Here is a 70990-nt window from a genome sequence, read left to right on the forward strand (position 1 = left end):
ACAAAAAAACTTATCTCAGGGATTTTCGGAGCAGACTCGGAGGGCGGAGTTCCAGTGCGGTGAGTAGATAAAAAAACTTATCTCGGGGATTCTCGGAGCAGACTCGGTGGGCGGAGTTCCATAGCGGCGAGTATATAAAAAAACTTATCTCGGGGATTCTCGGAGCAGACTCGGAGGGCGGAGTTCCGGAGCGGTGAGTATATAAAAAAACTTATCTCGGGGATTCTCGGATCAGACTCGGTGGGCGGAGTACCAGAGCGGTGAGTATATAAAAAAACCTATCTCGGGGATTCTCGGAGCAGACTCGGAGGGCGGAGTTCCAGAGCGGTGAGTATATAAAAAACTTATCTCGGGGATTCTCGGAGCAGACTCGGAGGGCGGAGTTCCAGAGCGGTGAGTATATAAAAAAACTTATCTCGGGGATTCTCGGAGCAGACTCGGAGGGCGGAGTTCCAGAGCGGTGAGTATATAAAAAAACTTATCTCGGGGATTCTCGGAGCAGACTCGGAGGGCGGAGTTCCAGAGCGGTGAGTTTATAAAAAAACCTATCTCGGGGATTCTCGGAGCAGACGCGGAGGGCGCAGTTCCGGAGCGGTGAGTATATAAAAAAACTTATCTCGGGGATTCTCGGAGCAGACTCGGAGGGCGGAGTTCCAGAGCGGTGAGCACATAAAAAAACCTTTCTCGGGGATTCTCGGAGCAGACTCGGTGGGCAGAGTTCCATAGCGGTGAGTCGATAAAAAAACTTATCTCGGGGATTCTCGGAGCAGACACGGAGGGCGGAGTTCCAGAGCGGTGAGTATATAAAAACACCTATCTCGGGGATTCTCGGAGCAGACTCGGAGGGCGGAGTTCCAGAGCGGTGAGTATATAAAAATACCTATTTCGGGGATTCTCGGAGCAGACTCGGAGGGCGGAGTTCCATAGCGGTGAGTATATAAAAAAACTTATCTCGGGGATTCTCGGAGCAGACTCGGAGGGCGGAGTTCCGGAGCGGTGAGTATATAAAAAAACTTATCTCGGGGATTCTCGGAGCAGACACGGAGGGCGGAGTTCCAGAGCGGTGAGTATATAAAAAAACTTATCTCGGGGATTCTCGGATCAGACTCGGTGGGCGGAGTTCCAGAGCGGTGAGTATATAAATAAACTTATCTCGGGGATTCGCGGAGCAGACTCGGAGAGCGGAGTTCCAGAGCGGTGAGTATATAAAAAACTTATCTCGGGGATTCGCGGAGCAGACTCGGAGGGTGAAGTTCCAGAGCGGTGAATATATAAAACACTTATCTCGGGGATTCTCGGAGCAGACTCGGAGGGCGGAGTTCTGGAGCGGTGAGTATATAAAAAAAACCTATCTCGGGGATTCTCGGAGCAGACTCGGTGGGCGGAGTTCCATAGCGGTGAGTATATAAAAAAACTTATCTCGGGGATTCTCGGAGCAGACTCGGAGGGCGGAGTTCCAGAGCGGTGAGAAGATAAAAAAACTTATCTCCGGGATTCTCGGAGCAGACTCGTAGGGTGGAGTTCCAGAGCGGTGAGTATATAAAAAAACTTATCTCGGGGATTCTCGGATCAGACTCGGTGGGCGGAGTTCCAGAGCGGTGAGTACATAAAAAAACCTATCTCGGGGATTCTCGGAGCAGACTCGGAGGGCGGAGTTCCAGAGCGGTGAGTATACAAAAAAACTTATCTCAGGGATTTTCGGAGCAGACTCGGAGGGCGGAGTTCCAGTGCGGTGAGTAGATAAAAAAACTTATCTCGGGGATTCTCGGAGCAGACTCGTAGGGTGGAGTTCCAGAGCGGTGAGTATATAAAAAAACCTATCTCGGGGATTCTCGGAGCAGACTCGGTGGGCGGAGTTCCATAGCGGTGAGTATATAAAAAAACCTATCTCGGGGAGTCTCGGAGCAGACTCGGAGGGCGGAGTTCCGGAGCGGTGAGTATATAAAAAAACTTATCTCGGGGATTCTCGGATCAGACTCGGTGGGCGGAGTTCCAGAGCGGTGAGTATATAAAAAAACCTATCTCGGGGATTCTCGGAGCAGACTCGGAGGGCGGAGTTCCAGAGCGGTGAGTATATAAAAAACTTATCTCGGGGATTCTCGGAGCAGACTCGGAGGGCGGAGTTCCAGAGCGGTGAGTATATAAAAAAACTTATCTCGGGGATTCTCGGAGCAGACTCGGAGGGCGGAGTTCCAGAGCGGTGAGTATATAAAAAAACTTATCTCGGGGATTCTCGGAGCAGACTCGGAGGGCGGAGTTCCAGAGCGGTGAGTATATAAAAAAACCTATCTCGGGGATTCTCGGAGCAGACTCGGAGGGCAGAGTTCCGGAGCGGTGAGTATATAAAAAAACTTATCCCGGGGATTCTCGGAGCAGACTCGAAGGGCGGAGTTCCAGAGCGGTGAGAATAAAAAAAAACCTATCTCGGGGATTCTCGGAGCAGACTCGGAGGGCAGAGTTCCAGAGCGGTGAGTATATAAAAAAACTTATCTCGGGGATTCTCGGAGCAGACTCGGAGGGCGGAGTTCCGGAGCGGTGAGTATAAAAAACTTATCTCGAGGATTCTCGGAGCAGACTCGGAGGGCGGAGTTCCAGAGCGGTGAGTATATAAAAAACCTATCTCGGGGATTCTCGGAGCAGACTCGGAGGGTGAAGTTCCAGAGCGGTGAGTATATAAAAAAACCTATCTCGGGGATTCTCGGAGCAGACTCGGAGGGCGGAGTTCCAGAGCGGTGAGTATATAAAAAAACCTATCTCGGGGATTCTCGGAGCAGACTCGGAGGGCGGAGTTCTGGAGCGGTGAGTATATAAAAAACTTATCTCGGGGATTCCCGGAGCAGACTCGGCGGGTGAAGTTCCAGTGCGGTGAATATATAAAAAAACTTATCTCCGGGATTCTCGGAGCAGACTCGGTGGGCGGAGTTCCATAGCGGTGAGTATATAAAAAAACTTATCTCGGGGATTCTCGGAGCAGACTCGGAGGGCAGAGTTCCAGAGCGGTGAGAAGATAAAAAAACTTATCTCGGGGATTCTCGGAGCAGACTCGGAGGGCGGAGTTCCGGATCGGTGAGTATATAAAAAAACTTATCTCGGGGATTCTCGGATCAGACTCGGTGGGCGGAGTTCCAGAGCGGTGAGTACATAAAAAAACCTATCTCGGGGATTCTCGGAGCAGACTCGGAGGGCGGAGTTCCAGAGCGGTGAGTATACAAAAAAACTTATCTCAGGGATTTTCGGAGCAGACTCGGAGGGCGGAGTTCCAGAGCGGTGAGCAGATGAAAAAACTTATCTCGGGGATTCTCGGAGCAGACTCTGAGGGCGGAGTTCCAGAGCGGTGAGTATATAAAAAAACCTATTTCGGGGATTCTCGGAGCAGACTCGGTGGGCGGAGTTCCATAGCGGTGAGTGTATAAAAAAACTTATCTCGGGGATTCTCGGAGCAGACTCGGAGGGCGGAGTTCCGGAGCGGTGAGTATATAAAAAAACTTATCTCGTGGATTCTCGGATCAGACTCGGTGGGCGGAGTTCCAGAGCGGTGAGTATATAAAAAAACCTATCTCGGGGATTCTCGGAGCAGACTCGGAGGGCGGAGTTCCAGAGCGGTGAGTATATAAAAAACTTATCTCGGGGTTTCTCGGAGCAGACTCGGAGGGCGGAGTTCCAGAGCGGTGAGTATATAAAAAATCTTATCTCAGGGATTTTCGGAGCAGACTCGGAGGGCGGAGTTCCAGTGCGGTGAGTAGATAAAAAAACTTATCTCGGGGATTCTCGGAGCAGACTCGGTGGGCGGAGTTCCATAGCGGTGAGTATATAAAAAAACTTATCTCGGGGATTCTCGGAGCAGACTCGGAGGGCGGAGTTCCGGAGCGGTGAGCATATAAAAAAACTTATCTCGGGGATTCTCGGATCAGACTCGGTGGGCGGAGTTCCAGAGCGGTGAGTATATAAAAAAACCTATCTCGGGGATTCTCGGAGCAGACTCGGAGGGCGGAGTTCCAGAGCGGTGAGTATATAAAAAACTTATCTCGGGGATTCTCGGAGCAGACTCGGAGGGCGGAGTTCCAGAGCGGTGAGTATATAAAAAAACTTATCTCGGGGATTCTCGGAGCAGACTCGGAGGGCGGAGTTCCAGAGCGGTGAGTATATAAAAAAACTTATCTCGGGGATTCTCGGAGCAGACTCGGAGGGCAGAGTTCCAGAGCGGTGAGTATATAAAAAACTTATCTCGGGGATTCTCGGAGCAGACACGGAGGGCGGAGTTCCAGAGCGGTGAGTATATAAAAAAACCTATCTCGGGGATTCTCGGAGCAGACTCGGAGGGCGGAGTTCCGGAGCGGTGAGTATATAAAAAAACTTATCTCGGGGATTCTCGGAGCAGACTCGGAGGGCGGAGTTCCAGAGCGGTGAGCACATAAAAAAACCTATCTCGGGGATTCTCGGAGCAGACTCGGAGGGCGGAGTTCCAGAGCGGTGAGAATATAAAAAACTTATCCCGGGGATTCTCGGAGCAGACTCGGAGGGCGGAGTTCCAGAGCGGTGAGAATAAAAAAAAACCTATCTCGGGGATTCTCGGAGCAGACTCGGAGGGCAGAGTTCCAGAGCGGTGAGTATATAAAAAAACTTATCTCGGGGATTCTCGGAGCAGACTCGGAGGGCGGAGTTCCGGATCGGTGAGTATAAAAAACTTATCTCGAGGATTCTCGGAGCAGACTCGGAGGGCGGAGTTCCAGAGCGGTGAGTATATAAAAAAACCTATCTCGGGGATTCTCGGAGCAGACTCGGAGGGTGAAGTTCCAGAGCGGTGAGTATATAAAAAAACCTATCTCGGGGATTCTCGGAGCAGACTCGGAGGGCGGAGTTCCAGAGCGGTGAGTATATAAAAAAACCTATCTCGGGGATTCTCGGAGCAGACTCGGAGGGCGAAGTTCTGGAGCGGTGAGTATATAAAAAACTTATCTCGGGGATTCGCGGAGCAGACTCGGAGGGTGAAGTTCCAGAGCAGTGAATATATAAAAAAACTTATCTCGGGGATTCTCGGAGCAGACTCGGAGGGCGGAGTTCTGGAGCGGTGAGTATACAAAAAAACCTATCTCGGGGATTCTCGGAGCAGACTCGGTGGGCGGAGTTCCATGGCGGTGAGTATATAAAAAAACTTATCTCGGGGATTCTCGGATCAGACTCGGTGGGCGGAGTTCCAGAGCGGTGAGTACATAAAAAAACCTATCTCGGGGATTCTCGGAGCAGACTCGGAGGGCGGAGTTCCAGAGCGGTGAGTATACAAAAAAACTTATCTCAGGGATTTTCGGAGCAGACTCGGAGGGCGGAGTTCCAGAGCGGTGAGCAGATGAAAAAACTTATCTCGGGGATTCTCGGAGCAGACTCTGAGGGCGGAGTTCCAGAGCGGTGAGTATATAAAAAAACCTATTTCGGGGATTCTCGGAGCAGACTCGGTGGGCGGAGTTCCATAGCGGTGAGTGTATAAAAAAACTTATCTCGGGGATTCTCGGAGCAGACTCGGAGGGCGGAGTTCCGGAGCGGTGAGTATATAAAAAAACTTATCTCGTGGATTCTCGGATCAGACTCGGTGGGCGGAGTTCCAGAGCGGTGAGTATATAAAAAAACCTATCTCGGGGATTCTCGGAGCAGACTCGGAGGGCGGAGTTCCAGAGCGGTGAGTATATAAAAAACTTATCTCGGGGTTTCTCGGAGCAGACTCGGAGGGCGGAGATCCAGAGCGGTGAGTATATAAAAAATCTTATCTCAGGGATTTTCGGAGCAGACTCGGAGGGCGGAGTTCCAGTGCGGTGAGTAGATAAAAAAACTTATCTCGGGGATTCTCGGAGCAGACTCGGTGGGCGGAGTTCCATAGCGGTGAGTATATAAAAAAACTTATCTCGGGGATTCTCGGAGCAGACTCGGAGGGCGGAGTTCCGGAGCGGTGAGCATATAAAAAAACTTATCTCGGGGATTCTCGGATCAGACTCGGTGGGCGGAGTTCCAGAGCGGTGAGTATATAAAAAAACCTATCTCGGGGATTCTCGGAGCAGACTCGGAGGGCGGAGTTCCAGAGCGGTGAGTATATAAAAAACTTATCTCGGGGATTCTCGGAGCAGACTCGGAGGGCGGAGTTCCAGAGCGGTGAGTATATAAAAAAACTTATCTCGGGGATTCTCGGAGCAGACTCGGAGGGCGGAGTTCCAGAGCGGTGAGTATATAAAAAAACTTATCTCGGGGATTCTCGGAGCAGACTCGGAGGGCAGAGTTCCAGAGCGGTGAGTATATAAAAAACTTATCTCGGGGATTCTCGGAGCAGACACGGAGGGCGGAGTTCCAGAGCGGTGAGTATATAAAAAAACCTATCTCGGGGATTCTCGGAGCAGACTCGGAGGGCGGAGTTCCGGAGCGGTGAGTATATAAAAAAACTTATCTCGGGGATTCTCGGAGCAGACTCGGAGGGCGGAGTTCCAGAGCGGTGAGCACATAAAAAAACCTATCTCGGGGATTCTCGGAGCAGACTCGGAGGGCGGAGTTCCAGAGCGGTGAGAATATAAAAAACTTATCCCGGGGATTCTCGGAGCAGACTCGGAGGGCGGAGTTCCAGAGCGGTGAGAATAAAAAAAAACCTATCTCGGGGATTCTCGGAGCAGACTCGGAGGGCAGAGTTCCAGAGCGGTGAGTATATAAAAAAACTTATCTCGGGGATTCTCGGAGCAGACTCGGAGGGCGGAGTTCCGGATCGGTGAGTATAAAAAACTTATCTCGAGGATTCTCGGAGCAGACTCGGAGGGCGGAGTTCCAGAGCGGTGAGTATATAAAAAAACCTATCTCGGGGATTCTCGGAGCAGACTCGGAGGGTGAAGTTCCAGAGCGGTGAGTATATAAAAAAACCTATCTCGGGGATTCTCGGAGCAGACTCGGAGGGCGGAGTTCCAGAGCGGTGAGTATATAAAAAAACCTATCTCGGGGATTCTCGGAGCAGACTCGGAGGGCGAAGTTCTGGAGTGGTGAGTATATAAAAAACTTATCTCGGGGATTCGCGGAGCAGACTCGGAGGGTGAAGTTCCAGAGCAGTGAATATATAAAAAAACTTATCTCGGGGATTCTCGGAGCAGACTCGGAGGGCGGAGTTCTGGAGCGGTGAGTATACAAAAAAACCTATCTCGGGGATTCTCGGAGCAGACTCGGTGGGCGGAGTTCCATGGCGGTGAGTATATAAAAAAACTTATCTCGGGGATTCTCGGAGCAGACTCGGAGGGCGGAGTTCCAGAGCCGTGAGAAGATAAAAAAACTTATCTCGGGGATTCTCGGAGCAGACTCGGAGGGCGGAATTCCGGATCGGTGAGTATATAAAAAAACCTATCTCGGGGATTCTCGGATCAGACTCGGTGGGCGGAGTTCCAGAGCGGTGAGTACATAAAAAAACCTATCTCGGGGATTCTCGGAGCAGACTCGGAGGGCGGAGTTCCAGAGCGGTGAGTATACAAAAAAACTTATCTCAGGGATTTTCGGAGCAGACTCGGAGGGCGGAGTTCCAGAGCGGTGAGTATATAAAAAAACTTATCTCGGGGATTCTCGGAGCAGACTCGGAGGGCGGAGTTCCAGAGCGGTGAGTATATAAAAAAACCTATTTCGGGGATTCTCGGAGCAGACTCGGTGGGCGGAGTTCCATAGCGGTGAGTATATTAAAAAACTTATCTCGGGGATTCTCGGAGCAGACTCGGAGGGCGGAGTTCCGGAGCGGTGAGTATATAAAAAAAATTATCTCGGGGATTCTCGGATCAGACTCGGTGGGCGGAGTTCCAGAGCAGTGAGTATATAAAAAAACTTATCTCGGGGATTCTCGGAGCAGACTCGGAGGGCGGAGTTCCGGAGCGGTGAGTATATAAAAAAAATTATCTCGGGGATTCTCGGATCAGACTCGGAGGGCGGAGTTCCAGAGCGGTGAGTATATAAAAAAACTTATCTCGGGGATTCTCGGAGCAGACTCGGAGGGCGGAGTTCCAGAGCGGTGAGTACATAAAAAAACCTATCTCGGGGATTCTCGGAGCAGACTCGGAGGGCGGAGTTCCAGAGCGGTGAGAATATAAAAAACTTATCCCGGGGATTCTCGGAGCAGTCTCGGAGGGCGGAGTTCCAGAGCGGTGAGAATAAAAAAAAACCTATCTCGGGGATTCTCGGAGCAGACTAGGAGGGCAGAGTTCCAGAGCGGTGAGTATATAAAAAAACTTATCTCGGGGATTCTCGGAGCAGACTCGGAGGGCGGAGTTCCGGAGCGGTGAGTATAAAAAACTTATCTCGAGGATTCACGGAGCAGACTCGGAGGGCGGAGTTCCAGAGCGGTGAGTATATAAAAAACCTATCTCGGGGATTCTCGGAGCAGACTCGGAGGGTGAAGTTCCAGAGCGGTGAGTATACAAAAAAACCTATCTCGGGGATTCTCGGAGCAGACTCGGTGGGCGGAGTTCCATAGCGGTGAGTATATAAAAAAACTTATCTCGGGGATTCTCGGAGCAGACTCGGAGGGCGGAGTTCCAGAGCGGTGAGAAGATAAAAAAACTTATCTCGGGGATTCTCGGAGCAGACTCGGAGGGCGGAGTTCCGGATCGGTGAGTATATAAAAAAACTTATCTCGGGGATTCTCGGATCAGACTCGGTGGGCGGAGTTCCAGAGCGGTGAGTACATAAAAAAACCTATCTCGGGGATTCTCGGAGCAGACTCGGAGGGCGGAGTTCCAGAGCAGTGAGTATACAAAAAAACTTATCTCAGGGATTTTCGGAGCAGACTCGGAGGGCGGAGTTCCAGAGCGTTGAGCAGATGAAAAAACTTATCTCGGGGATTCTCGGAGCAGACTCTGAGGGCGGAGTTCCAGAGCGGTGAGTATATAAAAAACCTATCTCGGGGATTCTCGGAGCAGACTCGGAGGGTGAAGTTTCAGAGCGGTGAGTATATAAAAAAACCTATCTCGGGGATTCTCGGAGCAGACTCGGAGGGCGGAGTTCCAGAGCGGTGAGTATATAAAAAGACCTATCTCGGGGATTCTCGGAGCAGACTCGGAGGGCGGAGTTCCGGTGCGGTGAGTATATAAAAAAACTTATCTCGGGGATTCTCGGAGCAGACTCGGAGGGCGGAGTTCCAGAGCGGTGAGTATATAAAAAAACCTATTTCGGGGATTCGTGGAGCAGACTCGGAGGGCGGAGTTCCAGAGCGGTGAGTATATAAAAAAAACTATCTCGGGGATTCTCGGAGCAGACTCGGAGGGCGGAGTTCCAGAGCGGTGAGTATATAAAAAAACCTATCTCGGGGATTCTCGGAGCAGACTCGGAGGGCGGAGTTCCAGAGCGGTGAGAAGATAAAAAAACTTATCTCGGGGTTTCTCGGAGCAGACTCGGTGGGCGGAGTTCCATAGCGGTGAGTCGATAAAAAAACTTATCTCGGGGATTCTCGGAGCAGACATGGAGGGCGGAGTTCCAGAGCGGTGAGTATATAAAAACACCTATCTCGGGGATTCTCGGATCAGACTCGGTGGGCGGAGTTCCAGAGCGGTGAGTATATAAAAAAACTTATCTCGGGGATTCGCGGAGCAGACTCGGAGAGCGGAGTTCCAGAGCGGTTAGTATATAAAAAACTTATCTCGGGGATTCGCGGAGCAGACTCGGAGGGTGAAGTTCCAGAGCGGTGAATATATAAAACACTTATCTCGGGGATTCTCGGAGCAGACTCGAAGGGCGGAGTTCTGGAGCGGTGTGTATATAAAAAAACCTATCTCGGGGATTCTCGGAGCAGACTCGGTGGGCGGAGTTCCATAACGGTGAGTATATAAAAGAATTTATCTCGGGGATTCTCGGAGCAGACTCGGAGGGCGGAGTTCCAGAGCGGTGAGAAGATAAAAAAACTTATCTCGGGGATTCTCGGAGCAGACTCGGAGGGCGGAGTTCCGGAGCGGTGAGTATATAAAAAAACTTATCTCGGGGATTCTCGGAGCAGACTCGGAGGGCGGAGTTCCAGAGCGGTGAGTATACAAAAAAACTTATCTCAGGGATTTTCGGAGCAGACTCGGAGGGCGGAGTTCCAGTGCGGTGAGTAGATAAAAAAACTTATCTCGGGGATTCTCGGAGCAGACTCGGTGGGCGGAGTTCCATAGCGGTGAGTATATAAAAAAACTTATCTCGGGGATTCTCGGAGCAGACTCGGAGGGCGGAGTTCCGGAGCGGTGAGCATATAAAAAAACTTATCTCGGGGATTCTCGGATCAGACTCGGTGGGCGGAGTTCCAGAGCGGTGAGTATATAAAAAAACCTATCTCGGGGATTCTCGGAGCAGACTCGGAGGGCGGAGTTCCAGAGCGGTGAGTATATAAAAAACTTATCTCGGGGATTCTCGGAGCAGACTCGGAGGGCGGAGTTCCAGAGCGGTGAGTATATAAAAAAACTTACCTCGGGGATTCTCGGAGCAGACTCGGAGGGCGGAGTTCCAGAGCGGTGAGTATATAAAAAAACTTATCTCGGGGATTCTCGGAGCAGACTCGGAGGGCAGAGTTCCAGAGCGGTGAGTATATAAAAAACTTATCTCGGGGATTCTCGGAGCAGACACGGAGGGCGGAGTTCCAGAGCGGTGAGTATATAAAAAAACCTATCTCGGGGATTCTCGGAGCAGACTCGGAGGGCGGAGTTCCGGAGCGGTGAGTATATAAAAAAACTTATCTCGGGGATTCTCGGAGCAGACTCGGAGGGCGGAGTTCCAGAGCGGTGAGCACATAAAAAAACCTATCTCGGGGATTCTCGGAGCAGACTCGGAGGGCGGAGTTCCAGAGCGGTGAGAATAAAAAAAAACATATCTCGGGGATTCTCGGAGCAGACTCGGAGGGCAGAGTTCCAGAGCGGTGAGTATATAAAAAAACTTATCTCGGGGATTCTCGGAGCAGACTCGGAGGGCGGAGTTCCGGAGCGGTGAGTATAAAAAACTTATCTCGAGGATTCTCGGAGCAGACTCGGAGGGCGGAGTTCCAGAGCGGTGAGTATATAAAAAAACCTATCTCGGGGATTCTCGGAGCAGACTCGGAGGGTGAAGTTCCAGAGCGGTGAGTATATAAAAAAACCTATCTCGGGGATTCTCGGAGCAGACTCGGAGGGCGGAGTTCCAGAGCGGTGAGTATATAAAAAAACCTATCTCGGGGATTCTCGGAGCAGACTCGGAGGGCGGAGTTCTGGAGCGGTGAGTATATAAAAAACTTAACTCGGGGATTCGCGGAGCAGACTCGGAGGGTGAAGTTCCAGAGCAGTGAATATATAAAAAAACTTATCTCGGGGATTCTCGGAGCAGACTCGGAGGGCGGAGTTCTGGAGCGGTGAGTATACAAAAAAACCTATCTCGGGGATTCTTGGAGCAGACTCGGTGGGCGGAGTTCCATGGCGGTGAGTATATAAAAAAACTTATCTCGGGGATTCTCGGAGCAGACTCGGAGGGCGGAGTTCCAGAGCGGTGAGAAGATAAAAAAACTTATCTCGGGGATTCTCGGAGCAGACTCGGAGGGCGGAGTTCCGGATCGGTGAGTATATAAAAAAACATATCTCGGGCATTCTCGGATCAGACTCGGTGGGCGGAGTTCCAGAGCGGTGAGTACATAAAAAAACCTATCTCGGGGATTCTCGGCGCAGACTCGGAGGGCGGAGTTCCAGAGCGGTGAGTATACAAAAAAACTTATCTCAGGGATTTTCGGAGCAGACTCGGAGGGCGGAGTTCCAGAGCGGTGAGTATATAAAAAAACTTATCTCGGGGATTCTCGGAGCAGACTCGGAGGGCGGAGTTCCGGAGCGGTGAGTATATAAAAAAAATTATCTCGGGGATTCTCGGATCAGACTCGGTGGGCGGAGTTCCAGAGCGGTGAGTATATAAAAAAACCTATCTCGGGGATTCTCGGAGCAGACTCGGAGGGCGGAGTTCCAGAGCGGTGAGTATATAAAAAACTTATCTCGGGGATTCTCGGAGCAGACTCGGAGGGCGGTGTTCCAGAGCGGTGAGTATATAAAAAAACTTATCTCGGGGATTCTCGGAGCAGACTCGGAGGGCGGAGTTCCAGAGCGGTGAGTACATAAAAAAACCTATCTCGGGGATTCTCGGAGCAGACTCGGAGGGCGGAGTTCCAGAGCGGTGAGAATATAAAAAACTTATCCCGGGGATTCTCGGAGCAGTCTCGGAGGGCGGAGTTCCAGAGCGGTGAGAATAAAAAAAAACCTATCTCGGAGATTCTCGGAGCAGACTAGGAGGGCAGAGTTCCAGAGCGGTGAGGATATAAAAAAACTTATCTCGGGGATTCTCGGAGCAGACTCGGAGGGCGGAGTTCCGGAGCGGTGAGTATAAAAAACTTATCTCGAGGATTCTCGGAGCAGACTCGGAGGGCGGAGTTCCAGAGAGGTGAGTATATAAAAAACCTATCTCGGGGATTCTCGGAGCAGACTCGGAGGGTGAAGTTCCAGAGCGGTGAGTATATAAAAAAACCTATCTCGGGGATTCCAGGAGCAGACTCGGAGGGCGGAGTTCCAGAGCGGTGAGTATATATAAAAACCTATCTCGGGGATTCTCGGAGCAGACTCGGAGGGCGGAGTTCCGGAGCGGTGAGTATATAAAAAAACTTATCTCGGGGATTCTCGGAGCAGACTCGGAGGGCGGAGTTCAAGAGCCGTGAGAAGATAAAAAAACCTATCTCGGGGATTCTCGGACCAGACTCAGAGGGCGGAGTTCTGGAGAGGTGAGAAGATGAAAAAACCTATCTCGGGGATTCTCGGAGCAGACTCGGAGGGCAGAGTTCCAGAGCGGTGAGTATATAAAAAAACTTATCTCGGGGATTCTCGGAGCAGACTCGGAGGGCGGAGTTCCGGAGCGGTGAGTATAAAAAACTTATCTCGAGGATTCTCGGAGCAGACTCGGAGGGCGGAGTTCCAGAGAGGTGAGTATATAAAAAACCTATCTCGGGGATTCTCGGAGCAGACTCGGAGGGTGAAGTTCCAGAGCGGTGAGTATATAAAAAAACCTATCTCGGGGATTCTCGGAGCAGACTCGGAGGGCGGAGTTCCAGAGCGGTGAGTATATATAAAAACCTATCTCGGGGATTCTCGGAGCAGACTCGGAGGGCGGAGTTCCGTAGCGGTGAGTATATAAAAAAACTTATCTCGGGGATTCTCGGAGCAGACTCGGAGGGCGGAGTTCCAGAGCAGTGAGAAGATAAAAAAACCTATCTCGGGGATTCTCGGAGCAGACTCGGAGGGCGGAGTTCTGGAGCGGTGAGAAGATGAAAAAACCTATCTCGGGGATTCTCGGAGCAGACTCGGAGGGCGGAGTTCCAGAGAGGGGAGTATATAAAAAAACCTATCTCGGGGATTCTCGGAGCAGACTCGGAGGGCGGAGTTCCGGAGCGGTGAGTATATAAAAAAACTTATGTCGGGGATTCTCGGAGCAGACTCGGAGGGCGAAGGTCCAGAGCGGTGAGTGTATAAAAAAACCTATCTCGGGGATTCTCGGAGCAGACTCGGAGCGCGGAGTTCCAGAGCGGTGAGTATATAAAAAAACCTATCTCGGGGATTCTCGGAGCATACTCGGAGGGCGGAGTTCCAGAGCGGTGAGTATATAAAAAAACTTATCTCGGGGATTCTCGGAGCAGACTCGGAGGGCGGAGTTCCGGAGCGGTGAGTATATAAAAAAACCTATCTCGGGGATTCTCGGAGCAGACTCGGAGGGCGGAGTTCCGGAGTGGTGAGTATATAAAAAACTTATATCGGGGATTCTCGGAGCAGACTCGGAGGGCGGAGTTCCAGAGCGGTGAGTATATAAAAAAACCTATCTCGGGGATTCTCGGAGCAGACTCGGAGGGCGGAGTTCCAGAGCGGTGAGTATATAAAAAACTTATCTCGGGGATTCTCGGAGCAGACTCGGAGGGCGGAGTTCCAGATCGGTGAGTATATAAAAAAACTTATCTCGGGGATTCTCGGAGCAGACTCGGAGGGCGGAGTTCCAGAGCGGTGAGTATATAAAAAAACTTATCTCGGGGATTCTCGGAGCAGACTCGGAGGGCAGAGTTCCAGAGCGGTGAGTATATAAAAAACTTATCTCGGGGATTCTCGGAGCAGACTCGGAGGGCGGAGTTCCAGAGCGGTGAGTATATAAAAAAACCTATCTCGGGGATTCTCGGAGCAGACTCGGAGGGCGGAGTTCCGGAGCGGTGAGTATATAAAAAAACTTATCTCGGGGATTCTCGGAGCAGACTCGGAGGGCGGAGTTCCAGAGTGGTGAGCACATAAAAAAACCTATCTCGGGGATTCTCGGAGCAGACTCGGAGGGCGGAGATCCAGAGCGGTGAGAATATAAAAAACTTATCCCGGGGATTCTCGGAGCAGACTCGGAGGGCAGAGTTCCAGAGCGGTGAGAATAACAAAAAACCTATCACGGGGATTCTCGGAGCAGACTCGGAGGGCGGAGTTCCAGAGCGGTGAGTATAAAAAACTTATCTCGATGATTCTCGGAGCAGACTCGGAGGGCGGAGTTCCAGAGCGGTGAGTATATAAAAAACCTATCTCGGGGATTCTCGGAGCAGACTCGGAGGGTGAAGTTCCAGAGCGGTGAGTATATAAAAAAACCTATCTCGGGGATTCTCGGAGCAGACTCGGAGGGCGGAGTTCCAGAGCGGTGAGCATATAAAAAAAACTATCTCGGGGATTCTCGGAGCAGACTCGGAGGGCGGAGTTCTGGAGCGGTGAGTATATAAAAACTTATCTCGGGGATTCTCGGAGCAGACTCGGAGGGTGAAGTTCCAGAGCGGTGAATATATAAAAAAACTTATCTCGGGGATTCTCGGAGCAGACTCGGTGGGCGGAGTTCCATAGCGGTGAGTATATAAAAAAACTTATCTCGCGGATTCTCGGAGCAGACTCGGAGGGCGGAGTTCCAGAGCGGTGAGAAGATAAAAAAACTTATCTCGGGGATTCTCAGAGCAGACTCGGAGGGCGGAGTTCCGGATCGGTGAGTATATAAAAAAACTTATCTCGGGGATTCTCGGATCAGACTCGGTGGGCGGAGTTCCAGAGCAGTGAGTACATAAAAAAACCTATCTCGGGGATTCTCGGAGCAGACTCGGAGGGCGGAGGTCCAGAGCGGTGAGTATACAAAAAAACTTATCTCAGGGATTTTCGGAGCAGACTCGGAGGGCGGAGTTCCAGAGCGGTGAGCAGATAAAAAAACTTATCTCGGGGATTCTCGGAGCAGACTCGGAGGGCGGAGTTCCAGAGCGGTGAGTATATAAAAAAACCTATTTCGGGGATTCTCGGAGCAGACTCGGTGGGCGGAGTTCCATAGCGGTGAGTATATAAAAAAACTTATCTCGGGGATTCTCGGAGCAGACTCGGAGGGCGGAGTTCCGGAGCGGTGAGTATATAAAAAAACTTATCTCGGGGATTCTCGGATCAGACTCGGTGGGCGGAGTTCCAGAGCGGTGAGTATATAAAAAAACCTATCTCGGGGATTCTCGGAGCAGACTCGGAGGGCGGAGTTCCAGAGCGGTGAGTATATAAAAAACTTATCTCGGGGATTCTCGGAGCAGACTCGGAGGGCGGAGTTCCAGAGCGGTGAGTATATAAAAAAACTTATCTCGGGGATTCTCGGAGCAGACTCGGAGGGCGGAGTTCCAGAGCGGTGAGTACATAAAAAAACCTATCTCGGGGATTCTCGGAGCAGACTCGGAGGGCGGAGTTCCAGAGCGGTGAGAATATAAAAAACTTATCCCGGGGAATCTCGGAGCAGTCTCGGAGGGCGGAGTTCCAGAGCGGTGACAATAAAAAAAAACCTATCTCGGGGATTCTCGGAGCAGACTCGGAGGGCAGAGTTCCAGAGCGGTGAGTATATAAAAAAACTTATCTCGGGGATTCTCGGAGCAGACTCGGAGGGCGGAGTTCCGGAGCGGTGAGTATAAAAAACTTATCTCGAGGATTCTCGGAGCAGACTCGGAGGGCGGAGTTCCAGAGCGGTGAGTATATAAAAAACCTATCTCGGGGATTCTCGGAGCAGACTCGGAGGGTGAAGTTCCAGAGCGGTGAGTATATAAAAAAACCTATCTCGGGGATTCTCGGAGCAGACTCGGAGGGCGGAGTTCCAGAGCGGTGAGTATATAAAAAAACCTATCTCGGGGATTCTCGGAGCAGACTCGGAGGGCGGAGTTCCGGAGCGGTGAGTATATAAAAAAACTTATCTCGGGGATTCTCGGAGCAGACTCGGAGGGCGGAGTTCCAGAGCGGTGAGAAGATAAAAAAACCTATCTCGGGGATTCTCGGAGCAGACTCGGAGGGCGGAGTTCTGGAGCGGTGAGAAGATGAAAAAACCTATCTCGGGGATTCTCGGAGCAGACTCGGAGGGCGGAGTTCCAGAGAGGGGAGTATATAAAAAAACCTATCTCGGGGATTCTCGGAGCAGACTCGGAGGGCGGAGTTCCGGAGCGGTGAGTACATAAAAAAACTTATGTCGGGGATTCTCGGAGCAGACTCGGAGGGCGAAGGTCCAGAGCGGTGAGTATATAAAAAAACCTATCTCGGGGATTCTCGGAGCAGACTCGGAGCGCGGAGTTCCAGAGCGGTGAGTATATAAAAAAACCTATCTCGGGGATTCTCGGAGCAGACTCGGAGGGCGGAGTTCCAGAGCGGTGAGTATATAAAAAAACTTATCTCGGGGATTCTCGGAGCAGACTCGGAGGGCGGAGTTCCGGAGCGGTGAGTATATAAAAAAACCTATCTCGGGGATTCTCGGAGCAGACTCGGAGGGCGGAGTTCCGGAGTGGTGAGTATATAAAAAACTTATATCGGGGATTCTCGGAGCAGACTCGGAGGGCGGAGTTCCAGAGCGGTGAGTATATAAAAAAACCTATCTCGGGGATTCTCGGAGCAGACTCGGAGGGCGGAGTTCCAGAGCGGTGAGTAGATAAAAAAACCTATCTCGGGGTTTCTCGGAGCAGACTCGGAGGGCGGAGTTCCAGAGCGGTGAGTATATAAAAAAACCTATCTCGGGGATTCTCGGAGCATACTCGGAGGGCGGAGTTCCAGAGCGGTGAGTATATAAAAAAACTTATCTCGGGGATTCGCGGAGCAGACTCGGAGGGCGGAGTTCCAGAGCGGTGAGTATATAAAAAAACCTATCTCGGGGATTCTCGGAGCAGACTCGGAGGGCGGCGTTCCAGAGCGGTAAGAATATAAAAAAACTTATCTCGGGGATTCTCGGAGCAGACTCGGAGGGCGGAGTTCCAGAGCGGTGAGTATATAAAAAAACTTATCTCGGGGATTCTCGGAGCAGACTCGGAGGGCGGAGTTCCAGAGCGGAGAGTATATAAAAAACTTATCTCGGGGATTCTCGGAGCAGATTCGGAGAGCGGAGTTCCGGAGCGGTGAAAAGTTAAAAAAACCTATCTCGGGGATTCTCGGAGCAGACTCGGAGGGCGGAGTTCCAGTGCGGTGAGTATATAAAAAAACCTATCTCGGGGATTCTCGGAGCAGACTCGGAGGGCGGAGTTCCAGAGCGGTGAATATATAAAAAAACCTATCTCGGGGATTCTCGGAGCAGACTCGGAGGGCGGAGTTCCGGAGCGGTGAGTATATAAAAAAAATCCTATCTCGGGGATTCTCGGAGCAGACTCGGAGGGCGGATTTCCAGAGCGGTGAGAAGATAAAAAAACCTATCTCGGGGATTCTCGGAGCAGACTCGGAGGTCGGAGTTCCAGAGCGGTGAGTATATAAAAAAACTTACCTCGGGGATTCTCGGAGCAGACTCGGAGGGCGGAGTTCCAGAGCGGTGAGTATATAATAAAAACCTATCTCGGGGATTCGTGGAGCAGACTCGGAGGGCGGAGTTCCAGAGCGGTGAGAAGATAAAAAAACCTATCTCGGGGATTCTCGGAGCAGACTCGGAGGGCGGAGTTCTGGAGCGGTGAGAAGATGAAAAAACCTATCTCGGGGATTCTCGGAGCAGACTCGGAGGGCGGAGTTCCAGAGAGGGGAGTATATAAAAAAACCTATCTCGGGGATTCTCGGAGCAGACTCGGAGGGCGGAGTTCCGGAGCGGTGAGTACATAAAAAAACTTATGTCGGGGATTCTCGGAGCAGACTCGGAGGGCGAAGGTCCAGAGCGGTGAGTATATAAAAAAACCTATCTCGGGGATTCTCGGAGCAGACTCGGAGCGCGGAGTTCCAGAGCGGTGAGTATATAAAAAAACCTATCTCGGGGATTCTCGGAGCAGACTCGGAGGGCGGAGTTCCAGAGCGGTGAGTATATAAAAAAACTTATCTCGGGGATTCTCGGAGCAGACTCGGAGGGCGGAGTTCCGGAGCGGTGAGTATATAAAAAAACCTATCTCGGGGATTCTCGGAGCAGACTCGGAGGGCGGAGTTCCGGAGTGGTGAGTATATAAAAAACTTATATCGGGGATTCTCGGAGCAGACTCGGAGGGCGGAGTTCCAGAGCGGTGAGTATATAAAAAAACCTATCTCGGGGATTCTCGGAGCAGACTCGGAGGGCGGAGTTCCAGAGCGGTGAGTAGATAAAAAAACCTATCTCGGGGTTTCTCGGAGCAGACTCGGAGGGCGGAGTTCCAGAGCGGTGAGTATATAAAAAAACTTATCTCGGGGATTCGCGGAGCAGACTCGGAGGGCGGAGTTCCAGAGCGGTGAGTATATAAAAAAACCTATCTCGGGGATTCTCGGAGCAGACGCGGAGGGCGGCGTTCCAGAGCGGTATGAATATAAAAAAACTTATCTCGGGGATTCTCGGAGCAGACTCGGAGGGCGGAGTTCCAGAGCGGTGAGTATATAAAAAAACTTATCTCGGGGATTCTCGGAGCAGACTCGGAGGGCGGAGTTCCAGAGCGGAGAGTATATAAAAAACTTATCTCGGGGATTCTCGGAGCAGACTCGGAGAGCGGAGTTCCGGGGCGGTGAAAAGATAAAAAAACCTATCTCGGGGATTCTCGGAGCAGACTCGGAGGGCGGAGTTCCAGAGCGGTGAATATATAAAAAAACCTATCTCGGGGATTCTCGGAGCAGACTCGGAGGGCGGAGTTCCGGAGCGGTGAGTATATAAAAAAAATCCTATCTCGGGGATTCTCGGAGCAGACTCGGAGGGCGGATTTCCAGAGCGGTGAGAAGATAAAAAAACCTATCTCGGGGATTCTCGGAGCAGACTCGGAGGGCGGAGTTCCAGAGCGGTGAGTATATAAAAAAACTTACCTCGGGGATTCTCGGAGCAGACTCGGAGGGCGGAGTTCCACAGCGGTGAGTATATAAAAAAAACCTATCTCGGGGATTCGTGGAGCAGACTCGGAGGGCGGAGTTCCAGAGCGGTGAGTATATAAAAAAACCTATCTCGGGGTTTCTTGGAGCAGACTCGGAGGGCGGAGTTCCAGAGCGGTGAGTATATATTAAAACTTATCTCGGGGATTCTCGGAGCAGACTCGGAGGGCGGAGTTCCAGAGCGGTAAGTGTATAAAAAAACTTATCTCGGGGATTCTCGGAGCAGACTCGGAGGGCGGAGTTCCAGAGCGGTGAGTATATAAAAAAACCTATCTCGGGGATTCTCGGAGCAGACTCGGAGGGCGGAGTTCCGGAGCGGTGAGTATATAAAAAAACTTATGTCGGGGATTCTCGGAGCAGACTCGGAGGGCGAAGGTCCAGAGCGGTGAGAAGATAAAAAAACCTATCTCGGGGATTCTCGGAGCAGACTCGGAGGGCGGAGTTCCAGAGCGGTGAGTATATAAAAAAACTTACCTCGGGGATTCTCGGAGCAGACTCGGAGGGCGGAGTTCCACAGCGGTGAGTATATAAAAAAAACCTATCTCGGGGATTCGTGGAGCAGACTCGGAGGGCGGAGTTCCAGAGCGGTGAGTATATAAAAAAACCTATCTCGGGGATTCTCGGAGCAGACTCGGAGCGCGGAGTTCCAGAGCGGTGAGTATATAAAAAAACCTATCTCGGGGATTCTCGGAGCAGACTCGGAGGGCGGAGTTCCAGAGCGGGGAGTACATAAAAAAACTTATGTCGGGGATTCTCGGAGCAGACTCTGAGGGCGGAGTTCCGGAGCGGTGAGTATATAAAAAAACCTATCTCGGGGATTCTCGGAGCAGACTCGGAGGGCGGAGTTCCAGAGCGGTGAGTATATAAAAAACTTATATCGGGGATTCTCGGAGCAGACTCGGAGGGCGGAGTTCCAGAGCGGTGAGTATATAAAAAAACTTATCTCGGGGATTCTCGGAGCAGACTCGCAGGGCGGAATTCCGGAGCGGTGAGTATATAAAAAAACCTATCTCGGGGATTCTCGGAGCAGACTCGGAGGCCGGAGTTCCAGAGCGGCGAGTATATAAAAAAACTTATCTCGGGGATTCGCGGAGCAGACTCGGAGGGCGGAGTTCCAGAGCGGTGAATATATAAAAAAACCTATCTCGGGGATTCTCGGAGCAGACTCGGAGGGCAGAGTTCCAGAGCGGTGAGTATATAAAAAAACTTATCTCGGGGATTGTCGGAGCAGACTCGGAGGGCGGAGTTCCGGAGCGGTGAGTATAAAAAACTTATCTCGAGGATTCTCGGAGCAGACTCGGAGGGCGGAGTTCCAGAGCGGTGAGTATATAAAAAACCTATCTCGGGGATTCTCGGAGCAGACTCGGATTGCGGAGTTCCGGTGCGGTGAGTATATAAAAAAACTTATCTCGGGGATTCTCGGAGCAGACTCGGAGGGCGGAGTTCCAGAGCGGTGAGAAGATAAAAAAACCTATCTCGGGGATTCTCGGAGCAGACTCGGAGGGCGGAGTTCTGGAGCGGTGAGAAGATGAAAAAACCTATCTCGGGGATTCTCGGAGCAGACTCGGAGGGCGGAGTTCCAGAGAGGGGAGTATATAAAAAAACCTATCTCGGGGATTCTCGGAGCAGACTCGGAGGGCGGAGTTCCGGAGCGGTGAGTTTATAAAAAAACTTATGTCGGGGATTCTCGGAGCAGACTCGGAGGGCGAAGGTCCAGAGCGGAGAGTATATAAAAAAACCTATCTCGGGGATTCTCGGAGCAGACTCGGAGCGTGGAGTTCCAGAGCGGTGAGTATATAAAAAAACCTGTCTCGGGGATTCTCGGAGCAGACTCGGAGGGCGGAGTTCCAGAGCGGTGAGTATATAAAAAAACTTATCTCGGGGATTCTCGGAGCAGACTCGGAGGGCGGAGTTCCGGAGCGGTGAGTATATAAAAAAACCTATCTCGGGGATTCTCGGAGCAGACTCGGAGGGCGGAGTTCCGGAGTGGTGAGTATATAAAAAACTTATATCGGGGATTCTCGGAGCAGACTCGGAGGGCGGAGTTCCAGAGCGGTGAGTATATAAAAAAACCTATCTCGGGGATTCTCGGAGCAGACTCGGAGGGCGGAGTTCCAGAGCGGTGAGTAGATAAAAAAACCTATCTCGGGGTTTCTCGGAGCAGACTCGGAGGGCGGAGTTCCAGAGCGGTGAGTATATAACAAAACCTATCTTAGGGATTCTCGGAGCAGACTCGGAGGGCGGAGTTCCAGAGCGGTGAGTATATAACAAAACCTATCTTGGGGATTCTCGGAGCAGACTCGGAGGGCGGAGTTCCAGAGCGGTGAGTATAGAAAAAAACTTATCTCGGGGATTCGCGGAGCAGACTCGGAGGGCGGAGTTCCAGAGCGGTGAGTATATAAAAAAACCTATCTCGGGGATTCTCGGAGCAGACTCGGAGGGCGGCGTTCCAGAGCGGTAAGAATATAAAAAAACCTATCTCGGGGATTCTCGGAGCAGACTCGGAGGGCGGAGTTCCAGAGCGGAGAGTATATAAAAAACTTATCTCGGGGATTCTCGGAGCAGACTCGGAGAGCGGAGTTCCGGAGCGGTGAAAAGATAAAAAAACCTATCTCGGGGATTCTCGGAGCAGACTCGGAGGGCGGAGTTCCAGTGCGGTGAGTATACAAAAAAACTTATCTCGGGGATTCTCGGAGCAGACTCGGAGGGCGGAGTTCCAGAGCGGTGAATATATAAAAAAACCTATCTCGGGGATTCTCGGAGCAGACTCGGAGGGCGGAGTTCCGGAGCGGTGAGTATATAAAAAAACCTATCTCGGGGATTCTCGGAGCAGACTCGGAGAGCGGAGTTCCGGAGCGGTGAAAAGATAAAAAAACCTATCTCGGGGATATTCGGAGCAGACTCGGAGGGCAGAGTTCCAGAGCGGTGAGTATATAAAAAAACTTACCTCGGGGATTCTCGGAGCAGACTCAGAGGGCGGAGTTCCAGAGCGGTGAGTATATAAAAAAACCTATCTCGGGGATTCTTGGAGCAGACTCGGAGGGCGGAGTTCCAGAGCGGTGAGTATATAAAAAAACTTATCTCGGGGATTCTCGGAGCAGACTCGGAGGGCGGAGTTCCAGAGCGGTGAGTATATAAAAAAACTTATCTCGGGGATTCTCGGAGCAGACTCGGAGGGCGGAGTTCCAGAGCGGTGAGTATATAAAAAAACCTATCTCGGGGATTCTCGGAGCAGACTCGGAGGGCGGAGTTCCGGAGCGGTGAGTATATAAAAAAACTTATGTCGGGGATTCTCGGAGCAGACTCGGAGGGCGAAGGTCCAGACAGGTGAGTATATAAAAAAACCTATCTCGGGGATTCTCGGAGCAGACTCGGAGCGTGGAGTTCCAGAGCGGTGAGTATATAAAAAAACCTATCTCGGGGATTCTCGGAGCAGACTCGGAGGGCGGAGTTCCAGAGCGGGGAGTACATAAAAAAACTTATCTCGGGGATTTTCGGAGCAGACTCGGAGGGCGGAGTTCCGGAGCGGTGAGTATATAAAAAAACCTATCTCGGGGATTCTCGGAGCAGACTCGGAGGGCGGAGTTCCGGAGCGGTGAGTATATAAAAAACTTATATCGGGGATTCTCGGAGCAGACTCGGAGGGCGGAGTTCCAGAGCGGTGAGTATATAAAAAAACTTATCTCGGGGATTCTCGGAGCAGATTCGCAGGGCGGAATTCCGGAGCGGTGAGTATATAAAAAAACCTATCTCGGGGATTCTCGGAGCAGACTCGGAGGGCGGAGTTCCAGAGCGGCGAGTATATAAAAAAACTTATCTCGGGGATTCGCGGAGCAGACTCGGAGGACGGAGTTCCAGAGCGGTGAATATATAAAAAAACTTATCTCGGGGATTCTCGGAGCAGACTCGGAGGGCGGAGTTCCAGAGCGGTGAGTATATAAAAAAACCTATCTCGGGGATTCTCAGAGCAGACTCGGAGGGCGCAGTTCCGGAGCGGTGAGTATATAAAAAAACTTATCTCGGGGATTCTCGGAGCAGACTCGGAGGGCGGAGTTCCAGAGCGGTGAGAAGATAAAAAAACCTATCTCGGGGATTCTTGGAGCAGACTCGGAGGGCGGCGTTCCGGAGCGGTGAGTATATAAAAAAACTTATGTCGGGGATTCTCGGAGCAGACTCGGAGGGCGAAGGTCCAGACAGGTGAGTATATAAAAAAACCTATCTCGGGGATTCTCGGAGCAGACTCGGAGCATGGAGTTCCAGAGCGGTGAGTATATAAAAAAACCTATCCCGGGGATTCTCGGAGCAGACTCGGAGGGCAGAATTCCAGAGCGGGGAGTACATAAAAAAACTTATCTCGGGGATTTTCGGAGCAGACTCGGAGGGCGGAGTTCCGGAGCGGTGAGTATATAAAAAAACCTATCTCGGGGATTCTCGGAGCAGACTCGGAGGGCGGAGTTCCGGAGCGGTGAGTATATAAAAAACTTATATCGGGGATTCTCGGAGCAGACTCGGAGGGCGGAGTTCCAGAGCGGTGAGTATATAAAAAAACTTATCTCGGGGATTCTCGGAGCAGACTCGCAGGGCGGAATTCCGGAGCGGTGAGTATATAAAAAAACCTATCTCGGGGATTCTCGGAGCAGACTCGGAGGGCGGAGTTCCAGAGCGGCGAGTATATAAAAAAACTTATCTCGGGGATTCGCGGAGCAGACTCGGAGGACGGAGTTCCAGAGCGGTGAATATATAAAAAAACTTATCTCGGGGATTCTCGGAGCAGACTCGGAGGGCGGAGTTCCAGAGCGGTGAGTATATAAAAAAACCTATCTCGGGGATTCTCAGAGCAGACTCGGAGGGCGCAGTTCCGGAGCGGTGAGTATATAAAAAAACTTATCTCGGGGATTCTCGGAGCAGACTCGGAGGGCGGAGTTCCAGAGCGGTGAGAAGATAAAAAAACCTATCTCGGGGATTCTCGGAGCAGACTCGGAGGGCGGAGTTCTGGAGCGGTGAGAAGATGAAAAAACCTATCTCGGGGATTCTCGGAGCAGACTCGGAGGGCGGAGTTCCAGAGCGGTGAGTATATAAAAAAACCTATCTCGGGGTTTCTCGGAGCAGACTCGGAGGGCGGAGTTCCAGAGCGGTGAGTATATAACAAAACCTATCTCGGGGATTCTCGGAGCAGACTCGGAAGGCGGAGTTCCAGTGCGGTGAGTATATAAAAAAACTTATCTCGGGGATTCGCGGAGCAGACTCGGAGGGCGGAGTTCCAGAGCGGTGAGTATATAAAAAAACCTATCTCGGGGATTCTCGGAGCAGTCTCGGAGGGCGGCGTTCCAGAGCCGTAAGAATATAAAAAAACTTATCTCGGGGATTCTCGGAGCAGACTCGGAGGGCGGAGTTCCAGAGCGGGGAGTACATAAAAAAACTTATCTCGGGGATTCTCGGAGCAGACTCGGAGGGCGGAGTTCCAGAGCGGCGAGTATATAAAAAAACTTATCTCGGGGATTCGCGGAGCAGACTCGGAGGGCGGAGTTCCAGAGCGGTGAATATATAAAAAAACTTATCTCGGGGATTCTCGGAGCAGACTCGGAGGGCGGAGTTCCAGAGCGGTGAGTATATAAAAAAACCTAACTCGGGGATTCTCAGAGCAGACTCGGACGGCGCAGTTCCGGAGCGGTGAGTATATAAAAAAACTTATCTCGGGGATTCTCGGAGCAGACTCGGAGGGCGGAGTTCCAGAGCGGTGAGAAGATAAAAAAACCTATCGCGGGGATTCTCGGAGCAGACTCGGAGGGCGGAGTTCTGGAGCGGTGAGAAGATGAAAAAACCTATCTCGGGGATTCTCGGAGCAGACTCGGAGGGCGAAGGTCCATAGCGGTGAGTATATAAAAAAACCTATCTCGGGGATTCTCGGAGCAGAATCGGAGCGCGGAGTTCCAGAGCAGTGAGTATATAAAAAAACCGATCTCGGGGATTCTCGGAGCAGACTCGGAGGGCGGAGTTCCAGAGCGGTGAGTATATAAAAAAACTTATCTCGGGGATTCTCGGAGCAGATTCGGAGGGCGGAGTTCCGGAGCGGTGAGTATATAAAAAAACCTATCTCGGGGATTCTCGGAGCAGACTCGGAGGGCGGAGTTCCGGAGCGGTGAGTATATAAAAAACTTATATCGGGGATTCTCGGAGCAGACTCGGAGGGCGGAGTTCCAGAGCGGTGAGTATATAAAAAAACTTATCTCGGGGATTCTCGGAGCAGACTCGCAGGGCGGAATTCCAGAGCGGTGAGTATATAAAAAAACCTATCTCGGTGATTCTCGGAGCAGACTCGGAGGGCGGAGTTCCAGAGCGGTGAGTAGATAAAAAAACCTATCTCGGGGTTTCTCGGAGCAGACTCGGAGGGCGGAGTTCCAGAGCGGTGAGTATATAACAAAACCTATCTCGGGGATTCTCGGAGCAGACTCGGAAGGCGGAGTTCCAGAGCGGTGAGTATATAAAAAAACTTATCTCGGGGATTCGCGGAGCAGACTCGGAGGGCGGAGTTCCAGAGCAGTGAGTATATAAAAAACCTATCTCGGGGATTCTCGGAGCAGTCTCGGAGGGCGGCGTTCCAGAGCGGTAAGAATATAAAAAAACTTATCTCGGGGATTCTCGGAGCAGACTCGGAGGGCGGAGTTCCAGAGCGGGGAGTACATAAAAAAACTTATCTCGGGGATTCTCGGAGCAGACTCGGAGGGCGGAGTTCCAGAGCGGCGAGTATATAAAAAAATTATCTCGGGGATTCGCGGAGCAGACTCGGAGGGCGGAGTTCCAGAGCGGTGAATATATAAAAAAACTTATCTCGGGGATTCTCGGAGCAGACTCAGAGGGCGGAGTTCCAGAGCGGTGAGTATATAAAAAAACCTAACTCGGGGATTCTCAGAGCAGACTCGGACGGCGCAGTTCCGGAGCGGTGAGTATATAAAAAAACTTATCTCGGGGATTCTCGGAGCAGACTCGGAGGGCGGAGTTCCAGAGCGGTGAGAAGATAAAAAAACCGATCTCGGGGATTCTCGGAGCAGACTCGGAGGGCGGAGTTCCGGAGCGGTGAGTATATAAAAACCTTATATCGGGGATTCTCGGAGCAGACTCGGAGGGCGGAGTTCCGGAGCGGTGAGTATATAAAAAAACCTATCTCGGGGATTCTCGGAGCAGACTCGGAGGGCGGGGTTCCGGAGCGGTGAGTATATAAAACACCTATCTCGGTGATTCTCGGAGCAGACTCGGAGGGCGGAGTTCCAGACCGGTGAGTAGATAAAAAAACCTATCTCGGGGTTTCTCGGAGCAGACTCGGAGGGCGGAATTCCGGAGCGGTGAGTATATAAAAAAACCTATCTCGGTGATTCTCGGAGCAGACTCGGAGGGCGGAGTTCCAGAGCGGTGAGTAGATAAAAAAAACCTATCTCGGGGTTTCTCGGAGCAGACTCGGAGGGCGGAGTTCCATAGCGGTGAGTATATAAAAAAACCTATCTCGGGGATTCTCGGAGCAGTCTCGGAGGGCGGCGTTCCAGAGCGGTAAGAATATAAAAAAACTTATCTCGGGGATTCTCGGAGCAGACTCGGAGGGCGGAGTTCCAGAGCGGGGAGTACATAAAAAAACTTATCTCGGGGATTCTCGGAGCAGACTCGGAGGGCGGAGTTCCGGAGCGGTGAGTATATAAAAACCTTATATCGGGGATTCTCAGAGCAGACTCGGAGGGCGGAGTTCCGGAGCGGTGAGTATATAAAAAAACCTATCTCGGGGATTCTCGGAGCAGACTCGGAGGGCGGAGTTCCGGAGCGGTGAGTATATAAAACACCTATCTCGGTGATTCTCGGAGCAGACTCGGAGGGCGGAGTTCCAGACCGGTGAGTAGATAAAAAAACCTATCTCGGGGTTTCTCGGAGCAGACTCGGAGGGCGGAATTCCGGAGCGGTGAGTATATAAAAAAACCTATCTCGGTGATTCTCGGAGCAGACTCGGAGGGCGGAGTTCCAGAGCGGTGAGTAGATAAAAAAAACCTATCTCGGGGTTTCTCGGAGCAGACTCGGAGGGCGGAGTTCCATAGCGGTGAGTATATAAAAAAACCTATCTCGGGGATTCTCGGAGCAGTCTCGGAGGGCGGCGTTCCAGAGCAGTAAGAATATAAAAAAACTTATCTCGGGGATTCTCGGAGCAGACTCGGAGGGCGGAGTTCCAGAGCGGGGAGTACATAAAAAAACTTATCTCGGGGATTCTCGGAGCAGACTCGGAGGGCGGAGTTCCGGAGCGGTGAGTATATAAAAAAACCTATCTCGGGGATTCTCGGAGCAGACTCGGAGGGCGGAGTTCCGGAGCGGTGAGTATATAAAAAACTTATATCGGGGATTCTCGGAGCAGACTCGGAGGGCGGAGTTCCAGAGCGGTGAGTATATAAAAAAACTTATCTCGGGGATTCTCGGAGCAGACTCGCAGGGCGGAATTCCGGAGCGGTGAGTATATAAAAAAACCTATCTCGGTGATTCTCGGAGCAGACTCGGAGGGCGGAGTTCCAGAGCGGTGAGTAGATAAAAAAACCTATCTCGGGGTTTCTCGGAGCAGACTCGGAGGGCGGAGTTCCAGAGCGGTGAGTATATAACAAAACTTATCTCGGGGATTCTCGGAGCAGACTCGGAGGGCGGAGTTCCAGAGCGGTGAGTATATAAAAAAACTTATCTCGGGGATTCGCGGAGCAGACTCGGAGGGCGGAGTTCCATAGCGGTGAGTATATAAAAAAACCTATCTCGGGGATTCTCGGAGCAGTCTCGGAGGGCGGCGTTCCAGAGCGGTAAGAATATAAAAAAACTTATCTCGGGGATTCTCGGAGCAGACTCGGAGGGCGGAGTTCCAGAGCGGGGAGTACATAAAAAAACTTATCTCGGGGATTCTAGGAGCAGACTCGGAGGGCGGAGTTCCGGAGCGGTGAGTATATTAAAAAACCTATCTCGGGGATTCTCGGAGCAGACTCGGAGGGCGGAGTTCCGGAGCGGTGAGAAGATGAAAAAACCTATCTCGGGGATTCTCGGAGCAGACTCGGAGGGCGGAGTTCCAGAGCGGTGAGTATATAAAAAAACCTATCTCGGGGATTCTCGGAGCAGACTCGGAGGGCGGAGTTCCAGAGCGGTGAGAAGATGAAAAAACCTATCTCGGGGATTCTCGGAGCAGACTCGGAGGGCGGAGTTCCAGAGCGGTGAGTATATAAAAAAACCTATCTCGGGGATTCTCGGAGCAGACTCGGAGGGCGGAGTTCCGGAGCGGTGAGTATATAAAAAAACCTATCTCGGGGATTCTCGGAGCAGACTCGGAGGGCGCAGTTCCGGAGCGGTGAGTATATAAAAAAACTTATCTCAGGGATTCTCGGAGCAGACTCGGAGGGCGGAGTTCCAGAGCGGTGAGAAGATAAAAAAACCTATCTCGGGGATTCTCGGAGCAGACTCGGAGGGCGGAGTTCCAGAGCGGTGAGTATATAAAAAAACCGATCTCGGGGATTCTCGGAGCAGAATCGGAGCGCGGAGTTCCAGAGCGGTGAGTATATAAAAAAACCGATCTCGGGGATTCTCGGAGCAGACTCGGAGGGCGGAGTTCCGGAGCGGTGAGTATATAAAAACCTTATATCGGGGATTCTCGGAGCAGACTCGGAGGGCGGAGTTCCGGAGCGGTGAGTATATAAAAAAACCTATCTCGGGGATTCTCGGAGCAGACTCGGAGGGCGGAGTACCGGAGCGGTGAGTATATAAAACACCTATCTCGGTGATTCTCGGAGCAGACTCGGAGGGCGGAGTTCCAGACCGGTGAGTAGATAAAAAAACCTATCTCGGGGTTTCTCGGAGCAGACTCGGAGGGCGGAATTCCGGAGCGGTGAGTATATAAAAAAACCTATCTCGGTGATTCTCGGAGCAGACTCGGAGGGCGGAGTTCCAGAGCGGTGAGTAGATAAAAAAAACCTATCTCGGGGTTTCTCGGAGCAGACTCGGAGGGCGGAGTTCCATAGCGGTGAGTATATAAAAAAACCTATCTCGGGGATTCTCGGAGCAGTCTCCGAGGGCGGCGTTCCAGAGCGGTAAGAATATAAAAAAACTTATCTCGGGGATTCTCGGAGCAGACTCGGAGGGCGGAGTTCCAGAGCGGGGAGTACATAAAAAAACTTATCTCGGGGATTCTCGGAGCAGACTCGGAGGGCGGAGTTCCGGAGCGGTGAGTATATAAAAAAACCTATCTCGGGGATTCTCGGAGCAGACTCGGAGGGCGGAGTTCCGGAGCGGTGAGTATATAAAAAACTTATATCGGGGATTCTCGGAGCAGACTCGGAGGGCGGAGTTCCAGAGCGGTGAGTATATAAAAAAACTTATCTCGGGGATTCTCGGAGCAGACTCGCAGGGCGGAATTCCGGAGCGGTGAGTATATAAAAAAACCTATCTCGGTGATTCTCGGAGCAGACTCGGAGGGCGGAGTTCCAGAGCGGTGAGTAGATAAAAAAACCTATCTCGGGGTTTCTCGGAGCAGACTCGGAGGGCGGAGTTCCAGAGCGGTGAGTATATAACAAAACTTATCTCGGGGATTCTCGGAGCAGACTCGGAGGGCGGAGTTCCAGAGCGGTGAGTATATAAAAAAACTTATCTCGGGGATTCGCGGAGCAGACTCGGAGGGCGGAGTTCCATAGCGGTGAGTATATAAAAAAACCTATCTCGGGGATTCTCGGAGCAGTCTCGGAGGGCGGCGTTCCAGAGCGGTAAGAATATAAAAAAACTTATCTCGGGGATTCTCGGAGCAGACTCGGAGGGCGGAGTTCCAGAGCGGGGAGTACATAAAAAAACTTATCTCGGGGATTCTAGGAGCAGACTCGGAGGGCGGAGTTCCGGAGCGGTGAGTATATTAAAAAACCTATCTCGGGGATTCTCGGAGCAGACTCGGAGGGCGGAGTTCCGGAGCGGTGAGTATATAAAAAACTTATATCGGGGATTCTCGGAGCAGACTCGGAGGGCGGAGTTCCAGAGCGGTGAGAAGATGAAAAAACCTATCTCGGGGATTCTCGGAGCAGACTCGGAGGGCGGAGTTCCAGAGCGGTGAGTATATAAAAAAACCTATCTCGGGGATTCTCGGAGCAGACTCGGAGGGCGGAGTTCCGGAGCGGTGAGTATATAAAAAAACTTATGTCGGGGATTCTCGGAGCAGACTCGGAGGGCGAAGGTCCAGAGCGGTGAGTATATAAAAAAACCTATCTCGGGGATTCTCGGAGCACAATCGGAGCGCGGAGTTCCAGAGCGGTGAGTATATAAAAAAACCGATCTCGGGGATTCTCGGAGCAGACTCGGAGGGCGGAGTTCCGGAGCGGTGAGTATATAAAAACCTTATATCGGGGATTGTCGGAGCAGACTCGGAGGGCGGAGTTCCGGAGCGGTGAGTATATAAAAAAACCTATCTCGGGGATTCTCGGAGCAGACTTGGAGGGCGGAGTTCCGGAGCGGTGAGTATATAAAACACCTATCTCGGTGATTCTCGGAGCAGACTCGGAGGGCGGAGTTCCAGACCGGTGAGTAGATAAAAAAACCTATCTCGGGGTTTCTCGGAGCAGACTCGGAGGGCGGAATTCCGGAGCGGTGAGTATATAAAAAAACCTATCTCGGTGATTCTCGGAGCAGACTCGGAGGGCGGAGTTCCAGAGCGGTGAGTAGATAAAAAAACCTATCTCGGGGTTTCTCGGAGCAGACTCGGAGGGCGGAGTTCCATAGCGGTGAGTATATAAAAAAACCTATCTCGGGGATTCTCGGAGCAGTCTCGGAGGGCGGCGTTCCAGAGCGGTAAGAATATAAAAAAACTTATCTCGGGGATTCTCGGAGCAGACTCGGAGGGCGGAGTTCCAGAGCGGGGAGTACATAAAAAAACTTATCTCGGGGATTCTCGGAGCAGACTCGGAGGGCAGAGTTCCGGAGCGGTGAGTATATAAAAAAACCTATCTCGGGGATTCTCGGAGCAGACTCGGAGGGCGGAGTTCCGGAGCGGTGAGTATATAAAAAACTTATATCGGGGATTCTCGGAGCAGACTCGGAGGGCGGAGTTCCAGAGCGGTGAGTAAATAAAAAAACTTATCTCGGGGATTCTCGGAGCAGACTCGGAGGGCGGAGTTCCAGAGCAGTGAGTATATAAAAAAACCTATCTCGGGGATTCTCGGAGCAGACTCGGAGGGCGCAGTTCCGGAGCGGTGAGTATATAAAAAAACTTATCTCGGGGATTCTCGGAGCAGACTCGGAGGGCGGAGTTCCAGAGCGGTGAGAAGATAAAAAAACCTATCTCGGGGATTCTCGGAGCAGACTCGGAGGGCGGAGTTCCAGAGCGGTGAGTATATAAAAAAACCGATCTCGGGGATTCTCGGAGCAGAATCGGAGCGCGGAGTTCCAGAGCGGTGAGTATATAAAAAAACCGATCTCGGGGATTCTCGGAGCAGACTCGGAGGGCGGAGTTCCGGAGCGGTGAGTATATAAAAACCTTATATCGGGGATTCTCGGAGCAGACTCGGAGGGCGGAGTTCCGGAGCGGTGAGTATATAAAAAAACCTATCTCGGGGATTCTCGGAGCAGACTCGGAGGGCGGAGTTCCGGAGCGGTGAGTATATAAAACACCTATCTCGGTGATTCTCGGAGCAGACTCGGAGGGCGGAGTTCCAGACCGGTGAGTAGATAAAAAAACCTATCTCGGGGTTTCTCGGAGCAGACTCGGAGGGCGGAATTCCGGAGCGGTGAGTATATAAAAAAACCTATCTCGGTGATTCTCGGAGCAGACTCGGAGGGCGGAGTTCCAGAGCGGTGAGTAGATAAAAAAAACCTATCTCGGGGTTTCTCGGAGCAGACTCGGAGGGCGGAGTTCCATAGCGGTGAGTATATAAAAAAACCTATCTCGGGGATTCTCGGAGCAGTCTCGGAGGGCGGCGTTCCAGAGCGGTAAGAATATAAAAAAACTTATCTCGGGGATTCTCGGAGCAGACTCGGAGGGCGGAGTTCCAGAGCGGGGAGTACATAAAAAAACTTATCTCGGGGATTCTCGGAGCAGACTCGGAGGGCGGAGTTCCGGAGCGGTGAGTATATAAAAAAACCTATCTCGGGGATTCTCGGAGCAGACTCGGAGGGCGGAGTTCCGGAGCGGTGAGTATATAAAAAACTTATATCGGGGATTCTCGGAGCAGACTCGGAGGGCGGAGTTCCAGAGCGGTGAGTAAATAAAAAAACTTATCTCGGGGATTCTCGGAGCAGACTCGCAGGGCGGAATTCCGGAGCGGTCAGTATATAAAAAAACCTATCTCGGGGATTCTCGGAGCAGACTCGGAGGGCGGAGTTCCAGAGCGGCGAGTATATAAAAAAACTTATCTCGGGGATTCGCGGAGCAGACTCGGAGGGCGGAGTTCCAGAGCGGTGAATATATAAAAAAAACATATCTCGGGGATTCTCGGAGCAGACTCGGAGGGCGGAGTTCCAGAGCAGTGAGTATATAAAAAAACCTATCTCGGGGATTCTCGGAGCAGACTCGGAGGGCGCAGTTCCGGAGCGGTGAGTATATAAAAAAACTTATCTCGGGGATTCTCGGAGCAGACTCGGAGGGCGGAGTTCCAGAGCGGTGAGAAGATAAAAAAACCTATCTCGGGGATTCTCGGAGCAGACTCGGAGGGCGGAGTTCTGGAGCGGTGAGAAGATGAAAAAACCTATCTCGGGGATTCTCGGAGCAGACTCGGAGGGCGGAGTTCCAGAGCGGTGAGTATATAAAAAAACCTATCTCGGGGATTCTCGGAGCAGACTCGGAGGGCGGAGTTCCGGAGCGGTGAGTATATAAAAAAACTTATGTCGGGGATTCTCCGAGCAGACTCGGAGGGCGAAGGTCCAGAGTCGTGAGTATATAAAAAAACCTATCTCGGGGATTCTCGGAGCAGAATCGGAGCGCGGAGTTCCAGAGCGGTGAGTATATAAAAAAAACCTATCTCGGGGATTCTCGGAGCAGACTCGGAGGGCGGAGTTCCAGAGCGGTGAGTATATAAAAAAACTTATCTCGGGGATTCTCGGAGCAGACTCGGAGGGCGGAGTTCCGGAGCGGTGAGTATATAAAAAAACCTATCTCGGGGATTCTCGGAGCAGACTCGGAGGGCGGAGTTCCGGAGCGGTGAGTATATAAAAAACTTATATCGGGGATTCTCGGAGCAGACTCGGAGGGCGGAGTTCCAGAGCGGTGAGTAAATAAAAAAACTTATCTCGGGGATTCTCGGAGCAGACTCGGAGGGCGGAGTTCCAGAGCAGTGAGTATATAAAAAAACCTATCTCGGGGATTCTCGGAGCAGACTCGGAGGGCGCAGTTCCGGAGCGGTGAGTATATAAAAAAACTTATCTCGGGGATTCTCGGAGCAGACTCGGAGGGCGGAGTTCCAGAGCGGTGAGAAGATAAAAAAACCTATCTCGGGGATTCTCGGAGCAGACTCGGAGGGCGGAGTTCCAGAGCGGTGAGTATATAAAAAAACCGATCTCGGGGATTCTCGGAGCAGAATCGGAGCGCGGAGTTCCAGAGCGGTGAGTATATAAAAAAACCGATCTCGGGGATTCTCGGAGCAGACTCGGAGGGCGGAGTTCCGGAGCGGTGAGTATATAAAAACCTTATATCGGGGATTCTCGGAGCAGACTCGGAGGGCGGAGTTCCGGAGCGGTGAGTATATAAAAAAACCTATCTCGGGGATTCTCGGAGCAGACTCGGAGGGCGGAGTTCCGGAGCGGTGAGTATATAAAACACCTATCTCGGTGATTCTCGGAGCAGACTCGGAGGGCGGAGTTCCAGACCGGTGAGTAGATAAAAAAACCTATCTCGGGGTTTCTCGGAGCAGACTCGGAGGGCGGAATTCCGGAGCGGTGAGTATATAAAAAAACCTATCTCGGTGATTCTCGGAGCAGACTCGGAGGGCGGAGTTCCAGAGCGGTGAGTAGATAAAAAAAACCTATCTCGGGGTTTCTCGGAGCAGACTCGGAGGGCGGAGTTCCATAGCGGTGAGTATATAAAAAAACCTATCTCGGGGATTCTCGGAGCAGTCTCGGAGGGCGGCGTTCCAGAGCGGTAAGAATATAAAAAAACTTATCTCGGGGATTCTCGGAGCAGACTCGGAGGGCGGAGTTCCAGAGCGGGGAGTACATAAAAAAACTTATCTCGGGGATTCTCGGAGCAGACTCGGAGGGCGGAGTTCCGGAGCGGTGAGTATATAAAAAAACCTATCTCGGGGATTCTCGGAGCAGACTCGGAGGGCGGAGTTCCGGAGCGGTGAGTATATAAAAAACTTATATCGGGGATTCTCGGAGCAGACTCGGAGGGCGGAGTTCCAAAGCGGTGAGTAAATAAAAAAACTTATCTCGGGGATTCTCGGAGCAGACTCGCAGGGCGGAATTCCGGAGCGGTCAGTATATAAAAAAACCTATCTCGGGGATTCTCGGAGCAGACTCGGAGGGCGGAGTTCCAGAGCGGCGAGTATATAAAAAAACTTATCTCGGGGATTCGCGGAGCAGACTCGGAGGGCGGAGTTCCAGAGCGGTGAATATATAAAAAAAACTTATCTCGGGGATTCTCGGAGCAGACTCGGAGGGCGGAGTTCCAGAGCAGTGAGTATATAAAAAAACCTATCTCGGGGATTCTCGGAGCAGACTCGGAGGGCGCAGTTCCGGAGCGGTGAGTATATAAAAAAACTTATCTCGGGGATTCTCGGAGCAGACTCGGAGGGCGGAGTTCCAGAGCGGTGAGAAGATAAAAAAACCTATCTCGGGGATTCTCGGAGCAGACTCGGAGGGCGGAGTTCTGGAGCGGTGAGAAGATGAAAAAACCTATCTCGGGGATTCTCGGAGCAGACTCGGAGGGCGGAGTTCCAGAGCGGTGAGTATATAAAAAAACCTATCTCGGGGATTCTCGGAGCAGACTCGGAGGGCGGAGTTCCGGAGCGGTGAGTATATAAAAAAACTTATGTCGGGGATTCTCCGAGCAGACTCGGAGGGCGAAGGTCCAGAGTCGTGAGTATATAAAAAAACCTATCTCGGGGATTCTCGGAGCAGAATCGGAGCGCGGAGTTCCAGAGCGGTGAGTATATAAAAAAAACCTATCTCGGGGATTCTCGGAGCAGACTCGGAGGGCGGAGTTCCAGAGCGGTGAGTATATAAAAAAACTTATCTCGGGGATTCTCGGAGCAGACTCGGAGGGCGGAGTTCCGGAGCGGTGAGTATATAAAAAAACCTATCTCGGGGATTCTCGGAGCAGACTCGGAGGGCGGAGTTCCGGAGCGGTGAGTATATAAAAAACTTATATCGGGGATTCTCGGAGCAGACTCGGAGGGCGGAGTTCCAGAGCGGTGAGTATATAAAAAAACTTATCTCGGGGATTCTCGGAGCAGACTCGCAGGGCGGAATTCCGGAGCGGTGAGTATATAAAAAAACCTATCTCGGGGATTCTCGGAGCAGACTCGGAGGGCGGAGTTCCAGAGCGGTGAGTAGATGAAAAAACCTATCTCGGGGTTTATCGGAGCAGACTCGGAGGGCGGAGTTCCCGAGCGGTGAGTATATAACAAAACCTATCTCGGGGATTCTCGGAGCAGACTCGGAGGGCGGAGTTCCAGAGCGGTGAGTATATAAAAAAACCTATCTCGGGGATTCGCGGAGCAGACTCGGAGGGCGGAGTTCCAGAGCGGTAAGAATATAAAAAAACTTATCTCGGGGATTCTCGGAGCAGACTCGGAGGGCGGAGTTCCAGAGCGGTGAGTATATAAAAAAACTAATCTCGGGGATTCTTGGAGCAGACTCGGAGGGCGGAGTTCCAGAGCGGTGAGTATATAAAAAACTTATCTCGGGGATTCTCGGAGCAGACTCGGAGAGCGGAGTTCCGGAGCGGTGAAAAGCTAAAAAAACCTATCTCGGGGATTCTCGGAGCAGACTCGGAGGGCGGAGTTCCAGAGCGGTGAGTATATAAAAAAACTTATCTCGGGGATTCTCGGAGCAGACTCGGAGGGCGGAGTTCCAGAGCGGTGAATATATAAAAAAACTTATCTCGGGGATTCTCGGAGCAGACTCGGAGGGCGGAGTTCCAGAGCAGTGAGTATATAAAAAAACCTATCTCGGGGATTCTCAGAGCAGACTCGGAGGGCGCAGTTCCGGAGCGGTGAGTATATAAAAAAACTTATCTCGGGGATTCTCGGAGCAGACTCGGAGGGCGGAGTTCCAGAGCGGTGAGAAGATAAAAAAACCTATCTCGGGGATTCTCGGAGCAGACTCGGAGGGCGGAGTTCTGGAGCGGTGAGAAAATGAAAAAACCTATCTCGGGGATTCTCGGAGCAGACTCGGAGGGCGGAGTTCCGGAGCGGTGAGTATATAAAAAGACCTATCTCGGGGATTCTCGGAGCAGACTCGGAGGGCGGAGTTCCGGAGCGGTGAGTATATAAAAAAACTTATGTCGGGGATTCTCGGAGCAGACTCGGAGGGCGAAGGTCCAGAGCGGTGAGTATATAAAAAAAACCTATCTCGGGGATTCTCGGAGCAGAATCGGAGCGCGGAGTTCCAGAGCGGTGAGTAGATAAAAAAACCTATCTCGGGGATTCTCGGAGCAGACTCGGAGGGCGGAGTTCCAGAGCGGTGAGTATATAAAAAAACTTATCTCGGGGATTCTCGGTGCAGACTCGGAGGGCGGAGTTCCGGAGCGGTGAGTATATAAAAAACTTATATCGGGGATTCTCGGAGCAGACTCGGAGGGCGGAGTTCCAGAGCGGTGAGTATATAAAAAAACTTATCTCGGGGATTCTCGGAGCAGACTCGCAGGGCGGAATTCCGGAGCGGTGAGTATATAAAAAAACCTATCTCGGGGATTCTCGGAGCAGACTCGGAGGGCGGAGTTCCAGAGCGGTGAGTAGATAAAAAAACCTATCTCGGGGTTTCTCGGAGCAGACTCGGAGGGCGGAGTTCCAGAGCGGTGAGTATATAACAAAACCTATCTCGGGGATTCTCGGAGCAGACTCGGAGGGCGGAGTTCCAGAGCGGTGAGTATATAAAAAAACTTATCTCGGGGATTCGCGGAGCAGACTCGGAACGCGGAGTTCCAGAGCGGTGAGTATATAAAAAAACCTATCTCGGGGATTCTCGGAGCAGTCTCGGAGGGCGGCGTTCCAGAGCGGTAAGAATATAAAAAAACTTATCTCGGGGATTCTCGGAGCAGACTCGGAGGGCGGAGTTCCAGAGCGGTGAGTATATAAAAAAGCTTATCTCGGGGATTCTCGGAGCAGACTCGGAGGGCAGAGTTCCAGAGCGGTGAGTATATAAAAAACTTATCTCGGGGATTCTCGGAGCAGACTCGGAGAGTGGAGTTCCGGAGCGGTGAAAAGATAAAAAAACCTATCTCGGGGATTCTCGGAGCAGACTCGGAGGGCGGAGTTCCAGAGCGGTGAGTATATAAAAAAATTTATCTCGGGGATTCTCGGAGCAGACTCGGAGGGCGGAGTTCCAGAGCGGTGAATATATAAAAAAACTTATCTCGGAGATTCTCGGAGCAGACTCGGAGGGCGGAGTTCCGGAGCGGTGAGTATATAAAAAAACCTATCTCGGGGATTCTCGGAGCAGACTCGGAGGGCGGATTTCCAAAGCGGTGAGAAGATAAAAAAACCTATCTCGGGGATTCTCGGAGCTGACTCGGAGGGCGGAGTTCCAGAGCGGTGAGTATATAAAAAAACTTACCTCGGGGATTCTCGGAGCAGACTCGGAGGGCGGAGTTCCAGAGCTGTGAGTATATAAAAAAAACCTATCTCGGGGATTCGTGGAGCAGACTCGGAGGGCGGAGTTCCAGAGTGGTGAGTATATAAAAAAACCTATCTGGGGTTTCTTGGAGCAGACTCAGAGGGCGGAGTTCCAGAGCGGTGAGCATATAAAAAAACTTATCTCGGGGATTCTCGGAGCAGACTCGGAGGGCGCAGTTCCGGAGCGGTGAGTATATAAAAAAACTTATCTCGGGGATTCTCGGAGCAGACTCGGAGGGCGGAGTTCCAGAGCGGTGAGAAGATAAAAAAACCAATCTCGGGGATTCTCGGAGCAGACTCGGAGGGCGGAGTTCTGGAGCGGTGAGAAGATGAAAAAACCTATCTCGGGGATTCTCGGAGCAGACTCGGAGGGCGGAGTTCCAGAGCGGTGAGTATATAAAAAGACCTATCTCGGGGATTCTTGGAGCAGACTCGGAGGGCGGAGTTCCGGAGCGGTGAGTATATAAAAAAACTTATGTCGGGGATTCTCGGAGCAGACTCGGAGGGCGAAGGTCCAGAGCGGTGAGTATATAAAAAAAACCTATCTCGGGGATTCTCGGAGCAGAATCGGAGCGCGGAGTTCCAGAGCAGTGAGTAGATAAAAAAACCTATCTCGGGGATTCTCGGAGCAGACTCGGAGGGCGGAGTTCCAGAGCGGTGAGTATATAAAAAAACTTATCTCGGGGATTCTCGGAGCAGACTCGGAGGGCGGAGTTCCGGAGCGGTGAGTATATAAAAAAACCTATCTCGGGGATTCTCGGTGCAGACTCGGAGGGCGGAGTTCCGGAGCGGTGAGTATATAAAAAACTTATATCGGGGATTCTCGGAGCAGACTCGGAGGGCGGAGTTCCAGAGCGGTGAGTATATAAAAAAACTTATCTCGGGGATTCTCGGAGCAGACACGCAGGGCGGAATTCCGGAGCGGTGAGTATATAAAAAAACCTATCTCGGGGATTCTCGGAGCAGACTCGGAGGGCGGAGTTCCAGAGCGGTGAGTAGATAAAAAAACCTATCTCGGGGTTTCTCGGAGCAGACTCGGAGGGCGGAGTTCCAGAGCGGTGAGTATATAACAAAACCTATCTCGGGGATTCTCGGAGCAGACTCGGAGGGCGGAGTTCCAGAGCGGTGAGTATATAAAAAAACTTATCTCGGGGATTCGCGGAGCAGACTCGGAGGGCGGAGTTCCAGAGCGGTGAGTATATAAAAAAACCTATCTCGGGGATTCTCGGAGCAGCCTCGGAGGGCGGCGTTCCAGAGCGGTAAGAATATAAAAAAACTTATCTCGGGGATTCTCGGAGCAGACTCGGAGGGCGGAGTTCCAGAGCGGTGAGCACATAAAAAAACTTATCTCGGGGATTCTCGGAGCAGACTCGGAGGGCGGAGTTCCAGAGCGGTGAGTATATAAAAAACTTATCTCGGGGATTCTCGGAGCAGACTCGGAGAGTGGAGTTCCGGAGCGGTGAAAAGATAAAAAAACCTATCTCGGGGATTCTCGGAGCAGACTCGGAGGGCGGAGATCCAGAGCGGTGAGTATATAAAAAAACTTATCTCGGGGATTCTCGGAGCAGACTCGGAGGGCGGAGTTCCAGAGCGGTGAATATATAAAAAAACTTATCTCGGGGATTCTCGGAGCAGATTCGGAGGGCGGAGTTCCGGAGCGGTGAGTATATAAAAAAACCTATCTCGGGGATTCTCGGAGCAGACTCGGAGGGCGGATTTCCAAAGCGGTGAGAAGATAAAAAAAACCTATCTCGGGGATTCTCGGAGCAGACTCGGAGGGCGGAGTTCCAGAGCGGTGAGTATATAAAAAAACTTACCTCGGGGATTCTCGGAGCAGACTCGGAGGGCGGAGTTCCAGAGCTGTGAGTATATAAAAAAAACCTATCTCGGGGATTCGTGGAGCAGACTCGGAGGGCGGAGCTCCAGAGTGGTGAGTATATAAAAAAACCTATCTGGGGTTTCTTGGAGCAGATTCGGAGGGCGGAGTTCCAGAGCGGTGAGCATATAAAAAAACTTATCTCGGGGATTCTCGGAGCAGACTCGGAGGGCGGAGTTCCAGAGCGGTGAGTATATAAAAAAACTTATCTCGGGGATTCTCGGAGCAGACTCGGAGGGCGGAGTTCCAGAGCGGTGAGTATATAAAAAAACCTATCTCGGGGATTCGCGGAGCAGACTCGGAGGGCGGAGTTCCAGAGCGGTGAGTATATAAAAAAACTTATCTCGGGGATTCTCGGAGCAGACTCGGAGGGCGGAGTTCCAGAGCGGTGAGTATATAAAAAAACTTATCTCGGGGATTCTCGGAGCAGACTCGGAGGGCGGAGTACCAGAGCGGTGAGTATATAAAAAACTTATCTCGGGGATTCTCGGAGCAGACTCGAAGGGCGGAGTTCCAGAGCGGTGAGTATATAAAAAAACCTATCTCGGGGATTCTCGGAGCAGACTCGGAGGGCGCAGTTCCAGAGCGGTGAGTATATAAAAAAACCTATCCCAGGGATTCTCGGAGCAGACTCGGAGAGCGGAGTTCCGGAGCCCTGAGAAGATAAAAAAACCTATCTCAGGGATTCTCGGAGCAGACTCGGAGAGCGGAGTTCCGGAGCGGTGAGTAGATAAAAAAACCTATCTCGGGGTTTCTCGGATCAGACTCGGAGGGCGGAGTTCCAGAGCGGTGAGTATATAACAAAACCTATCTCGGGGATTCTCGGAGCAGACTCGGAGGGCGGAGTTCCAGAGTGGTGAGTATATAAAAAAACTTATCTCGGGGATTCGCGGAGCAGACTCGGAGGGCGGAGTTCCAGAGTGGTGAGTATATAAAAAAACCTATCTGGGGTTTCTTGGAGCAGACTCGGAGGGCGGAGTTCCAGAGCGGTGAGTATATAAAAAAACTTATCTCGGGGATTCTCGGAGCAGACTCGGAGGGCGGAGTTCCAGAGCGGTGAGTATATAAAAAAACTTATCTCGGGGATTCTCGGAGCAGACTCGGAGGGCGGAGTTCCAGAGCGGTGAGTATATAAAAAAACCTATCTCGGGGATTCGCGGAGCAGACTCGGAGGGCGGAGTTCCAGAGCGGTGAGTATATAAAAAAACTTATCTCGGGGATTCTCGGAGCGGACTCGGAGGGCGGAGTTCCAGAGCGGTGAGTATATAAAAAAACTTATCTCGGGGATTCTCGGAGCAGACTCGGAGGGCGGAGTACCAGAGCGGTGAGTATATAAAAAACTTATCTCGGGGATTCTCGGAGCAGACTCGAAGGGCGGAGTTCCGGAGCGGTGAGTATATAAAGAAACCTATCTCGGGGATTCTCGGAGCAGACACGGAGGGCGCAGTTCCAGAGCGGTGAGTATATAAAAAAACCTATCTCAGGGATTCTCGGAGCAGACTCGGAGAGCGGAGTTCCAGAGCGGTGAGTATATAAAAAAACTTATCTCGGGGATTCTCGGAGCGGACTCGGAGGGCGGAGTTCCAGAGCGGTGAGTATATAAAAAAACTTATCTCGGGGATTCTCGGAGCAGACTCGGAGGGCGGAGTACCAGAGCGGTGAGTATATAAAAAACTTATCTCGGGGATTCTCGGAGCAGACTCGAAGGGCGGAGTTCCGGAGCGGTGAGTATATAAAAAAACCTATCTCGGGGATTCTCGGAGCAGACACGGAGGGCGCAGTTCCAGAGCGGTGAGTAAATAAAAAAACCTATCTCAGGGATTCTCGGAGCAGACTCGGAGAGCGGAGTTCCGGAGCCCTGAGAAGATAAAATAACCTATCTCGGGGATTCTCGGAGCAGACTCGGAGGGCGCAGTTCCAGAGCGGTGAATATATAAAAAAACTTATCTCGGGGATTCTCGGAGCAGACTCGGAGGGCGGAGTTCCAGAGCGGTGAGTATATAAAAAAACCTATCTCAGGGATTCTCGGAGCAGACTCGGAGAGCGGAGTTCCGGAGCGGTGAGAAGATAAAAAAACCTATCTCGGGGATTCTCGGAGCAGACTCGGAGGGCGGAGTTCAGGAGCGGTGAATATATAAAAAAACTTATCTCGGGGATTCTCGGAGCAGACTCGGAGGGCGGAGTTCCGGAGCGGTGAGTATATAAAAAAACCAATCTCGGGGATTCTCGGAGCAGACTCCGAGGGCGGAGTTCCAGAGCGGTGAGTATATAAAAAAACCTATCTCAGGGATTCTCGGAGCAGACTCGGAGAGCGGAGTTCCGGAGCGGTGAGAAGATAAAAAAACCTATCTCGGGGATTCTCGGAGCAGACTCGGAGGGCGGAGTTCCAGAGCGGTGAATATATAAAAAAACTTATCTCGGGGATTCTCGGAGCAGACTCGGAGGGCGGAGTTCCGGAGCGGTGAGTATATAAAAAAACCTATCTCGGGGATTAGAACATAGAACATAGAACATACAGCACAGAACAGGCCCTTCGGCCCACAATGTTGTGCCGATCCTTTGTCCTCTGTCAAGGACAATTTAATCTATACCCCATCATTCTCATTTATCCATATACATATCCAAAAGCCTTTTGAAAGTCCCTAAAGTTTCTGACTCAACAACTTCCCCGGGCAAGGCATTCCATGCCTCGACCACTCTCTGGGTAAAGAACCTTCCCCTGACATCCCCCTTATATCTCCCACCCTTCACCTTAAATTTATGACCCCTTGTAACGCTTTGCTCCACCCGGGGAAAAAGTGTCTGACTGTCTACCCTATCTATTCCCCTGATCATCTTATAAACCTCTATCATGTCACCCCTCATCCTTCTCCTTTCTAATGAGAAGAGGCCTAGAATGTTCAGTCTTTCCTCGTAAGACTTATTCTCCATTCCAGGCAACATCCTGGTAAATCTCCTCTGCACCCTCTCCAAGGCTTCCACATCCTTCCTAAAATGAGGCGACCAGAACTGCACACAGTACTCCAAATGAGGCCTTACCAAGGTCCTGTACAGCTGCATCATCACCTCACGGCTCTTAAATTCAATCCCTCTGCTAATGAACGCTAACACCCCATATGCCTTCTTCACAGCCCTATCCACTTGAGTTGCAACTTTCAATGATCTATGCACATAGACCCCAAGGTCTCTCTGCTCCTCCACATGCCCAAGAACCCTACCGTTAACCCAGTATTTTGCATTCATGTTTGTCCTTCCAAAATGGACGACCTCACACTTTTCAGGGTTAAACTCCATCTGCCACTTTTCAGCCCAGCACTGCAACCTATCCAAGTCCCTTTGCAGACGACAATAGCCCTCCTCGGTATCCACAACTCCACCAACCTTTGTATCATCTGCAAATTTACTGACCCACCCTTCGACTTCCTCATCCAAGTCGTTAATAAAAATCACAAACAGGAGAGGACCCAGAACTGATCCCTGCGGCACGCCACTGGTAACTGGGCTCCAGGCTGAGTATTTACCATCTAAGACCACTCTCTGCCTTCTATCAGTTAGCCAATTCTTAATCCAACTGGCCACATTCCCCACTATCCCATGCCTCCTGACTTTCTCCATAAGTCTACCATGGGGGACCTTATCAAATGCCTTACTAAAATCCATGTACACCACATCCACTGGTTTACCCTCATCCACTTGCTTGGTCACCTGCTCAAAGAATTCAATCAGGCTTGTGAGGCAAGACCTACCCCTCACAAAACCGTGCTGACTGTCCCGAATCAAGCAGTGTCTTTCCAGATGCTCAGAAATCCTATCCCTCAGCACCTTTTCCATCAACTTGCCTACCACCGAAGTAAGACTAACTGGCCTGTAATTCCCAGGGTTGTTCCTATTCCCTTTCTTGAACAGGGGCACAACATTTGCCACCCTCCAATCACCTGGTACCACCCCCGTCAGCAGAGAAGATGAAAAGATCATTGCCAGCGGCTCTGCAATTTCATCCCTTGCTTCCCATAACATCCTTGGATATACCCCGAGTTCCAGAGCGGTGAGTATATAAAAAAACTTATCTCGGGGATTCTCGGAGCGGACTCGGAGGGCGGAGTTCCAGAGCGGTGAGTATATAAAAAAATTTATCTCGGGGATTCTCGGAGCAGACTCGGAGGGCGGAGTACCAGAGCGGTGAGTATATAAAAAACTTATCTCGGGGATTCTCGGAGCAGACTCGAAGGGCGGAGTTCCAGAGCGGTGAGTATATAAAAAAACCTATCTCGGGGATTCTCGGAGCAGACACGGAGGGCGCAGTTCCAGAGCAGTGAGTATATAAAAAAACCTATCTCAGGGATTCTCGGAGCAGACTCGGAGAGCGGAGTTCCGGAGCCCTGAGAAGATAAAATAACCTATCTCGGGGATTCTCGGAGCAGACTCGGAGGGCGCAGTTCCAGAGCGGTGAATATATAAAAAAAATTATCTCGGGGATTCTCGGAGCAGACTCGGAGGGCGGAGTTCCAGAGCGGTGAGTATATAAAAAAACCTATCTCAGGGATTCTCGGAGCAGACTCGGAGAGCGGAGTTCCGGAGCGGTGAGAAGATAAAAAAACCTATCTCGGGGATTCTCGGAGCAGACTCGGAGGGCGGAGTTCAGGAGCGGTGAATATATAAAAAAACTTAGCACGGGGATTCTCGGAGCAGACTCGGAGGGCGGAGTTCCGGAGCGGTGAGTATATAAAAAAACCAATCTCGGGGATTCTCGGAGCAGACTCCGAGGGCGGAGTTCCAGAGCGGTGTGTATATAAAAAAACCTATCTCAGGGATTCTCGGAGCAGACTCGGAGAGCGGAGTTCCGGAGCGGTGAGAAGATAAAAAAACCTATCTCGGGGATTCTCGGAGCAGACTCGCAGGGCGGAGTTCCAGAGCGGTGAATATATAAAAAAACTTATCTCGGGGATTCTCGGAGCAGACTCGGAGGGCGGAGTTCCGGAGCGGTGAGTATATAAAAAAACCTATCTCGGGGATTCTCGGAGCAGACTCCGAGGGCGGAGTTCCAGAGCGGTAAGTATATAAAAAACTTATCTCGGGGATTCTCGGAGCAGAATCGGAGGGTGGAGTTGCAGAGCGGTGAGAAAATAAAAAAACCTATCTCGTGGATTCTCGGAGCAGACTCGGAGGACGGAGTTCCAGAGCGGTGAGTATATAAAAAAACTTATCTCGGGGATTCTCGGAGCAGACTCGGAGGGAGGAGTTCCGGAGCGGTGAGTATATAAAAAAACCTATCTCGGGGATTCTCGGAGCAGACTCGAAGGGCGGAGTTCCGGAGCGCTGAGTATATAAAAAACTTATCTCGGGGATTCTCGGAGCAGACTCGGAGGGCGGAGTTCCAGAGCGGTGAGTATATAAAAAAACTTATCTCGGGGATTCTCGGAGCAGACTCCGAGGGCGGAGTTCCGGAGCGGTGAGTATATAAAAAAACCTATCTCTGGGATTCTCGGAGCAGACTCGGAGGGCGGAGTTCCAGAGCGGTGAGTAGATAAAAAAACCTATCTCGGGGTTTCTCGGATCAGACTCGGAGGGCGGAGTTCCAGAGCGGTGAGTATATAACAAAACCTATCTCGGGGATTCTCGGAGCAGACTCGGAGGGCGGAGTTCCAGAGTGGTGAGTATATAAAAAAACTTATCTCGGGGATTCGCGGAGCAGACTCGGAGGGCGGAGTTCCAGAGTGGTGAGTATATAAAAAAAACCTATCTCGGGGATTCTCGGAGCAGACTCGGAGGGCGGAGTTCCAGAGCGGTGAGTATATAAAAAACTTATCTCGGGGATTCTCGGAGCAGACTCGGAGGGCGGAGTTCCAGAGCGGTGAGTATATAAAAAAACTTATCTCGGGGATTCTCGGAGCAGACTCGGAGGGCGGAGTTCCAGAGCGGTGAGTATATAAAAAAACTTATCTCGGGGATTCTCGGAGCAGACTCGGAGGGCGGAGTTCCAGAGCGGTGAGTAGATAAAAAAATTATCTCGGGGATTCTCGGAGCAGACTCGGAGAGCGGAGTTCCGGTGCGGTGAGAAGATAAAAAAACCTATCTCGGGGATTCTCGGAGCAGACTCGGAGGGCGGAGTTCCTGAGCGGTGAGTATATAAAAAAACTTATCTCGGGGATTCTCGGAGCAGAATCGGAGGGCGGAGTTCCACAGTGGTGAGTATATAAAAAAACTTATCTCGGGGATTCGCGGAGCAGACTCGAAGGGCGGAGTTCCAGAGTGGTGAGTATATAAAAAAAAACTATCTCGGGGATTCTCGGAGCAGACTCGGAGGGCGGAGTTCCAGAGCGGTGAGTATATAAAAAACTTATCTCGGGGATTCTCGGAGCAGACTCGGAGGGCGGAGTTCCAGAGCGGTGAGTATATAAAAAAACTTATCTCGGGGATTCTCGGAGCAGACTCGGAGGGCGGAGTTCCAGAGCGGTGAGTATATAAAAAAACCTATCTCGGGGATTCTCGGAGCAGACTCCGAGGGCGGAGTTCCAGAGCGGTGAGTATATAAAAAACTTATCTCGGGGATTCTCGGAGCAGAATCGGTGGGTGGAGTTGCAGAGCGGTGAGAAAATAAAAAAACCTATCTCGGGGATTCTCGGAGCAGACTCGGAGGACGGAGTTCCAGAGCGGTGAGTATATAAAAAAACTTATCTCGGGGATTCTCGGAGCAGACTCGGAGGGCGGAGTTCCGGAGCGGTGAGTATATAAAAAAACCTATCTCGGGGATTCTCGGAGCAGACTCGAAGGGCGGAGTTCCGGAGCGATGAGTATATAAAAAACTTATCTCGGGGATTCTCGGAGCAGACTCGGAGGGCGGAGTTCCAGAGCGGTGAGTATATAAAAAAACTTATCTCGGGGATTCTCGGAGCAGACTCCGAGGGCGGAGTTCCGGAGCGGTGAGTATATAAAAAAACCAATCTCGGGGATTCTCGGAGCAGACTCGGAGGGCGGAGTTCCAGAGCGGTGAGTAGATAAAAAAACCTATCTCGGGGTTTCTCGGATCAGACTCGGAGGGCGGAGTTCCAGAGCGGTGAGTATATAACAAAATCTATCTCTGGGATTCTCGGAGCAGACTCGGAGGGCGGAGTTCCAGAGTGGTGAGTATATAAAAAAACTTATCTCGGGGATTCGCGGAGCAGACTCGGAGGGCGGAGTTCCAGAGTGGTGAGTATATAAAAAAAACCTATCTCGGGGATTCTCGGAGCAGACTCGGAGGGCGGAGTTCCAGAGCGGTGAGTATATAAAAAACTTATCTCGGGGATTCTCGGAGCAGACTCGGAGGGCGGAGTTCCAGAGCGGTGAGTATATAAAAAAACTTATCTCGGGGATTCTCGGAGCAGACTCGGAGGGCGGAGTTCCAGAGCGGTGAGTATGTAAAAAAACTTATCTCGGGGATTCTCGGAGCAGACTCGGAGGGCGGAGTTCCAGAGCCGTGAGAATATAAAAAACTTATCTCGGGGATTCTCGGAGCAGACTCGGAGAGCGGAGTTCCGGTGCGGTGAGAAGATAAAAAAACCTATCTCGGGGATTCTCGGAGCAGACTCGGAGGGCGGAGTTCCAGAGCGGTGAGTATATAAAAAAAATAATCTCGGGGATTCTCGGAGCAGACTCGGAGGGCGGAGTTCCAGAGCGTTGAATATAAAAAAAAACCTATCTCGGGGATTCTCGGAGCAGACTCGGAGGGCGGAGCTCCGGAGCGGTGAGTATATAAAAAAACCTATCGCGGGGATTCGCGGAGCAGACTCGGAGGGCGGAGTTCCAGAGCGGTGAGTACATAAAAAAACTTATCTCGGGGATTCTCGGAGCAGACTCGGAGGGCGGTGTTCCAGAGCGGTGAGTATATAAAAAAACTTATCTCGGGGATTCTCGGAGCAGACTCGGAGGGCGGAGTTCCAGAGCGGTGAGTATATAAAAAACTTATCTCGGGGATTCTCGGAGCAGACTCGGAGGGCGGAGTTCCGGAGCGGTGAGTATATAAAAAACTTATCTCGGGGATTCTCGGAGCAGACTCGGAGGGCGGAGTTCCAGAGCGGTGAGTATATAAAAAAACCTATCTAGGGGATTCTCGGAGCAGACTCGGAGGGCGGAGTTCCAGAGCGGTGAGTATATAAAAAAACCTATCTCGGGGATTCTCGGAGCAGTCTCGGAGGGCGGAGTTCCAGAGCGGTGAATATATAAAAAAACTTATCTCGGGGACTCTCGGAGCAGAAGCGGAGGGCGGAGTTCCGGAGCGGTGAGTATATAAAAAAACTTACCTCGGGAATTCTCGGAGCAGACTCGGAGGGCGGAGTTCCAGAGCGGTGAGTATATAAAAAACTTATCTCGGGGATTCTGCGAGCAGACTCGGAGGGCGGAGTTCCAGAGCGGTGAGTATATAAAAAAACTTATCTCGGGGATTCTCAGAGCAGACTCGGAGGGCGGAGTTCCGGAGCGGTGAGTATATAAAAAAACCTATCTCGGGGATTCTCGGAGCAGACTCGGAGGGCGGAGTTCCAGAGCGGTGAGTAGATAAAAAAACATATCTCGGGGATTCGCGGAGCAGACTCGGAGGGCGGAGTTCCAGAGCGGTGAGTATATAAAAAAACTTATCTCGGGGATTCTCGGAGCAGACTCGGAGGGCGGAGTTCCAGAGCGGTGAGTATGTAAAAAAACTTATCTCGGGGATTCTCGGAGCAGACTCGGAGGGCGGAGTTCCAGAGCGGTGAGAATATAAAAAACTTATCTCGGGGATTCTCGGAGCAGACTCGGAGAGCGGAGTTCCGGTGCGGTGAGAAGATAAAAAAACCTATCTCGGGGATTCTCGGAGCAGACTCGGAGGGCGGAGTTCCAGAGCGGTGAGTATATAAAAAAAATAATCTCGGGGATTCTCGGAGCAGACTCGGAGGGCGGAGTTCCAGAGCGTAGAATATAAAAAAAAACTTATCTCGGGGATTCTCGGAGCAGACTCGGAGGGCGGAGCTCCGGAGCGGTGAGTATATAAAAAAACCTATCGCGGGGATTCGCGGAGCAGACTCGGAGGGCGGAGTTCCAGAGCGGTGAGTACATAAAAAAACTTATCTCGGGGAATCTCGGAGCAGACTCGGAGGGCGGTGTTCCAGAGCGGTGAGTATATAAAAAAACTTATCTCGGGGATTCTCCGAGCAGACTCGGAGGGCGGAGTTCCAGAGCGGTGAGTATATAAAAAACTTATCTCGGGGATTCTCGGAGCAGACTCGGAGGGCGGAGTTCCGGAGCGGTGAGTATATAAAAAACTTATCTCGGGGATTCTCGGAGCAGACTCGGAGGGCGGAGTTCCAGAGCGGTGAGTATATAAAAAAACCTATCTAGGGGATTCTCGGAGCAGACTCGGAGGGCGGAGTTCCAGAGCGGTGAGTATATAAAAAAACCTATCTCGGGGATTCTCGGAGCAGTCTCGGAGGGCGGAGTTCCAGAGCGGTGAATATATAAAAAAACTTATCTCGGGGATTCTCGGAGCAGAAGCGGAGGGCGGAGTTCCGGAGCGGTGAGTATATAAAAAAACTTACCTCGGGGATTCTCGGAGCAGACTCGGAGGGCGGAGTTCCAGAGCGGTGAGTATATAAAAAACTTATCTCGGGGATTCTGCGAGCAGACTCGGAGGGCGGAGTTCCAGAGCGGTGAGTATATAAAAAAACTTATTTCGGGGATTCTCAGAGCAGACTCGGAGGGCGGAGTTCCGGAGCGGTGAGTATATAAAAAAACCTATCTCGGGGATTCTCGGAGCAGACTCGGAGGGCGGAGTTCCAGATCGGTGAGTAGATAAAAAAACATATCTCGGGGATTCGCGGAGCAGACTCGGAGGGCGGAGTTCCAGAGCGGTGAGTATATAAAAAAACCTATCTCAGGGTTTCTCGGAGCAGACTCGGAGGGCGGAGTTCCAGAGCGGTGAGTATGTAAAAAAACTTATCTCGGGGATTCTCGGAGCAGACTCGGAGGGCGGAGTTCCAGAGCGGTGAGTATATAAAAAAACTTATCTCGGGGATTCTCGGAGCAGACTCAGAGGGCGGAGTTCCAGAGCGGTGAGTATATAAAAAAACTTATCTCGGGGATTCTCGGAGCAGACTCGGAGGGCGGAGTACCAGAGCGGTGAGTATATAAAAAACTTATCTCGGGGATTCTCGGAGCAGACTCGAAGGGCGGAGTTCCGGAGCGGTGAGTATATAAAAAAACCTATCTCGGGGATTCTCGGAGCAGACACGGAGGGCGCAGTTCCAGAGCGGTGAGTATATAAAAAAACCTATCTCAGGGATTCTCGGAGCAGACTCGGAGAGCGGAGTTCCGGAGCCCTGAGAAGATAAAATAACCTTTCTCGGGGATTCTCGGAGCAGACTCGGAGGGCGCAGTTCCAGAGCGGTGAATATATAAAAAAACTTATCTCGGGGATTCTCGGAGCAGACTCGGAGGGCGGAGTTCCAGAACGGTGAGTATATAAAAAAACCTATCTCAGGGATTCTCGGAGCAGACTCGGAGAGCGGAGTTCCGGAGCGGTGAGAAGATAAAAAAACCTATCTCGGGGATTCTCGGAGCAGACTCGGAGGGCGGAGTTCAGGAGCGGTGAATATATAAAAAAACTTATCTCGGGGATTCTCGGAGCAGACTCGGAGGGCGGAGTTCCGGAGCGGTGAGTATATAAAAAAAACAATCTCGGGGATTCTCGGAGCAGACTCCGAGGGCGGAGTTCCGGAGCGGTGAGAAGATAAAAAAACCTATCTCGGGGATTCTCGGAGCAGACTCGGAGGGCGGAGTTCCAGAGCGGTGAATATATAAAAAAACTTATCTCGGGGATTCTCGGAGCAGACTCGGAGGGCGGAGTTCCGGAGCGGTGAGTATATAAAAAAACCTATCTCGGGGATTCTCGGAGCAGACTCCGAGGGCGGAGTTCCAGAGCGGTGAGTATATAAAAAACTTATCTCGGGGATTCGTGGAGCAGACTCGGAGGGCGGAGTTCCAGAGTGGTGAGTATATAAAAAAACCTATCTGGGGTTTCTTGGAGCAGACTCGGAGGGCGGAGTTCCAGAGCGGTGAGTATATAAAAAAACTTATCTCGGGGATTCTCGGAGCAGACTCGGAGGGCGGAGTTCCAGAGCGGTGAGTATATAAAAAAACTTATCTCGGGGATTCTCGGAGCAGACTCGGAGGGCGGAGTTCCAGAGCGGTGAGTATATAAAAAAACCTATCTCGGGGATTCGCGGAGCAGACTCGGAGGGCGGAGTTCCAGAGCGGTGAGTGTATAAAAAAACTTATCTCGGGGATTCTCGGAGCGGACTCGGAGGGCGGAGTTCCAGAGCGGTGAGTATATAAAAAAATTTATCTCGGGGATTCTCGGAGCAGACTCGGAGGGCGGAGTACCAGAGCGGTGAGTATATAAAAAACTTATCTCGGGGATTCTCGGAGCAGACTCGAAGGGCGGAGTTCCAGAGCGGTGAGTATATAAAAAAACCTATCTCGGGGATTCTCGGAGCAGACACGGAGGGCGCAGTTCCAGAGCGGTGAGTATATAAAAAAACCTATCTCAGGGATTCTCGGAGCAGACTCGGAGAGCGGAGTTCCGGAGCCCTGAGAAGATAAAATAACCTATCTCGGGGATTCTCGGAGCAGACTCGGAGGGCGCAGTTCCAGAGCGGTGAATATATAAAAAAAATTATCTCGGGGATTCTCGGAGGGCGGAGTTCCAGAGCGGTGAGTATATAAAAAAACCTATCTCAGGGATTCTCGGAGCAGACTCGGAGAGCGGAGTTCCGGAGCGGTGAGAAGATAAAAAAACCTATCTCGGGGATTCTCGGAGCAGACTCGGAGGGCGGAGTTCAGGAGCGGTGAATATATAAAAAAACTTATCTCGGGGATTCTCGGAGCAGACTCGGAGGGCGGAGTTCCGGAGCGGTGAGTATATAAAAAAACCAATCTCGGGGATTCTCGGAGCAGACTCCGAGGGCGGAGTTCCAGAGCGGTGTGTATATAAAAAAACCTATCTCAGGGATTCTCGGAGCAGACTCGGAGAGCGGAGTTCCGGAGCGGTGAGAAGATAAAAAAACCTATCTCGGGGATTCTCGGAGCAGACTCGCAGGGCGGAGTTCCAGAGCGGTGAATATATAAAAAAACTTATCTCGGGGATTCTCGGAGCAGACTCGGAGGGCGGAGTTCCGGAGCGGTGAGTATATAAAAAAACCTATCTCGGGGATTCTCGGAGCAGACTCCGAGGGCGGAGTTCCAGAGCGGTGAGTATATAAAAAACTTATCTCGGGGATTCTCGGAGCAGAATCGGAGGGTGGAGTTGCAGAGCGGTGAGAAAATAAAAAAACCTATCTCGTGGATTCTCGGAGCAGACTCGGAGGACGGAGTTCCAGAGCGGTGAGTATATAAAAAAACTTATCTCGGGGATTCTCGGAGCAGACTCGGAGGGCGGAGTTCCGGAGCGGTGAGTATATAAAAAAACCTATCTCGGGGATTCTCGGAGCAGACTCGAAGGGCGGAGTTCCGGAGCGGTGAGTATATAAAAAACTTATCTCGGGGATTCTCGGAGCAGACTCGGAGGGCGGAGTTCCAGAGCGGGGAGTATATAAAAAAACTTATCTCGGGGATTCTCGGAGCAGACTCCGAGGGCGGAGTTCCGGAGCGGTGAGTATATAAAAAAACCTATCTCTGGGATTCTCGGATCAGACTCGGAGGGCGGAGTTCCAGAGCGGTGAGTATATAACAAAACCTATCTCGGGGATTCTCGGAGCAGACTCGGAGGGCGGAGTTCCAGAGTGGTGAGTATATAAAAAAACTTATCTCGGGGATTCGCGGAGCAGACTCGGAGGGCGGAGTTCCAGAGTGGTGAGTATATAAAAAAAACCTATCTCGGGGATTCTCGGAGCAGACTCGGAGGGCGGAGTTCCAGAGCGGTGAGTATATAAAAAACTTATCTCGGGGATTCTCGGAGCAGACTCGGAGGGCGGAGTTCCAGAGCGGTGAGTATATAAAAAAACTTATCTCGGGGATTCTCGGAGCAGACTCGGAGGGCGGAGTTCCAGAGCGGTGAGTATATAAAAAAACTTATCTCGGGGATTCTCGGAGCAGACTCGGAGGGCGGAGTTCCAGAGCGGTGAGTAGATAAAAAAATTATCTCGGGGATTCTCGGAGCAGACTCGGAGAGCGGAGTTCCGGTGCGGTGAGAAGATAAAAAAACCTATCTCGGGGATTCTCGGAGCAGACTCGGAGGGCGGAGTTCCAGAGCGGTGAGTATATAAAAAAACTTATCTCGGGGATTCTCGGAGCAGACTCGGAGGGCGGAGTTCCGGAGCGGTGAGTATATAAAAAAACCTATCTCGGGGATTCTCGGAGCAGAATCGGAGGGCGGAGTTCCACAGTGGTGAGTATATAAAAAAACTTATCTCGGGGATTCGCGGAGCAGACTCGGAGGGCGGAGTTCCAGAGTGGTGAATATATAAAAAAAACCTATCTCGGGGATTCTCGGAGCAGACTCGGAGGGCGGAGTTCCAGAGCGGTGAGTATATAAAAAAGTTATCTCGGGGATTCTCGGAGCAGACTCGGAGGGCGGAGTTCCAGAGCGGTGAGTATATAAAAAAACTTATCTCGGGGATTCTCGGAGCAGACTCGGAGGGCGGAGTTCCAGAGCGGTGAGTATATAAAAAAACCTATCTCGGGGATTCTCGGAGCAGACTCCGAGGGCGGAGTTCCAGAGCGGTGAGTATATAAAAAACTTATCTCGGGGATTCTCGGAGCAGAATCGGTGGGTGGAGTTGCAGAGCGGTGAGAAAATAAAAAAACCTATCTCGGGGATTCTCGGAGCAGACTCGGAGGACGGAGTTCCAGAGCGGTGAGTATATAAAAAAACTTATCTCGGGGATTCTCGGAGCAGACTCGGAGGGCGGAGTTCCGGAGCGGTGAGTATATAAAAAAACCTATCTCGGGGATTCTCGGAGCAGACTCGAAGGGCGGAGTTCCGGAGCGGTGAGTATATAAAAAACTTATCTCGGGGATTCTCGGAGCAGACTCGGAGGGCGGAGTTCCAGAGCGGTGAGTATATAAAAAAACTTATCTCGGGGATTCTCGGAGCAGACTCCGAGGGCGGAGTTCCGGAGCGGTGAGTATATAAAAAAACCAATCTCGGGGATTCTCGGAGCAGACTCGGAGGGCGGAGTTCCAGAGCGGTGAGTAGATAAAAAAACCTATCTCGGGGTTTCTCGGATCAGACTCGGAGGGCGGAGTTCCAGAGCGGTGAGTATATAACAAAATCTATCTCTGGGATTCTCGGAGCAGACTCGGAGGGCGGAGTTCCAGAGTGGTGAGTATATAAAAAAACTTATCTCGGAGATTCGCGGAGCAGACTCGGAGGGCGGAGTTCCAGAGTGGTGAGTATATAAAAAAAACCTATCTCGGGGTTTCTCGGAGCAGACTCGGAGGGCGGAGTTCCAGAGCGGTGAGTAGATAAAAAAATTATCTCGGGGATTCTCGGAGCAGACTCGGAGAGCGGAGTTCCGGTGCGGTGAGAAGATAAAAAAACCTATCTCGGGGATTCTCGGAGCAGACTCGGAGGGCGGAGTTCCAGAGCGGTGAGTATATGAAAAAACTTATCTCGGGGATTCTCGGAGCAGACTCGGAGGGCGGAGTTCCGGAGCGGTGAGTATATAAAAAAACCTATCTCGGGGATTCTCGGAGCAGAATCGGAGGGCGGAGTTCCACAGTGGTGAGTATATAAAAAAACTTATCTCGGGGATTCGCGGAGCAGACTCGGAGGGCGGAGTTCCAGAGTGGTGAGTATATAAAAAAAACCTATCTCGGGGATTCTCTGAGCAGACTCGGAGGGCGGAGTTCCAGAGCGGTGAGTATATAAAAAACTTATCTCGGGGATTCTCGGAGCAGACTCGGAGGGCGGAGTTCCAGAGCGGTGAGTATATAAAAAAACTTATCTCGGGGATTCTCGGAGCAGACTCGGAGGGCGGAGTTCCAGAGCGGTGAGTATATAAAAAAACCTATCTCGGGGATTCTCGGAGCAGACTCCGAGGGCGGAGTTCCAGAGCGGTGAGTATATAAAAAACTTATCTCGGGGATTCTCGGAGCAGAATCGGTGGGTGGAGTTGCAGAGCGGTGAGAAAATAAAAAAACCTATCTCGGGGATTCTCGGAGCAGACTCGGAGGACGGAGTTCCAGAGCGGTGAGTATATAAAAAAACTTATCTCGGGGATTCTCGGAGCAGACTCGGAGGGCGGAGTTCCGGAGCGGTGAGTATATAAAAAAACCTATCTCGGGGATTCTCGGAGCAGACTCGAAGGGCGGAGTTCCGGAGCGGTGAGTATATAAAAAACTTATCTCGGGGATTCTCGGAGCAGACTCGGAGGGCGGAGTTCCAGAGCGGTGAGTATATAAAAAAACTTATCTCGGGGATTCTCGGAGCAGACTCCGAGGGCCGAGTTCCGGAGCGGTGAGTATATAAAAAAACCAATCTCGGGGATTCTCGGAGCAGACTCGGAGGGCGGAGTTCCAGAGCGGTGAGTAGATAAAAAAACCTATCTCGGGGTTTCTCGGATCAGACTCGGAGGGCGGAGTTCCAGAGCGGTGAGTATATAACAAAATCTATCTCTGGGATTCTCGGAGCAGACTCGGAGGGCGGAGTTCCAGAGTGGTGAGTATATAAAAAAACTTATCTCGGAGATTCGCGGAGCAGACTCGGAGGGCGGAGTTCCAGAGCGGTGAGTATATAAAAAACTTATCTCGGGGATTCTCGGAGCAGACTCGGAGGGCGGAGTTCCAGAGCGGTGAGTATAAAAAAAAACTTATCTCGGGGATTCTCGGAGCAGACTCGGAGGGCGGAGTTCCAGAGCGGTGAGTATATAAAAAAACCTATCTCGGGGATTCTCGGAGCAGACTCCGAGGGCGGAGTTCCAGAGCGGTGAGTATATAAAAAACTTATCTCGGGGATTCTCGGAGCAGAATCGGTGGGTGGAGTTGCAGAGCGGTGAGAAAATAAAAAAACCTATCTCGGGGATTCTCGGAGCAGACTCGGAGGACGGAGTTCCAGAGCGGTGAGTATATAAAAAAACTTATCTCGGGGATTCTCGGAGCAGACTCGGAGGGCGGAGTTCCGGAGCGGTGAGTATATAAAAAAACCTATCTCGGGGATTCTCGGAGCAGACTCGAAGGGCGGAGTTCCGGAGCGGTGAGTATATAAAAAACTTATCTCGGGGATTCTCGGAGCAGACTCGGAGGGCGGATTTCCAGAGCGGTGAGTATATAAAAAAACTTATCTCGGGGATTCTCGGAGCAGACTCCGAGGGCGGAGTTCCGGAGCGGTGAGTATATAAAAAAACCAATCTCGGGGATTCTCGGAGCAGACTCGGAGGGCGGAGTTCCAGAGCGGTGAGTAGATAAAAAAACCTATCTCGGGGTTTCTCGGATCAGACTCGGAGGGCGGAGTTCCAGAGCGGTGAGTATATAACAAAATCTATCTCTGGGATTCTCGGAGCAGACTCGGAGGGCGGAGTTCCAGAGTGGTGAGTATATAAAAAAACTTATCTCGGGGATTCGCGGAGCAGACTCGGAGGGCGGAGTTCCAGAGTGGGGAGTATATAAAAAAAACCTATCTCGGGGATTCTCGGAGCAGACTCGGAGGGCGGAGTTCCAGAGCGGTGAGTATATAAAAAACTTATCTCGGGGATTCTCGGAGCAGACTCGGAGGGCGGAGTTCCAGAGCGGTGAGTATATAAAAAAACTTATCTCGGGGATTCTCGGAGCAGACTCGGAGGGCGGAGTTCCAGAGCGGTGAGTATGTAAAAAAACTTATCTCGGGGATTCTCGGAGCAGACTCGGAGGGCGGAGTTCCAGAGCGGTGAGAATATAAAAAACTTATCTCGGGGATTCTCGGAGCAGACTCGGAGAGCGGAGTTCCGGTGCGGTGAGAAGATAAAAAAACCTATCTCGGGGATTCTCGGAGCAGACTCGGAGGGCGGAGTTCCAGAGCGGTGAGTATATAAAAAAAATAATCTCGGGGATTCTCGGAGCAGACTCGGAGGGCGGAGTTCCAGAGCGTTGAATATAAAAAAAAACTTATCTCGGGGATTCTCGGAGCAGACTCGGAGGGCGGAGCTCCGGAGCGGTGAGTATATAAAAAAACCTATCGCGGGGATTCTCGGAGCAGACTCGGAGGGCGGAGTTCCAGAGCGGTGAGTATATAAAAAAACCTATCTCGGGAATTCGCGGAGCAGACTCGGAGGGCGGAGTTCCAGAGCAGTGAGTACATAAAAAAACTTATCTCGGGGATTCTCGGAGCAGACTCGGAGGGCGGTGTTCCAGAGCGGTGAGTATATAAAAAAACTTATCTCGGGGATTCTCGGAGCAGACTCGGAGGGCGGAGTTCCAGAGCGGTGAGTATATAAAAAACTTATCTCGGGGATTCTCGGAGCAGACTCGGAGGGCGGAGTTCCAGAGCGGTGAGTATATAAAAAACTTATCTCGGGGATTCTCGGAGCAGACTCGGAGGGCGGAGTTCCAGAGCGGTGAGTATATAAAAAAACCTATCTCGGGGATTCTCGGAGCAGACTCGGAGGGCGGAGTTCCAGAGCGGTGAGTATATAAAAAAACCTATCTCGGGGATTCTCGGAGCAGTCTCGGAGGGCGGAGTTCCAGAGCGGTGAATATATAAAAAAACTTATCTCGGGGATTCTCGGAGCAGAAGCTGAGGGCGGTGTTCCGGAGCGGTGAGTATATAAAAAAACTTACCTCGGGGATTCTCGGAGCAGACTCGGAGGGCGGAGTTCCAGAGCGGTGATTATATAAAAAACTTATCTCGGGGATTCTGCGAGCAGACTCGGAGGGCGGAGTTCCAGAGCGGTGAGTATATAAAAAAACTTATCTCGGGGATTCTCAGAGCAGACTCGGAGGGCGGAGTTCCGGAGCGGTGAGTATATTAAAAAACCTATCTCGGGGATTCTCGGAGCAGACTCGGAGGGCGGAGTTCCAGAGCGGTGAGTCGATAAAAAAACATATCTCGGGGATTCGCGGAGCAGACTCGGAGGGCGGAGTTCCAGAGCGGTGAGTATATAAAAAAACCCATCTCGGGGATTCTCGGAGCAGACTCGGAGGGCGGAGTTCCAGAGCGGTGAGTATATAAACAAACTTACCTCGGGGATTCTCGGAGCAGACTCGGAGGGCGGAGTTCCAGAGCGGTGAGTATATAAAAAAAACCTATCTCGGGGATTCGTGGAGCAGACTCGGAGGGCGGAGTTCCAGAGCGGTGAGTATATAAAAAAACCTATCTCAGGGTTTCTCGGAGCAGACTCGGAGGGCGGAGTTCCAGAGCGGTGAGTATGTAAAAAAACTTATCTCGGGGATTCTCGGAGCAGACTCGGAGGGCGGAGTTCCAGAGCGGTGAGTATATAAAAAAACTTATCTCGGGGATTCTCGGAGCAGACTCGGAGTGCGGAGTTCCAGAGCGGTGAGTATATAAAAGAACCTATCTCGGGGATTCGCGGAGCAGACTCGGAGGGCGGAGTTCCAGAGTGGTGAGTATATAAAAAAACTTATCTCGGGGATTCTCGGAGCAGACTCAGAGGGCGGAGTTCCAGAGCGGTGAGTATATAAAAAAACTTATCTCGGGGATTCTCGGAGCAGACTCGGAGGGCGGAGTTCCAGAGCGGTGAGTATATAAAAATCTTATCTCGGGGATTCTCGGAGCAGACTCGGAGGGCGGAGTTCCGGAGCGGTGAGTATATAAAAAACTTATCTCGGGGATTCTCGGAGCAGACTCGGAGGGCGGAGTTCCAGAGCGGTGAGTATATAAAAAAACTTATCTCGGGGATTCTCGGAGCAGACTCGGAGGGCGGAGTTCCGGAGCGGTGAGTATATAAAAAAACCTATCTCGGGGATTCTCGGAGCAGACTCGGAGGGCGGAGTTCCAGAGCGGTGAGAAGATAAAAAAACCCATCTCGGGGATTCTCGGAGCAGACTCGGAGGGCGGAGTTCCAGAGCGGTGAGTATATAAACAAACTTACCTCGGGGATTCTCGGAGCAGACTCGGAGGGCGGAGTTCCAGAGCGGTGAGTATATAAAAAAAACCTATCTCGGGGATTCGTGGAGCAGACTCGGAGGGCGGAGTTCCAGAGCGGTGAGTATATAAAAAAACCTATCTCAGGGTTTCTCGGAGCAGACTCGGAGGGCGGAGTTCCAGAGCGGTGAGTATGTAAAAAAACTTATCTCGGGGATTCTCGGAGCAGACTCGGAGGGCGGAGTTCCAGAGCGGTGAGTATATAAAAAAACTTATCTCGGGGATTCTCGGAGCAGACTCGGAGTGCGGAGTTCCAGAGCGGTGAGTATATAAAAGAACCTATCTCGGGGATTCGCGGAGCAGACTCGGAGGGCGGAGTTCCAGAGCGGTGAGTATATAAAAAAACTTATCTCGGGGATTCTCGGAGCAGACTCAGAGGGCGGAGTTCCAGAGCGGTGAGTATATAAAAAAACTTATCTCGGGGATTCTCGGAGCAGACTCGGAGGGCGGAGTTCCAGAGCGGTGAGTATATAAAAATCTTATCTCGGGGATTCGCGGAGCAGACTCGGAGGGCGGAGTTCCAGAGCGGTGAGTATATAAAAAAACTTATCTCGGGGATTCTCGGAGCAGACTCGGAGGGCGGAGTTCCAGAGCGGTGAGTATATAAAAAAACTTATCTCGGGGATTCTCGGAGCAGACTCGGAGGGCGGAGTTCCGGAGCGGTGAGTATATAAAAAAACCTATCTCGGGGATTCTCGGAGCAGACTCGGAGGGCGGAGTTCCAGAGCGGTGAGAAGATAAAAAAACCCATCTCGGGGATTCTCGGAGCAGACTCGGAGGGCGGAGTTCCAGAGCGGTGAGTATATAAACAAACTTACCTCGGGGATTCTCGGAGCAGACTCGGAGGGCGGAGTTCCAGAGCGGTGAGTATATAAAAAAAACCTATCTCGGGGATTCGTGGAGCAGACTCGGAGGGCGGAGTTCCAGAGCGGTGAGTATATAAAAAAACCTATCTCAGGGTTTCTCGGAGCAGACTCGGAGGGCGGAGTTCCAGAGCGGTGAGTATGTAAAAAAACTTATCTCGGGGATTCTCGGAGCAGACTCGGAGGGCGGAGTTCCAGAGCGGTGAGTATATAAAAAAACTTATCTCGGGGATTCTCGGAGCAGACTCGGAGTGCGGAGTTCCAGAGCGGTGAGTATATAAAAGAACCTATCTCGGGGATTCGCGGAGCAGACTCGGAGGGCGGAGTTCCAGAGTGGTGAGTATATAAAAAAACTTATCTCGGGGATTCTCGGAGCAGACTCAGAGGGCGGAGTTCCAGAGCGGTGAGTATATAAAAAAACTTATCTCGGGGATTCTCGGAGCAGACTCGGAGGGCGGAGTTCCAGAGCGGTGAGTATATAAAAATCTTATCTCGGGGATTCTCGGAGCAGACTCGGAGGGCGGAGTTCCGGAGCGGTGAGTATATAAAAAACTTATCTCGGGGATTCTCGGAGCAGACTCGGAGGGCGGAGTTCCAGAGCGGTGAGTATATAAAAAAACTTATCTCGGGGATTCTCGGAGCAGACTCGGAGGGCGGAGTTCCGGAGCGGTGAGTATATAAAAAAACCTATCTCGGGGATTCTCGGAGCAGACTCGGAGGGCGGAGTTCCAGAGCGGTGAGAAGATAAAAAAACCCATCTCGGGGATTCTCGGAGCAGACTCGGAGGGCGGAGTTCCAGAGCGGTGAGTATATAAACAAACTTACCTCGGGGATTCTCGGAGCAGACTCGGAGGGCGGAGTTCCAGAGCGGTGAGTATATAAAAAAAACCTATCTCGGGGATTCGTGGAGCAGACTCGGAGGGCGGAGTTCCAGAGCGGTGAGTATATAAAAAAACCTATCTCAGGGTTTCTCGGAGCAGACTCGGAGGGCGGAGTTCCAGAGCGGTGAGTATGTAAAAAAACTTATCTCGGGGATTCTCGGAGCAGACTCGGAGGGCGGAGTTCCAGAGCGGTGAGTATATAAAAAAACTTATCTCGGGGATTCTCGGAGCAGACTCGGAGTGCGGAGTTCCAGAGCGGTGAGTATATAAAAGAACCTATCTCGGGGATTCGCGGAGCAGACTCGGAGGGCGGAGTTCCAGAGCGGTGAGTATATAAAAAAACTTATCTCGGGGATTCTCGGAGCAGACTCAGAGGGCGGAGTTCCAGAGCGGTGAGTATATAAAAAAACTTATCTCGGGGATTCTCGGAGCAGACTCGGAGGGCGGAGTTCCAGAGCGGTGAGTATATAAAAATCTTATCTCGGGGATTCTCGGAGCAGACTCGGAGGGCGGAGTTCCGGAGCGGTGAGTATATAAAAAACTTATCTCGGGGATTCTCGGAGCAGACTCGGAGGGCGGAGTTCCAGAGCGGTGAGTATATAAAAAAACTTATCTCGGGGATTCTCGGAGCAGACTCGGAGGGCGGAGTTCCGGAGCGGTGAGTATATAAAAAAACCTATCTCGGGGATTCTCGGAGCAGACTCGGAGGGCGGAGTTCCAGAGCGGTGAGAAGATAAAAAAACCCATCTCGGGGATTCTCGGAGCAGACTCGGAGGGCGGAGTTCCAGAGCGGTGAGTATATAAACAAACTTACCTCGGGGATTCTCGGAGCAGACTCGGAGGGCGGAGTTCCAGAGCGGTGAGTATATAAAAAAAACCTATCTCGGGGATTCGTGGAGCAGACTCGGAGGGCGGAGTTCCAGAGCGGTGAGTATATAAAAAAACCTATCTCAGGGTTTCTCGGAGCAGACTCGGAGGGCGGAGTTCCAGAGCGGTGAGTATGTAAAAAAACTTATCTCGGGGATTCTCGGAGCAGACTCGGTGGGCGGAGTTCCAGAGCGGTGAGTATATAAAAAAACTTATCTCGGGGATTCTCGGAGCAGACTCGGAGTGCGGAGTTCCAGTGCGGTGAATATATAAAAGAACCTATCTCGGGGATTCGCGGAGCAGACTCGGAGGGCGGAGTTCCAGAGCGGTGAGTATATAAAAAAACTTATCTCGGGGATTCTCGGAGCAGACTCAGAGGGCGGAGTTCCAGAGCGGTGAGTATATAAAAAAACTTATCTCGGGGATTCTCGGAGCAGACTCGGAGGGCGGAGTTCCAGAGCGGTGAGTATATAAAAATCTTATCTCGGGGATTCTCGGAGCAGACTCGGAGGGCGGAGTTCCGGAGCGGTGAGTATATAAAAAACTTATCTCGGGGATTCTCGGAGCAGACTCGGAGGGCGGAGTTCCAGAGCGGTGAGTATATAAAAAAACCTATCTCTTGGATTCTCGGAGCAGACTCGGAGGGCGGAGTTCCAGAGCGGTGAGTATATAAAAAAACCTATCTCGGGGATTCTCGGAGCAGACTCGGAGAACGGAGTTCCGGAGCGGTGAGAAGATAAAAAAACCTATCTAGGGGATTCTCGGAGCAGACTCGGAGGGCAGAGTTCCAGAGCGGTGAATATATAAAAAAACTTATCTCGGGGATTCTCGGAGCAGACTCGGAGGGCGGAGTTCCGGAGCGGTGAGAAGAGAAAAAAACCTATCTCGGGGATTCTCGGAGCAGACTCCGAGGGCGGAGTTCCAGAGCGGTGAGTATATAAAAAACTTATCTCGGGGATTCTCGGAGCAGACTCGCAGGGCGGAGTTCCAGAGCGGTGAGAAGATAAAAAAACCTATCTCGGGGATTCTCGGAGCAGACTCGGAGGGCGGAGTTCCAGAGCGGTGAGAAGATAAAGAAACCTATTTCGGGGATTCTCGGAGCAGACTCGGAGGGCGGAGTTCCGGAGCGGTGAGTATATAAAAAACCCTATCTCAGGGATTCGCGGAGCAGACTCGGAGGGTGAAGTTCCAGAGCGGTGAGTATATAAAAAAACCTATCTCGGGGATTCGTGAAGCAGATTCGGAGGTCGGAGTTCCAGAGCGGTGAGTATATAAAAAAACCTATCTCGGGGATTCTCGGAGCAGACTCGGAGGGCGGAGTTCCAGAGCGGTGAGTATATAAAAAAACCTATCTCGGGGATTCTCGGAGCAGACTCGGAGGGCGGAGTTCCAGAGCGGTGAGTATATAAAAAAACCTATCTTGGGGATTCTCGGAGCAGACTCGGAGGGCGGAGTTCCAGAGTGGTGAGTATATAAAAAACTTATCTCGGGGATTCTCGGAGCAGACTCGGAGGGCGGAGTGCCAGAGCGGTGAGTATATAAAAAACTTATCTCGGGGATTCTCGGAGCAGACTCGGAGGGCGGAGTTCCAGAGCGGTGAGTATACAAAAAAAACCTATCTCGGGGATTCTCGGAGCAGACTCGGAGGGCGGTTCCGGAGCGGTGAGAATATATAAAAAACCTATCTTGGGGATTCTCGGAGCAGACTCGGAGAGCGGAGTTCCGGAGCGGTGAGAAGATAAAAAAACCTATCTCGGGGATTCTCGGAGCTCACTCGGAGGGCGGAGTTCCAGAGCGGTGAGTATATAAAAAAACTTATCTCGGGGATTCTCGGAGCAGACTCGGAGGGCGGAGTTCCAGAGCGTTGAATATAAAAAAAAAAACTTATCTCGGGGATTCTCGGAGCAGACTCGGAGGGCGGAGTTCCGGAGCGGTGAGTATATAAAAAAACCTATCTCGGGGATTCTCGGAGCAGACTCGGAGGGCGGAGTTCCAGAGCGGTGAGAAGATAAAAAAACCTATCTCGGGGATTCTCGGAGCAGACTCGGAGGGCGGAGTTCCAGAGCGGTGAGTATATAAAAAAACCTATCTCGGGGATTCGCGGAGCAGACTCGGAGGGCGGAGTTCCAGAGCGGTGAGTATATAAAAAAACTTATCTCGGGGATTCTCGGAGCAGACTCGGAGGGCGGAGTTCCAGAGCGGTAAGTAAATAAAAAACTTATCTCGGGGATTCTCGGAGTACACTCGGAGGGCGGAGTTCCAGAGTGGTGAGTATATAAAAAACTTATCTCGGGGATTCTCGGAGCACACTCGGAGGGCGGAGTTCCAGAGCGGTGAGTATATAAAAAACTTATCTCGGGGATTCTCGGAGCAGACTCGGAGGGCGGAGTTCCAGAGCGGTGAGTATATAAAAAAACCTATCTCGGGGATTCTCGGAGCAGACTCGGAGGGCGGAGTTCCAGAGCGGTGAGTATATAAAAAAACTTATCTCGGGGATTCTCGGAGCAGACTCGGAGGGCGGAGTTCCGGAGCGGTGAGTATATAAAAAAACCTATCTCGGGGATTCTCGGAGCAGACTCGGAGGGCGGAGTTCCAGAGTGGTGAGTATATAAAAAAACCTATCTCGGGGATTCGCGGAGCAGACTCGGAGGGCGGAGTTCCAGAGCGGTGAGTATATAAAAAAACTTATCTCAGGGATTCTCGGAGCAGACTCGGAGGGCGGAGTTCCAGAGCGTTGAATATAAAAAAAAAACTTATCTCGGGGATTCTCGGAGCAGACTCGGAGGGCGGAGTTCCGGAGCGGTGAGTATATAAAAAAACCTATCTCGGGGATTCTCGGAGCAGACTCGGAGGGCGGAGTTCCAGAGCGGTGAGAAGATAAAAAAACCTATCTCGGGGATTCTCGGAGCAGACTCGGAGGGCGGAGTTCCAGAGCGGTGAGTATATAAAAAAACCTATCTCGGGGATTCGCGGAGCAGACTCGGAGGGCGGAGTTCCAGAGCGGTGAGTATATAAAAAAACTTATCTCGGGGATTCTCGGAGCAGACTCGGAGGGCGGAGTTCCAGAGCGGTAAGTAAATAAAAAACTTATCTCGGGGATTCTCGGAGCACACTCGGAGGGCGGAGTTCCAGAGTGGTGAGTATATAAAAAACTTATCTCGGGGATTCTCGGAGCACACTCGGAGGGCGGAGTTCCAGAGCGGTGAGTATATAAAAAACTTATCTCGGGGATTCTCGGAGCACACTCGGAGGGCGGAGTTCCAGAGTGGTGAGTATATAAAAAACTTATCTCGGGGATTCTCGGAGCACACTCGGAGGGCGGAGTTCCGGAGCGGTGAGTATATAAAAAAACCTATCTCGGGGATTCTCGGAGCAGACTCGGAGGGCGGAGTTCCAGAGCGGTGAGAAGATAAAAAAACCTATCTCGGGGATTCTCGGAGCAGACTCGGAGGGCGGAGTTCCAGAGCGGTGAGTATATAAAAAAACCTATCTCGGGGATTCGCGGAGCAGACTCGGAGGGCGGAGTTCCAGAGCGGTGAGTATATAAAAAAACTTATCTCGGGGATTCTCGGAGCAGACTCGGAGGGCGGAGTTCCAGAGCGGTAAGTAAATAAAAAACTTATCTCGGGGATTCTCGGAGTACACTCGGAGGGCGGAGTTCCAGAGTGGTGAGTATATAAAAAACTTATCTCGGGGATTCTCGGAGCACACTCGGAGGGCGGAGTTCCAGAGCGGTGAGTATATAAAAAACTTATCTCGGGGATTCTCGGAGCAGACTCGGAGGGCGGAGTTCCAGAGCGGTGAGTATATAAAAAAACCTATCTCGGGGATTCTCGGAGCAGACTCGGAGGGCGGAGTTCCAGAGCGGTGAGTATATAAAAAAACTTATCTCGGGGATTCTCGGAGCAGACTCGGAGGGCGGAGTTCCGGAGCGGTGAGTATATAAAAAAACCTATCTCGGGGATTCTCGGAGCAGACTCGGAGGGCGGAGTTCCAGAGTGGTGAGTATATAAAAAAACCTATCTCGGGGATTCGCGGAGCAGACTCGGAGGGCGGAGTTCCAGAGCGGTGAGTATATAAAAAAACTTATCTCAGGGATTCTCGGAGCAGACTCGGAGGGCGGAGTTCCAGAGCGTTGAATATAAAAAAAAAACTTATCTCGGGGATTCTCGGAGCAGACTCGGAGGGCGGAGTTCCGGAGCGGTGAGTATATAAAAAAACCTATCTCGGGGATTCTCGGAGCAGACTCGGAGGGCGGAGTTCCAGAGCGGTGAGTATATAAAAAAACCTATCTCGGGGATTCGCGGAGCAGACTCGGAGGGCGGAGTTCCAGAGCGGTGAGTATATAAAAAAACTTATCTCGGGGATTCTCGGAGCAGACTCGGAGGGCGGAGTTCCAGAGCGGTAAGTAAATAAAAAACTTATCTCGGGGATTCTCGGAGCACACTCGGAGGGCGGAGTTCCAGAGTGGTGAGTATATAAAAAACTTATCTCGGGGATTCTCGGAGCACACTCGGAGGGCGGAGTTCCAGAGCGGTGAGTATATAAAAAACTTATCTCGGGGATTCTCGGAGCAGACTCGGAGGGCGGAGTTCCAGAGCGGTGAGTATATAAAAAAACCTATCTCGGGGATTCTCGGAGCAGACTCGGAGGGCGGAGTTCCAGAGCGGTGAGTATATAAAAAAACCTATCTCGTGGATTCTCGGAGCAGATTCGGAGAGCGGAGTTCCGGAGCGGTGAGAAGCTAAAAAAACCTATCTCGGGGATTCTCGGAGCAGACTCGGAGCGCGGAGTTCCAGAGCGGTGAATATATAAAAAAACTTATCTCGGGGATTCTCGGAGCAGACTCGGAGGGCGGAGTTCCGGAGCGGTAAGTATATAAAAAAACTTATCTCGGGGATTCTCGGAGCAGACTCGGAGGGCGGAGTTCCGGAGCAGTGAGTATATGAAAAAACCTATCTCGGGGATTCTCGGAGCAGACTCGGAGGGCGGAGTTCCGGAGCGGTGAGTATATAAAAAACTTATCTCGGGGATTCTGCGAGCAGACTCGGAGGGCGGAGTTCCAGAGCGGTGAGTATATAAAAAAACTTATCTCGGGGATTCTCGGAGCAGACTCGGAGGGCGGAGTTCCGGAGCGGTGAGTATATAAAAAAACCTATCTCGGGGATTCTCGGAGCAGACTCGGAGGGTGGAGTTCCAGAGCGGAGAGTAGATAAAAAAACCTATCTCGGTGTTTCTCGGAGCAGACTCGGACACGCGGAGTTCCAGAGCGGTGAGCACATAACAAAACCTATCTCGGGGATTCTCGGAGCAGACTCGGAGGGCGGAGTTCCAGAGCGGTGAGTATATAAAAAAACTTATCTCGGGGATTCGCGGAGCAGACTCGGAGGGCGGAGTTCCAGAGCGGTGAGTATATAAAAAAACCTATCTCGGGGATTCTCGGAGCAGACTCGGAGGGCGGAGTTCCAGAGCGGTGAGTATATAAAAAAACTTATCTCGGGGATTCTCGGAGCAGACTCGGAGGGCGGAGTTCCAGAGCGGTGAGTATATAAAAAAACTTATCTCGGGGATTCTCGGAGCAGACTCGGGGGGCGGAGTTCCGGAGCGGTGAGTATATAAAAAAACCTATCTCGGGGATTCTCGGAGCAGACTCGGAGGGCGGAGTTCCAGAGCGGTGAGAAGATAAAAAAACCTATCTCGGGGATTCTCGGAGCAGACTCGGAGGGCGGAGTTCCAGAGCGGTGAGTATATAAAAAAACTTATCTCGGGGATTCCCGGAGCAGACTCGGAGGGCGGAGTTCCAGAGCGGTGAGCATATAAAAAAACCTATCTCGGGGTTTCTCGGAGCTGACTCGGAGGGCGGAGTTCCGCAGCGGTGAGTATATAAAAAAACCTATCTCGGGGATTCTCGGAGCAGACTCGGAGGGCGGAGTTCCAGAGCGGTGAGTAGATAAAAAAACCTATCTCGGTGTTTCTCGGAGCATACTCGGAGGGCGGAGTTCCAGAGCGGTGAGCACATAACAAAACCTATCTCGGGGATTCTCGGAGCAGACTCGGAGGGCGGAGTTCCAGAGCGGTGAGTATATAAAAAAACCTATCTCGGGGATTCTCGGAGCAGACTCGGAGGGCGGAGTTCCAGAGCGGTAAGTAAATAAAAAACTTATCTCGGGGATTCTCGGAGCAGACTCGGAGGGCGGAGTTCCAGAGCGGTGAGTATATAAAAAACTTATCTCGGGGATTCTCGGAGCACACTCGGAGGGCGGAGTTCCAGAGCGGTGAGTATATAAAAAACTTATCTCGGGGATTCTCGGAGCAGACTCGGAGGGCGGAGTTCCAGAGCGGTGAGTATATAAAAAAACCTATCTCGGGGATTCTCGGAGCAGACTCGGAGGGCGGAGTTCCAGAGCAGTGAGTATATAAAAAAACCTATCTCGGGGATTCTCGGAGCAGATTCGGAGAGCGGAGTTCCGGTGCGGTGAGAAGCTAAAAAAACCTATCTCGGGGATTCTCGGAGCAGACTCGGAGGGCGGAGTTCCAGAGCAGTGAATATATAAAAAAACTTATCTCGGGGATTCTCGGAGCAGACTCGGAGGGCGGAGTTCCGGAGCGGTGAGTATATAAAAAAACTTATCTCGGGGATTCTCGGAGCAGACTCGGAGGGCGGAGTTCCAGAGCGGTGAGTATATAAAAAAACCTATCTCGGGGATTCTCGGAGCAGACTCGGAGGGCGGAGTTCCGGAGCGGTGTGTATATAAAAAACTTATCTCGGGGATTCTGCGAGCAGACTCGGAGGGCGGAGTTCCAGAGCGGTGAGTATATAAAAAAACTTATCTCGGGGATTCTCGGAGCAGACTCGGAGGGCGGAGTTCCGGAGCGGTGAGTATATAAAAAAACCTATCTCGGGGATTCTCGGAGCAGACTCGGAGTGCGGAGTTCCAGAGCGGTGAGTAGATAAAAAAACCTATCTCAGTGTTTCTCGGAGCAGACTCGGAGGGCGGAGTTCCAGAGCGGTGAGCACATAACAAAACCTATCTCGGGGATTCTCGGAGCAGACTCGGAGGGCGGAGTTCCAGAGCGGTGAGCACATAACAAAACCTATCTCGGGGATTCTCGGAGCAGACTCGGAGGGCGGAGTTCCAGAGCGGTGAGTATATAAAAAAACATATCTCGGGGATTCGCGGAGCTGACTCGGAGGGCGGAGTTCCAGAGCGGTGAGTATATAAAAAAGCCTATCTCGGGGATTCTCGGAGCAGACTCGGAGGGCGGAGTTCCAGAGCGGTAAATATGTAAAAAAACTTATCTCGGGGATTCTCGGAGCAGACTCGGAGGGCGGAGTTCCAGAGCGGTGAGTATATAAAAAAACTTATCTCGGGGATTCTCGGAGCAGACTCGGAGGGCGGAGTTCCAGAGCGGTGAGTATATAAAAAAACTTATCTCGGGGATTCTCGGAGCAGACTCGGAGGGCGGAGTTCCGGAGCGGTGAGTATATAAAAAAACCTATCTCGGGGATTCTCGGAGCAGACTCGGAGGGCGGAGTTCCAGAGCGGTGAGAAGATAAAAAAACCTATCTCGGGGATTCTCGGAGCAGACTCGGAGGGCGGAGTTCCAGAGCGGTGAGTATATAAAAAAACCTATCTCGGGGATTCGCGGAGCAGACTCGGAGGGCGGAGTTCCAGAGCGGTGAGTATATAAAAAAACTTATCTCGGGGATTCTCGGAGCAGACTCGGAGGGCGGAGTTCCAGAGCGGTGAGTATATAAAAAAACTTATCTCGGGGATACTCGGAGCAGACTCGGAGGGCGGAGTTCCAGAGCGGTGAGTATATAAAAAACTTATCTCGGGGATTCTTGGAGCAGACTCGGAGGGCGGAGTTCCGGTTTGGTGAGTATATAAAAAAACCTATCTCGGGGTTTCTCGGAGCAGACTCGGAGGGCGGAGTTCCGGAGCGCTGAGAAGATAAAAAAAACCTATCTCGGGGATTCTCGGAGCAGACTCGGAGGGTGGAGTTCCAGAGCGGTGAATATATAAAAAAACGTATCTCGGGGATTCTCGGAGCAGACTCGGAGGGCGGAGTTCCGGAGCGGCGAGTATATAAAAAAATCTATCTCGGGGATTCTCGGAGCAGACTCCGAGGGCGGAGTTCCAGAGCGGTGAGTATATAAAAAACTTTTCTCGGGGATTCTCGTAGCAGACTCGCAGGGCGGAGTTCCAGAGCGGTGAGAAGATAAAAAAAACCTATCTCGGGGATTCTCGGAGCAGACTCGGAGGGCGGAGTTCCAGAGCGGTGAGAAGATAAAAAAACCTATCTCAGGGATTCGCGGAGCAGACTCGGAGGGCGGAGTTCCAGAGCGGTGAGTATATAAAAAAACCTATCTCGGGGTTTCTCGGAGCAGACTCGGAGGGCGGAGTTCCGGAGCGGTGAGTATATAAAAAAACCTATCTCGGGGATTCTCGGAGCAGACTCGGAGGGCGGAGTTCCAGAGCGGTGAGTAGATAAAAAAACCTATCTCGGTGTTTCTCGGAGCATACTCGGAGGGCGGAGTTCCAGAGCGGTGAGCACATAACAAAACCTATCTCGGGGATTCTCGGAGCAGACTCGGAGGGCGGAGTTCCAGAGCGGTGAGTATATAAAAAAACTTATCTCGGGGATTCTCGGAGCAGACTCGGAGGGCGGAGTTCAAGAGCGGTGAGTATATAAAAAAACCTATCTCGGGGATTCGCGGAGCAGACTCGGAGGGCGGAGTTCCAGAGCGGTGAGTATATAAAAAACTTATCTCGGGGATTCTCGGAGCACACTCAGAGGGCGGAGTTCCAGAGCGGTGAGTATATAAAAAACGTATCTCGGGGATTCTCGGAGCAGACTCGGAGGGCGGAGTTCCAGAGCGGTGAGTATATAAAAAAACCTATCTCGGGGATTCTCGGAGCAGACTCGGAGGGCGGAGTTCCAGAGCAGTGAGTATATAAAAAAACCTATCTCGGGGATTCTCGGAGCAGATTCTGAGAGCGGAGTTCCGGAGCGGTGAGAAGCTAAAAAAACCTATCTCGGGGATTCTCGGAGCAGACTCGGAGGGCGGAGTTCCAGAGCGGTGAATATATAAAAAAACTTATCTCGGGGATTCTCGGAGCAGACTCGGAGGGCAGAGTTCCGGAGCGGTGAGTATATAAAAAAACTTATCTCGGGGATTCTCGGAGCAGACTCGGAGGGCGGAGTTCCGGAGCGGTGAGTATATAAAAAAACCTATCTCGGGGATTCTCGGAGCAGACTCGGAGGGCAGAGTTCCGGAGCGGTGTGTATATAAAAAACTTATCT

This window comes from Heterodontus francisci, chromosome 28 (genome assembly GCF_036365525.1).
Source record: "Heterodontus francisci isolate sHetFra1 chromosome 28, sHetFra1.hap1, whole genome shotgun sequence".
Taxonomy (NCBI): Eukaryota; Metazoa; Chordata; class Chondrichthyes; order Heterodontiformes; family Heterodontidae; genus Heterodontus; species Heterodontus francisci.